Source organism: Mixophyes fleayi, chromosome 4 (assembly GCF_038048845.1).
Source record: "Mixophyes fleayi isolate aMixFle1 chromosome 4, aMixFle1.hap1, whole genome shotgun sequence".
Classification (NCBI taxonomy): Eukaryota; Metazoa; Chordata; class Amphibia; order Anura; family Limnodynastidae; genus Mixophyes; species Mixophyes fleayi.
Genome location: NC_134405.1, coordinates 205135783 through 205207871, shown reverse-complemented (window position 1 = coordinate 205207871; position 72089 = coordinate 205135783). Strand labels below are relative to the sequence as shown.

General features: G+C 41.7%; 2 protein-coding genes across 2 annotated transcripts; both read right to left on the bottom strand.

Moving 5' to 3' along the window:
- Positions 1-17948: 17948 nt before the first annotated feature.
- Positions 17949-19307, bottom strand: PFN3 (profilin 3). The gene has a single exon (XM_075205303.1). The coding sequence runs from the start codon at positions 18948-18950 to the stop codon at positions 18537-18539; it is 414 nt and encodes a 137-aa protein (XP_075061404.1). The 5' UTR covers positions 18951-19307; the 3' UTR covers positions 17949-18536.
- Positions 19308-22394: 3087 nt separating this feature from the next.
- F12 (coagulation factor XII) lies at positions 22395-71461 on the bottom strand. The gene is made up of 14 exons (XM_075209180.1): positions 71355-71461; positions 70901-70937; positions 70658-70757; positions 54317-54387; positions 35388-35495; positions 34441-34572; positions 32383-32487; positions 32130-32304; positions 29998-30101; positions 26598-26901; positions 26022-26158; positions 25180-25320; positions 24923-25071; positions 22395-22827 (listed from the first exon to the last, which is right to left on the bottom strand). The coding sequence occupies exons 1-14, from the start codon at positions 71412-71414 to the stop codon at positions 22672-22674; spliced, it is 1779 nt and encodes a 592-aa protein (XP_075065281.1). The 5' UTR covers positions 71415-71461; the 3' UTR covers positions 22395-22671.
- Positions 71462-72089: the final 628 nt, after the last annotated feature.

The window sequence follows — 72089 nt, the reverse complement described above, 5'->3', positions numbered from 1 at the left end:
TGTAACACAGGTTTAGGCTAAGTATTAATATGCCTATTTAAAGGTTAAGAAGAACTTCTGACCCGGGGAGGAAATCAGGAGTAAGTGGCAGGATGGAAGGTTTGAAATAGCATTCAGCCAATCCCATGGTAATTGAATCCAAGAGATGGAGACTGAATGTAGAGACAGATGCGAGATACACCTATGAGGAGTATGTGTGACCAGATAATGGAAACCTTTGTAGGTAAATTGAGGTCTGCATGTAAGTAACATAACTACTCTCCTTTAACTGAAAACGCTAATGGGACTTAAGAAGCTAATGAAAATGTAAGCATTGTTTGAGTATTTTATTATACGCAATATTGTAAACTCTTTTAGCCAGGTTTTTCTCATTCCCATTGATGTTCCTTTACCCAAACCTGCAACACATCCACCCACAGATCCCATAGACTCTGAGCTAGAATCAGGGCTGCCAAGAGGAATTCAGGGCCCGGTACAACAAATTCATGGGATCCCCCTCATAGTCGAGTAAGCGGAAAAAAATTGTGCCGCCTTTAGGCGGCGCAAAATTTTTCGGGGGTGTGGTCATACATTTGGGGGTGTGGCAATGCGCCATTGGGGCGTGGCTAGCACATCAAAATCACCAGGTCCTGAATTCACCAGAGCGTGACATATGTCCAAGCACTCCTGACTTTCAAGACATCTAAAACCACAGTGTAGATAGAAAGAATGTAGTGTGTACAGAAAGAGTTCAGTCTTGGCCTGCACCTTACATTAGGCACAACACTCACCAAAAATTGGCATTGTCCCTACTAGAATCACAACATTTCACACACTCTGCTGCTCTCTCCTACCTGTTCTCAGGGCCGGATTAACCCGAGGTCTAACTGGGCTATAGCCCAGGGGCCTCGGGCATCCAGGGGGCCCTTCAAACTCCTCAGCAGCATTATTGATCGGTCGGGGGTGGGGGCGCCCCCGGCCCGATCGATGCTGCTGAGTACTGTCAGTGCAGTCCTCCGTCCCGGCGCGCTGTAAGCTCCTTACTGAGGAGATCTCGCGAGAGTTCATGAACTCTCGCGAGATCTCCTCAGTAAGGAGCTTACAGCGCGCCGGGACGGAGGACTGCACTGACAGGTAAGTGCTTGGGGGGGTCCTCGCGGGGGGTGGGGGGCGGCGGACAGCTCACATTGGGGGCCTCGCGGGGAATGGAGGGCCCTTTAGCCCAGGGGCCTCCATTCCCTTAATCCGGCCCTGCCTGTTCTTCTCACTTTCACCACCTGTGGCTGCTGCTTTCTTTATTTGGGGCTTGTCTGGATTCTGGAATGTTGGAGGACCTATTTGGGGGGGGGGGGGGGGGAATGGCTACATTTAGAAAATTACAGCCAGACCCAGTGTTAAATCAATAGCACCCGCGATTAATAATTAGGCATTCCTCCAGCCCCAACATTAAAATAATAGTATTCACATTTAATAAATAAACCTATTTTCCTTCCTGCAAACAGCCTAGCAATATCTATTTCCCGCAACCACCATTAAATAATTTATAGTCACATTTAATAAATAGACCTCAATCTCCCCAAACTCACCCCCACATTCAATAGCCCCCAAACCACCCCATCTTAAATTAATAGTCCCCACTATTAAATTGCCTCACCATCACCCTACAAACAAAATAGCACTCATTAATTAGCCACCACCTACCTCACACACACTACATTGCAGCAAGCCCTCTGTGCCATCACACACACAATACTGTGCCCCTTCATCACAACTACACTGTGCCCCCTAGTGAATGTGGCAGCAGTACAGGAGAATACCTGTCTTCTCCGTGAGAAGATCGCTCAGGGGAGACGAGACAGGGAGGTTTCAGCTACCCCCACGCTGCAGAAATTAACTTCTGATGATGACGTGGGGGCATATTTGATAGCATTTGAGCGTGCCGCCACCCAAGTCAAATGGCCACAAGGGACTTAATCCGAACACCTGGCTCACTATCTTTCATGAGAAGAACAGTGTACTTATATAGACCTGGCCGAGGACCAGGCTGGCGACTATCAGCGGCTGAAAACCGCCATCTTGGCGAGGGTTGGAGTCACCAGAGCAGTGAGACCCAACAATATAATGACTGAAGACTCTCGAAAAATTTACCGGTCGGGCTCAGCTTACTGAATTTGGTAGAACACTAAAGAAGTGTTTGCAGCCAGAAAAGAACACTGGGCAGAATGATTGAAATTCTGTCCTTTGAACATTATATCCAGGGCTCCAAAGGTTGGCACTGCAGGTGGACCCTCAGTCATATGAGGAATTGGCTGCTTTAGTGGAGAGATACAGTGCCTTGCAGCATATGCCCAAGACTCCATTGCCCGCTCCAATGTTTGTGTCTCTGCAAAAATCTGGCATATGGAACAGTGGGCTGGATATTGGTGAGGAGAGATTGCCTGATAAAAGGCAGCCAAACCTGCATTACGTCTAATATGCTTCGAGTGCAAAGAGCCTGGACATTTGAGGGCTCAGTGCCCAACATTAGTAGAACCTATGGATTATTCACTAGCGCAACCACAACCAACCTATCTGAGCTGCTGTACAATGAGTCCAGTTACCGGTAAGTCGTGCTTGTTCCACGTGACTGTGTTCGTGAATCACCATCTGGTGATGGCTCTGGTAGATTTGGGTAGTGAACTGTCCTTGATTTCCAGCTCAATATTACCAGAGACACTGACTCATAAATTGCCCAAAGGGAAGGAAGTCTGTGTCCACGGTACGGCCGAGGAATATGACAGAGCCACCCCATCCTCACACTTAAAAATATGATGTCCACTTTATTTATTTATGTATTTAACATAAAGAACCCTATCTGTACTGATAAAGAGCCAGTGTATTGTTTCTGTCTCCCGCCAGATGGCTTAACATATGTTGAACTCATATTCAGTTGGTGTTGGATGATAATACTTTTTTGCTCTTCCTGACCAATCCTGAAACAGAGAGAAATACAAGTCCCAGCTCGTGATAAGACTACAATAACTTGACATTTTTACTGGATTTTATTGGTGGGTATAAAATGGGAAGGAATGAATATGGAAAATGGCAGGGGAATTTTTTGGAAATCTAATAACAAGAAAATACTCTAAACTTGATGAATACATTATCCTGGCAATCAAAATAATGCTTATTGAATATACAGAATATTAATTACTGTAATCATTTCAAGAAGCTGTTAATAAACGACAACAAAGACTAAGCTATTAATCATTATTTCCCATCACTCTAAAATTAAATTAACCAACATTAACAATTTTGTTTACAATAGGTCTAAATAAAGTTCCTCTTTCAGGAGAGAAGATGTCCTAGGCCCAGACTGAGTTGCAGTGGCCTGAAGTTGGTAGCATTAACTAGTACAGTAGACTTACCAGGATGTCTGTTTTGTACTTAATGTTCCCTTGTTATCCTCGGACCCTAGTCTGCATTAGACTACTTAAGTATGTTCACCTGGCCAGGAATTAGTTGGCCAGTACTCCTGTGACTTGCAGTAGAAAGTGTATAAACCACGAGTGAATCAGGCAAAAAGTAGTCAAACAAGCGATGGTTGGAAGCAGAAGATCCACAATACCAGGGAGTAGACAGGAGCAAAGTCAAGCAAAGCCGGAAAAGTGCAAAACAGTGGAACAGACAAAAGTCAGATAATCAGGACAACAGCAGGCACAAGTCACAGGAGTACTGATAGGGATCAGAAGCAGCAAACAATTGTTGAAACTGCAAGGAGCAATATTTGGAGCAGGTATATAAGGCAATGGAACAGGTGCAGTAGATGATCAGGGAAGGAGGTTAACTCCTGCAGGCATGGTTGGACATTTTCAATGGCAAAACAACACCACCTCTGGTAGCCTAGAGGTACTGCAGGTCAGATACAAATTAGGATCAGATTCCTCACACTGACACACAATTGCCATTGGTTACTGGTGGGATTATCACCATCATTTGTCACCATCATTCACTGGTTGCCTGCAATATCATTAGCTTCCTTAGGCGTTTGTGTTCTGTATTGTTTTGAAGTCTGCTCGTTAGTGCTCATTTTTGCCTACTCTTGACTGCCTCCAGCCTCAATCTCTGCTTGTTACAATTTTTCCATGCCCGCACTTACCCCAGTTTGTGACCCCCTACTATTCTGTTGGCCGCCTGCCCTGATTTTGGATTGCATCTGATTATTTTTGCCATTTACTCCTAATATACTTAGTCATTTACCACAATATACTTCTCATGGTCCAATCTCTATAATATATTTGTATGCGCCAAGCGTCATATAAACCTATAGTACTTCACAAGACCTGGGGGCAATGGAGTACTGGTGAGCACATAGTACTCTATGGGAAATAGGCGCTACTATAGGTGAAAACCTGGATGCAGTTCTAAAGGGTTGTTAGAAAGCTGGTGGAAAACATTATACAGTGCAATTGATCCTAAAGAAAATTTGCATTGGTTGGGTACCTTATTGCGACAAAGACATACCCCGACATGATGACACCGAAGCTGTCATTCCCGACAGACTGTTAATAGCGACTGCTTCAAAAAGAGACTTTAAAGAGTTCTAACCAATAAAGATCCCAGCAGGCTACAATGACATTACTTTGAAGAGCAACACTATTATTCATGCTGTTAAGGTGGTAATTTAAGGAGGCGCCGGCTGTACAATGTACAAGACTTTGTAAAGCACATGTAATGACTAACTCCGATTTACATGATTGTTTTTTCTGGCGATCAATCCCCAGATGTTTTCAAAGCATTAGGTATGATTTTTCAATGATCAAGTCTGCCTCACCTCAGTTGAGACCAATCTCCTCTCTCTTCAATGTCAATCACTGGAGTATTGTGCTAAGTTTCAGTGTTGTTATGATCCATCTCTATGTAGCCAATATAAATTAGGATTTCAGTACAGGTAAAATACTTCCTAATCTAGTACCCAATTCCAGAGAACATGGAGACAAGAGAGAGAAATGTAGAAGTTCCTCCCTCAACTGCTTCTTCTGTGGACCAGAGTCATCAGGAACCCTGCAAATAGGAGCCTTCATGTTCCGTTCCTGTCCCAAGAACCTGGGAAATGACAGGGAGTAGATGAGTCAAAGGAAGCTAATCTACGTCCACAGTTATTTCCTTCAAAATACAATACCTTTTTGTTATCAGTTAAAATATTTTTGACAATATGTCTGTAAGCAATTTTGCCTTCGCTAATAGTGGGGCTGCAAGAAATGCTTTAGATATTACTGTAGCCAAACATTGAAAATTCCCGCCATTCTTTAGACTCTAGTGTGACACACCCCCTTGTTGGGAACCTGGGTTGGTACACATGACCTTTTCCTTCAGATTAGGGTTGTTGTGGATGGTTCCCCCCTGGCCTTTTACAATGGCCAAAGCTGCAGGGTATCTGACAGAGCATTGGTACTAGATGCTGGGTCCCAACCTCAAAACAGCTGGATAATGGATTCGATTGGTCTAATTTGTAGGTCACAGGAATTACAGCAGGTAAGTAGGCATCAAAGCAGTATCCTTAAGCATGGTTGATGATTATTAGCTCAGGAAGTTCTAATAAGGACAGTTACACACCAGTTAGAGCTGCTAGTGATCATCCAAAAGTCGGGGATGGAATGATACAAAACATTGTCAAACAGGGATCTTTTTATACAGTTTTACACACATAACCTGGCAGGATGTAATCAAGCCTCTTACCCTGTTAACCAAGCCAGGCTGATTCATGCAGCCTGCATGTAAATCAGCCTGGAGCGGTTATCACCTCTTTACATTGTTGCTAGTGGCCGGGGGAGTATACTTTCCCCCTGCAAATGAGCTACCAGGCAGAAGGGGGCTCAGCCTCCTCTCCTCCTTTGGTGCTAGTGGGTCTATGGCGGGAGATTTATCTTTTAAATCTCCCGCCTAAATAACTTCCAGGAACTCTACAATGGGGTCTAGCTTTTCCCTCTGGCCAAAAATAGTACCAGAGGGAGAGGTACCAGATCCCAGGACAGTAGCCCCTGGCCTGCTGCTCCTGAAGCTCTCTGAGCTCCAGTATGCGACTCAGCCTGCTGGGACCTCCAGGAGGTGCTGCATCTCCTGGATTCATTTGATTCCATGAGGCTGTGCTGAAATCCCCTCCAGGCAGCCACTGCAAGCTGACTGCCTGGGGGATGAAGACTCCAGGGCTACTCCTGCAGCCCCCACTGGACCACCAGCGAAGATAAGAACCTATTTTATTTAATATACCATTTACACTCATATAGATGATTACACCCCCGCGTGCAGCGCCTATATATTAAACACATTCATTTATAACATTCCACAATTAAACAATAAACAGTTGTACACTAGGTGCCTGGGATTTAACCCTTTATTGCTGGGGCATATTGTATTACTCTTCCCGCGCCACAGCGCACATTTTAAAATAAATTTTCACTTTTATTAAATATTTTTAAATAACTTATGCATTTGGTGCCTAGCAGCAGTGAATTAACCCCTCCAGTGCCGGGTATTAACCCTCCAGGCACCAGAGACCATTTAAAGATGCCCACCGCACGCGTGCGGTGCCCAGACCTGGGCCTGGCCATATCTGATATTAGTCGGATTAGATGGTAGTCATTTGCTATACAACACACAATGTGATGTAAACTGCAGGCAGTCTACATGTAGAAAAGATAAAAAAAATTCTTATACAGTTAGATAGATAACTAGACAGACAGACAGACAGATATAGAGAGGGAGAGCTACGTTCTATTCTCTCTGTCTCGTTACATATATCATAAATCATGAATATACCATGTAAATAAAACCACTCATATAAACATTTGCATTTTTTATTAGTATTGCTTCCAGGAATATAGGTATCTATAGTTTGATATTTAAATATAATATCAATGATATGGCCAGTTCTGGGTTTTTTTAAAGCACTAGTCTCTCTCCTACATAATGCTGCTACCTTTCTCTAGATACCTTTGTGCTTTGGAAAAAACCTTATGTAATTTTACTGCAACTGCTATTGCTAATGTTGCAGCAACACCTCAATGACCAAGCTTCAATAGATATCGTTTGTGAACATTCATTCCCCATTTTAGTGAACATTGTGCCTACAGTACATTAAGATTTACAGTACACATCACAGCTATACAAACGTTCATAATACCTGCTCCTACTACATTGGTAACATTTTGTTTTATCATCTCTCAATTACTCTCTGAATGTCCAACTAGCATCCATCTATAATTTAGTAGCCGTATAACACATGACGCATTTGCAAATCATTTTTTTATTGCAAAGTAAGAGCAATAATTTAATAGTGTTTTATTACACTTGCAGAATTTATGCAAATAAATATAACATATATTTTCTCCTGCTCCTTTCAAAAATTCTTATGGTGATACCATACACTCTTTTAGCCAGAGGCCCGCCATGTACGCCTATTTTTCGCATCACGAATACCAATGTTTTTGCAATGTTTTCCCTTAGGAATGTATGTATGTCCTTCTTTGGTTAAGATGGTACATAATCATGCAAGCACTAATGTCTGGTTTATAATCATAATGACACTCTGCTGGCTTGTATATGAACATGTTGGATAGTGGTAGGGCTTGGGGCCTTCATTACCACCCTGGCTCCAAAGTAACTTTAATCTTTATTTGTCCCCTTGACTTCCATCCTCCACTCACCATCCTACATGTATGTATTAGGGGTGAGCGGGTTCGGATTTTTGAAATCCGAACACCCCCGAACAGTGCCGATCCGAGCCCGGATCCGAGCACTGTTCGGGGATTCCCGCCCGACGCAAAACTCAGAACGAGGCAAAACGTCATCATCCCGCCGTCGAATCTCGCGAGATCCGGATTCATATTATTCCCCGCTTCCCGCCGCCATCTTCACTCGGGCATTGGAGAGGGAAGAGGGAGGGTGTGTGGTGGTGTCCTCTGTCCTGCTCAGTCCAGTGGTGCTGTCCTGTGCTCTGTCCTGCTCAGTCCAGTGGTGGTGCTGCCATAATTCCAGTGGTGCTGTCCTGTGTTGTCCTGTGCTGCTTAAGTCCAGTCCAGTGGCACTGCCATATAAGTCCAGTCCAGTGGTGCTGTCCTGTGTCCAGTCCAGTGGTACAGCCATTTAAATCCAGTGGTGCTATCCTGTGCTGCAAAAGTCCATTGGTGGTGTCCTGTACTGCATAAGTCCAGTGGTTCTGTCCTGTGCTGCTTAAGTCCAGTCCAGTGGTACTGCCGTATAAGTCCCCTGATCCTGCCGTATAAGTCCACTGATCCTGCCGTATAAGTCCAGTGGTACTGCTGCATAAGTCCACTGATCCTGCCGTATAAATCCAGTGGTACTGCCGTATAAGTCCAGTGGTACTGCTGTATAAGTCCACTGATCCTGCCGTATAAGTCCAGTGGTACTGCCGTATAAGTCCAGTCCAGTGGTACTCTCCTGTGCCGCATATAATTTTTAAAGGCTTTGCCGAGTGTGTGTGGTTTAGGGGTACGCTCTCTTGTGCTGCATATAATGGAGAACAAAAATTTGGAGGATATAGTAGGGAAAGATGCTCCTAATGCTGAAGCTGCTGCCACTAGTCATGACATAGACGATGAAATGCCATCAACGTCGTCTGCCAAGGCCGATGCCCAATGTCATAGTAGAGGGCATGTAAAATCCAAAAATCCAAAGTTCACTAAAATGATCCAAAAAAATAAATTAAAATCATCTGAGAAACGTAAACTTGCCAATATGCCATTTACAACACGGAGTGGCAAGGAACGGCTTAGGCCCTGGCCCGTGTTCATGACTAGTGGTTCAGCTTCACACAATGATCTAAGCCCTCCTCCTCCCCCCCCCTCTGGAAAATTTAAGTGAGTTAAGCTGTCATCAAAAACACAGCAAACAACTCTGCCTTCTAAAGACATGGCATCACAAATCCCCAAGGAGAGTCCAAGGGTGTTGTTGGTTGCGATGCCTGACCTTCCCATCACTGTATGGGAAGAGGTGGCTCCTTCCACCATTTGCAGCACGCCCTCTGCATATGCTGGAAGGATCACCCACAGTGCAGTTCCAGATTTTGATAATGAAGGTGTCAATGTTGTACACCAGGAGGAGAATATTGATGTAGCTGGCGCTGAGGAGGAAGTTGACGAGGAGAATGCTGATGTGGTTTGCTTAAATGAGGCACCAGGGGGGGAAACAGTTGTTGTCCATGGGATGAAAAAGGCTATCGTCATGCCTGGCCAGAAGACCAATAAATCCACCTCTTCGGTCTGGAATTATTTCTATCCCAATCCGGACAACAAATGTATTGCCATATGTAGCTTATGTAAAGCTGCAATAAGCAGGGGTAAGGATCTTGGGCACCTAGGGACATCCTCCCTTATACGTCACCTGAAGACCCTTCATAATTCTGTGTTTAGCTCAGGAACTGTGGCTAGGACTGTCAGCAGTCCAGGGACACCTAAATCCCTTGGTCCTGTTGTATCCACACCAGCAACACCCTCCTCGTCAATTTCCTCCTCCATCGGGATTGGAGGTAGTCCTGCAGGCCATGTCACCGGCATGAATGAGTCCTCTTCAATCCGGGATTCTTCCGGAGGATCCTGCAGCGCTACACCTACTACTGCTGCTGCTGCTGTTGCTGCTGGGAGTCGGTCATCTTCCCAGAGGGGAAGTCGTAAGCCCGCTACGTCTTTCACTAAGCAATTGACCGTACAACAGTCATTTGCCATGAGGACGAAGTACGACAGCAGTCATCCTATGGCAAAGCGGATAACTGCGGCCTTGACAGCTATGTTGGTGTTAGACCTGCGTCCGGTGTCCGCCATCAGTGGAGTGGGATTTAGACGGTTGATGGAGGTATTGTGTCCCCGGTACCAAATCCCGTCTAGATTCCACTTCACTAGGCAGGCGATACCCGGGATGTACAGAGAAGTACGAAAAAGTGTCCTCAGTGCTCTGAAAAATGCGGTTGTACCCACTGTCCACTTAACCACGGACATGTGGACAAGTGGTTCAGGGCAAACTAAGGACTATATGTCTGTGACAGCCCACTGGGTAGATGCATCGCCTTCCGCAGAAACAGCAGCAGCAACATCAGTAGCAGCATCTCCGAAACGCCTGCTCATTCCAAGGCAGGCAACGTTGTGTATCACCAGTTTCAGTAAGAGGCACAACGCCGACAAACTCTTAGAGAAACTGAGGGAAATCATCTCGCAGTGGCTTACCCCACTTAGACTCTCCTGGGGTGTTAGACAACGCCAGTAACATTGTGCGGGTATTACATATGGGCAATTTCCAGCACGTGCCCTGTTTTGCCCACACAATAAATTTGGTGGTGCAGCATTATCTTAAAAGTGACAGGGGTCTGCAGGATATGCTTGCGGTGGCCCGCAAAATTGCGGGACACTTTCGCCATTCTGCCACTGCCTACGGAAGACTGGAGCACCATCAAAAACGCCTGAACCTGCCCTGCCATCACCTCAAACAAGAGGTTGTGACGCGCTGGAACTCCACCCTCTATATGCTGCAGAGGATGGAGGAGCAGCAAAAGGCCATTCAAGCCTACACAGCCACCTACGACATAAGCAAAGGAGTGGGGATGCGCCTAAGTCAAGCGCAGTGGAGACTGATTTCCGTGTTGTGCAAGGTTCTCCAGCCGTTTGAACTTGCCACACGAGAAGTCAGTTCCGACACTGCCAGCTTGAGTCAGGTGATTCTCCTGATCAGGCTGTTGCAGAAGCAGCTGGAGAAAGTGAGGGAGGAGCTGGTAAAGCATTGCGATTCCACAAAGCATGTAGCTCTTGTGGATGAAGCCCTTTGTACGCTTTGCCAGGATCCGAGGGTGGTCAGTCTTTTAAAGTCAGAGGAATACATTCTGGCCACCGTGCTCGATCCTCAGTTTAAAGCGTATGTTGTGTCTCTGTTTCCGCCGGACACAAGTCTACATTGGTGCAAAGACCTACTGATCAGGAGATTGTCAACTAAAGAAGACCGTCACATTGTAACAGCTCCTCCTTCATTTTCTTCCACACCTGTGGCTGCGAGGAAACAGCTGAGATTTCCTAAACGACCCGCTGGCGGGGATGCAGAGCAGGCAGGAGCGGATTTGAACATCTGGTCCGGACTGAAGGACCTGCCAACGATTGCTGACATGTCTACTGTCGCTGCATTGGATGCTGTCACCATTGAAAAAATGGTGGAGGATTACTTTGCCGACACCATCCAAGTAGACATGTCAGACAGTCCTTACTTGTACTGGCAGGAAAAAAAGGCAGTTTGGAAGCCCCTGTACAAACTGGCTCTATTTTACCTGAGTTGTCCCCCCTCCAGTGTGTACTCCGAAAGAGTTTTTAGTGCAGTGGGGAACCTGGTCAGTGAGCAGCGAAGGAGGTTGCTTCCGCAAAATGTGGAGAAGATGATGTTCATTAAAATGAATTATCAATTCTTCAATGAAGACCAGCAATGGCCTCCAGAGACTACAGAGGGACCTGTGATTGTGAGGATGGGGAAGTACACACTGAAGGGGTTGAGGAATCAGAGGATGAGGATGAGGACGACATCTTGCCTCAGTAGAGCCAGTTTACTTTGTACAGGGAGAGATGAATTGCTTTTTTTGTGTGGGGGCTCAAACAAACCAATCATTTCAGCCACAGTAGTTTGGTAGGCCCTGTCGCTGAAATGATTGGTTTGTTAAAGTGCGCATGTCCTATTTCCCCAACATAAGGGTGGGTAGGAGGGCCCAAGGACAATTCCATCTTGCACCTCTTTTTTTGGCATTATGTGCTCTTTGGGGCCTAGTTTTTCAAAATGCCATCCTGTCTACCACTGCAGTGCCACTACTAGATGGGCCACGTGTTTGTGCCGCCCACTTCTGTCGCTTAGCTTAGTCATCCAGCTACCTCGGTGCAACCTTTTGGCCTAAAAACAATATTGTGAGGTGTGAGGTGTTCCGAATAGACTGGAAATGAGTGGAAATGAATGTTATTGAGGTTAATAATAGCTTAGGAGTGGAAAAAAATAAAAATCTGGATTTTAGCAGTTTTTATGCTTTTTTAAAAAAAAATTCAGAACCCAAAACCTTGAGGGGGTGTTTTGGCAAAACCCATTAGAACCCAAAACCTGAAGGTAATCAGAACCCAAAACCCAAAACGCGAAAATTGGCCGGTGCACATCCCTAGTATGTATGTCTCGCGCTGTCACACTGACATGCAAGATAGATGGGTAACTTTGCTGGGCATTGTGAAACAGCATTCTACCAGGCACACATGTGACATGATAACACAGTCCTGATGTCTTGTCACTGAAGCTGAAAACAGCTAACTCAGTGAACCGTGTTGAGCAGTTGCAGTGTGTTGCACAAGCCAAAGCACTAGGCGGCAACTAAAGAGAAGAAGTTGTGAAGACATGCCAGCAGCAGCAGTCCCTCCCATCATCAACTGGCTGTAAACGGTGGTTTGAAAATTAAAATGCATGTACATACAATCATCATTTTTAAATCCAAAGAAAGAAACTTGGGGGGGTTATTGGTTATAGGTATATGTATTAATGTACATGATTAATTCCTAAAGAGGTTCTTTATGGCCAGAAATGTTTCATAGGATTACCAGAAATTAATTGATACTATATTAACAGGTAAGCAATTGTCTATCTTTTTAACATATGCATTTTAATATACTGTTTAATAAAGTTTGCTTCTTTTTTTAAAAAAAAATTAAAATGACTATTTTGGCCTATAAGTATGTTACAAGTTTGTCTAAGGTTCATTTATATATGTTTCTGTGAGGTAAGCCTTTCAATCTGGGACTGAGGCTCTGTGAAAAGTTTAGCACCATCTAGTTATATGGAAACATTCGTTACCCTAAACAACGTATATCCAACAGGGGACCAGGGGAGACCACCTACACTTTGCAACTTGATAGGCAAAAGTCAAAGGCTAAATCTAGGATGTGCTTTGGCTGCATTTAATTTATTAATCAATTTCATAGCTGGGCACCTCCAATCAGGGCCGGTGCTAGGGTCCACGGCGCCCTAGGCATTTTTAAAAAAGCGGCGCCCCCCCCCCCCCCCCCGCAAAAATCGGCTCCCCCCCCCCGCAAAAATCGCCGCCCTCCTCCCTCCTCCCCCCTCACCCCGTCTCTCCTTACCTTGTTTCACCACCGCCGCCTCTCTGCTCCGTCTCCTCCCCTCCACTCACTGACACTAGTAAGTGGAGGGGAGGAGACGGAGCAGAGAGGCGGCGGTGGTGACAAAATAGCCTCTTCCCCCCTCCCCGTGCATCTGAATGCTGTGCGGCGGCTGTGACAGGTATGGTCAGCGGTCGCCGCACAGTTTTAAAGTCATTTAGTATTCTGTGGCGCCCTCCAGGCGTCCTCCAGAGCCCGGCGCCCTAGGCAAGTGCCTAACCTTGCCTAATGGGAGCGCTGGGACTGCCTCCAATCACTATTTCTATTCATAATGAACAAAGCCCTGCTAGCAGTAATGGGGTCTTGGAGGTTATTACTCTCTCCATTTTCAGAGGGAAGGAGTAATATGGACTTTTATTACTGAATTGTCTTTTATACTTTTACACAGAGTTGATTTTATTAATATGTTTTTGACTGCTTTAGTTATATACTATTCCCTGGGTCTGCTTTGAGCAAATATATAAAGTATATTGCCCACAGTGCTTATTTATCCCTAATCTCACATTTTTAATGTATAGGAGAGGGGAGAGAGAGAGAGAGCTAAGTTCTATATCTCTTTCTCGTTATATACCATAAATCATGTAAATAGTATGCAAATATTGCATATGCATTTTTTATTATTATAGTTCCCAGGTACATAGTGCTTCATGTTTAAATATAACCTCAATGGTATGTCAGTTCTATTTTTTTCTAGTTCTATTGTAACGCCTGTGGGAAAAAACAACACGCATAGAGATCTTATCTGATCACAATGCAATCACTGAGGGATCTCCTTGCAGGGACTCCACAACATCTCACCGTATTCAAGTTCTCTACCTGTCGCCACCAATAAGCAATGCTAGACACACAAGCACAAACAATGACAAACACAGGCACCAGTCACCTGAAACAGCACTCTCTCTCTCTCAGCAGCTGTGGGGGCAATCAGAACAAACCCCTTTCCACACGGCTGACTGGCCCTAAACCATGTCAAGTGTAATCCACCCACTCTAGCCTAGTTACAACAACAACAACAACAACAACAACAACAATGTTCTAACAATTGCACTGGGTCCATGTGTAACACTGCAGTGCACTATCCCTTACCAGACCCTATTCCCTGTAATGCACAATGGAGTGGATATGGGAGATCAGCAGTATACAGCAAACAAAAGAATACAAAACACTTAACACAGTCAATACACAATCACACGATACAATAGTGACCACCCTTGGCCTACCTTTAGTGGGGGGCCTGGCCACAGTGTGCAGGAACACATGACACAGAGAGAATTACAGGTTCTTAATGTGACACTTCACAAAATGGCCACTGGGTATTTGGACAGGAAAATGGGGATCAAGCTGGTCGGTACTAGACCGGGTGTAGTCTCTAAAACTAGGACTGACCTCTTATCTGATGGCAGGCTTAGCGCCTGAATTGTCTCCACATCTCTAGTCCCTGAAATATGGCTACAGGCTATTCCTGAATTAAAGGCTATTCCTGAATTAAAAGAGCATTCTTTCCTAGACTCTGAGCTCTAAGCCTGACTTACTGTGGCCCCAGGCTTTTAAGTCTGAATTGTACTGTGCACAAAATAATTATGAATTAAAGACCTGAATATACACCTAAAGGAGGGAGTTTGTGTATGGATGGCAGGCAGCCAGGGGCTGTACAGTATAGTGGGATTATAGGGAAGATTATCAGTTCCCTGATCTATGCACATACAGGTTAGTGTGGCTGTGCTAACCCACGTAACCACATGAGCAAGCCAGCAGTTTGGAAAGCACAGCGGGGATCTGGAAGGTTAGCCTACCTCCAAGGAGATCTCCCAATATTCCCGGAGAGTAGGCAGCTATGACAAAGACAGACAGACAAAACACAGACAGAGGAGAGAGGTGGCCAATTATCTCAAGGAAACACTGGGAAGAAGAAAAAATAATAACTACATCTATGTGGTGGAGAGCAGCGGCCATTTTCTTGTAGTACAGATCTTAATCCTGCTAAATACGTCACTGAATTTCATTGCTATATTGTATATGTAGGACGATCTTAGTGGTCATTTAGCTAGGGGAAACACTAGAGGAACATATTGTATAATAAATGTATAACAGCACTTGTCCCCATTTTTTATCCAGGAGGTTAGCCTTCCTTCATGGGAGATTCCAGAAGAATAGACTATTATGTTCTAACCATTCTTTGGATTGTTGCCTGCCCTGATCTTTTTCCTGGACACAAACTATTTCTTGGATTTACATCAGTTCTGATCTCTGAACATTGTTCCATCTATTCCAGCCCATGTAAGTACCTGTTTCTCTTGTTGTCTAGGGTACTTTAATTTATTGTCTCTCCAATGTCTTGGTGCCAAGATACTTTTCAGAGTAAGCCTCTACTGCCGCGTGCACAAATTCCGAGGGCAGATGAATACCTATAAACTTATCTAGCTCTATGGAAATTAGGCTGACGTAGGCAAAAAACATGACTGGACAATTTATAGAGGTTTATTCTAGGAAATCAATGTATGGTATCAGATGTATGTGCTACAATACTCCATGTGACACAATCAGTGCTGACTCAAGGCAAAGGATATTCAACACAACCGGTTGATTGTAATCTGAAAGTCTATATCAGCAGCTACTATAACACTACTGAATGTTGTCGACTTATGTGTATAGCTCTGGTTTATAATCATAATGACACACTGCTGGCTTATATATTATAATGTGAGAGCAGGTTAGTATATGGAGCCTTGATTTCCGCCCTTAATCTGCACTAGGTACTCTTTGACCTCTTCCGCCTGTCCTATGCTCACTATTTTGAATGTATGTATGAATCACACTATCACAAAGATATGCAAGACAGATGGGTAACTTTTCAGGGCATCGTGAGACAGATTATAAGTAGCAAATTGCATTACTAGGCCTTGAGGTTATTGATTTTATATATACTAAATGAAAATCCTGTGTTCAGTGTAAGTATGCATATTCTCAGATGTATCTTAGCACCTGCTACAGGATAGGTGTAAATGTCAGATGATATTAGTGACCAACAAGACATTACCTCTCTGATTTTGAATGGATGATTATGATACCATTTATTCACTGTTTAGGAGATATGTGAGAAGCTTGTGTTTGTATATTACCTTTCACGCATCCGTCTCAGTAGCTAGCACAGACAAACTGTACACAATGAAGATTTATTTTCTGACAAGTAGAGGATGTTTGCATTTATGTTTGTCATTTATTTTTTTTAAAATAATAGATGAAACAAAAAAAAAACTTGTATGTGCATTCTCATTTGAATTCATTGTTAATGTGCATATAGTAAACATAGTGCAATTGCTCCAAAAAACTACTTCTGCCTGTTTATACAGAAGGTATTTCCACCCCTATTCACATCATAAGAAATCTCTCTTAAACGTTTGGATTTGAATACAGGCAGAAATACGCAAAAGTTGCCTACTCTTTTAAAACAAGTAAAATACACATGTTTTGTATTACGGCTTAAATCAGGTCCTCAGTGGTCACTTTTACCTGTACACTTGCTTGTTAATGCAAATATCTAATTAGCCAATAAAGTGGCAATCTAATGCATAAAAGCTTGTAGACATGGTCAAAAGGATCACTTGTTTTTCAGACCAAACATCAGACCAATCACCAGAATGGGTAAGAAATGTGATCTAAGCGACTTTGACCGTGGAGTCATTGTTGAGTCCAGACAAGCTGGTTTGAGTATTTCAGAAACCTCTGATCTCCTGGGATTTTCAAGCACGACACTTTCTAGAGTCTTACAGAGAATAATGCACAAAACAAAAAATATCCAGTGAACGGCACTACTGTGGGAAAAAACAACATTGTTAATGAGAGATATCAGAGCAGAATGGCCAAAGTGATTCAAGGTGACAGAAAAGCAACAGTAACTCAAATAACTATGTGTTACAACAGTGGTATGCAGAAGAGCATCTCTGAACGCACAGCACGTCGAACCTTGAAATAGATAGGTTACAGCAGTGAAAGACCACACATTGGGTTCTACGAAGAACAGAAAACTAAGGCATCAGTGGGCATAGGCTCACCAAAACTAGATAGTTGCAGATTGGAAAAACATCACCTGGTCTGATGAAGCTCGATTTCTGCTGATGGCGGGGTAACAATTTGGCATAAACAACATGAATCCATCCTGCCTTGTGGTACTGGTGCAGCCTGGTGCTGGTGGCGTGGGGAATATTTTCTTGCCACACATTAGGCCCATTAATACCAATTGAGCATCAATTTAAATGCTACATCCTACCTGAGTAGTGTTGCTGGCCATGTGCATCTCTTTATGTTATCTCAAGCTGGTTCCACAAACATGACAATGAGCTCAGTGTACTCCAATGGCTTCCATAGTCACCAGATCTCAATCCAATAGAGCACCTTTGGGATGTGGTGGAACAGGAGATTTACTGGATGAATGTGCAGCTAGCAAATATGAAGCACCTGCGTGTAGATATCTTGTCAACATGACCTGAATCCCTAAGGAGTGTTGCCAGCACCTTGCTGTATCCATGTCACAAAGAATTCAGGCTGTTTGGAATATATGCACATACATACTAGAGGAATGGTATATTTTTATTTTTTTTACAAATGTATATATTTTATTAGACAGAATGATATCAATTTACATTTCACTCATAAAACTGAAAGTGAAATTTAATTTCTTGATTTGATTCTGGAAGGGTGACTATTAAAACCTATATTAAAACAGTAAACACTAATAGTTACCTACATTATAAGAGTGAACATCTGCAAAAATGGAAAAAGAACATTCCATTTCACAAGTGAATCATGATTAGCAGAGTGTACATTTGCAGTGTGCTCATCTTGAGGAGCCAGGAGTATACAGTTACCTGCATATGTTTGTCCCTACTGCTAAGTCATATGCTCAACATCAGCAGTTTTTAAATCACTAGTGTAAATAACTAGTCCCAGCCCTCTGAATATGGAGACATTGCAATAAGAGGTACCTGTTAGATACATGTTAAAATAGAATGTATCCAACCAAAAATTAAACATACAGGGTTTATATTTCCAAAATACTCTATTGCATTATTGCCATGTTTTTTTTTTATACCATAACTGCTGTTATTACTGTTTTAACAATAGCTTGATGTGCAAGCCCCAATATATATTGTTTGTGAATATTCTTTCTTCTATTCATAATTCCCCTTTCTGGCTGTACAAGTAGAGTATATTTTACTGAACATCCTGCCTACAGTAGAATGATTTACATATCACAGCTATGCACATTCATTTATTCATAGTTATATACCATTTGAAAACAATTTTCTATCCCAAAATATGAATAATAATCTTTATTATACCTGTAGAATTTATGCAGGAAATATTCATAATCTTCTGCACATTTCAGAGGTCCCTAAGCTTCATGGCCTCGATGATATCATGCACTCTTTTATTCAGAGTGCCGCCATGTACGCCTTTTTCCCCCATCATAAATACCAGTGTTTTGGAGGACATGCCAATGCAGATAGACCGATTATCTCTATGTTTTGTTCTAATGTCCATTACACAATCGTTTGGAACCAACAGGTTATCTCGAATCACGCTACATTTCTTTCCAGCTATAGTGAATCCCGTCTGCAAGAATCCTTTCCGATCTTGTCCGACAATAATTCCAACCTCTTGAGGGGAGATCGCAGCCAGAAGCCCCCCTGGCTTCGAGGCCCACACACATCTGTTACCTGTATTTCCTACAATTGCAATGTCTTCCACTGGCTCTTCCTTGAGGAACGTACCAATGTATGTCCTCCAATCTCCCATTTGGCTTAATCAGTGCTGTCTCTAGAACCAGGTGACTGTAATATGAAAGTCTATAACAGGCACTATGAGCTTCCTTCTCAGCTCATCCAGGACAAGTGTAGCTATTTCAGGCCAATACAGAGATTAGTATCTCAAATGCTGTTCATCAGCTGCATTGTGATGTCATGGAAGAGTATGTTGCATTGTGATGTCATAGAATACTATGTTGTATTGTGAATTCATGTAAGACTATTGTAGTATAATCAAGAGTTCTGACTTTTTACTACCTGTCCGTATGATAATGTATACATGATACATAATTTAGCACAAATGTTCTTGTGTTTAAGTGCGTTTAATGTTATGGATTTGTGTGTCAAACTGTGGGTGTCTTTAGGGTTACAAATGTCGTAAAGACAGGCCCGGCGCTCCCATTAGGACACCTTAGGCAGTTGCCTAGGGCGCCGGGACCTGCAGGGCGCCGCTGACTAGATTTTCTAATCTAGTCAGCGGCTCAGGAGAGGGTTGCAGCGGCGGCGGGGTGCCGCCGCTGTTTTTCAGTGTCCGCGGCGCATCGGTGAAGTATCACACTGTCTGTCAGACAGAGTGAATAAAGCTCTTTCCCGGCGCCCCCCTCCCCTTCCAGAATGCATCACTCCGCCTCCTGTGTGAAGAAGGCGCGGATCAGCTAGAGAAAAGGTAAGTACCAGTAGAGTGCACACAACCTTCTTCTTTCTACAAAAAGGACTTGAACTGAAGTCCTGGAGATTGGCTCTCCTATATATTATAATGATAATGGGATGCTATTTACATATTCCAGTTGCCCTTCTTGGCACACATCTACTAATGTAATAAAGAACTTCAAACACAAAATAGGACATGTAATAAAGACAGTTACACTATTCTTGCACTTATGATTAATTTAACAAAAGTATTTTAATACTAAAGTGCTAGTAGGTTGGACTTGATGTGTGTTTTAAATGTTTACACCCTATGTATTTTCTAAGGCATCTGCTGCACTGAAAAACTAGACTCAGATTAAAGGGATGTGTTTCCACGGATCGGATAAACGGCTATGCACATTGAAACGGGCTTGAAGGAAAGTTACATATAGAGAGTATGGTAGGTGCGCACTGGTCTAAGTGAGACCTCTATAACCAGCAGCTAAGGATCTTACAGGTGAATTCTGACCTGTCAGTATTGTGGAAGATTAGAGAGGTTGATCCTGCGCTAATGTTATACAGAGAGGGTATGGAATATGGGTTACTGTTAGTAAAGTTGGTATTTACACGTGTATAATAAGTGGAGAATATGTGTCTAAAATACTATGATTTATTTTGTCATGTGCCTATTGGCTAGAAGCAGCTAATACAGTACATTACATATAACATCATTCTTCAATAATACGATCCAGCTTATAGGACATATAAATAGGTAATTTAAATTTGATGAAAAAATAAAAATAAATAAATAAAACTAAAACTAAAATTCAGAGTAGATGGATATTGACATCCAATTGTACATAATCAGTTCATCCATTGGGAGTTGGTAAATACTGATTAGGTGTACTATAGACAAAGTCCGTATTGAGTGGAGTACACGTGTCCTGATTTGAAAAGGAAATACCAACTTTAATAACAATAACCCATATTCCATACCCTCTCTGTATAACATTAGCGCAGGATCAATCTCTCTAATCTTGAAGGAAAGTTAGGCGTACTCATGCATTTATAGAAACATTGTGGATTCAAAGATTTTGCAGTTCATAAATTACCATTATTAAAAGCAAAAGGATTTAGCGCAGTGCTATTTTATATGGGTGTTGCTTTAATAAATTATTGGCATATGTTTCCATGTGGTGACTATTTAACTTGTACTCCTTTAAAGAAGTGTCAGCGGTCATTCACGAAACACAGCTGATGCCCACAAAACGCATTTGTTTTTCATTAGTGTGCTTGGATGGTCCCCTAGCGCTCTTCAAGTGCGCCTCAGTGTGCGGAAATATCTCCATGATTGCACTGTGCAAAAGTATAAAGGTCACAGCAAAGTCCATGTTCCTACCTCTTTAATACCACCACTTATAATTAAACACATGTTTCAGCTATTCTCTAAACATACTGCTTGGTTTAGTCTCATTTTAAATCAATGATGAGGTTGAGGGGATAAGGGGATTGACTTTATTACATGTTGTAATTTTCTGTGGTTTGGAGTTACCTATAAATGCTCTTCTCCACCAAGTCCAACATGAAGGTGAAAAGCAGGTTCCATTAAAAGTATAGGACAAGACCCAAAGACCGCCATCTCTCAACAGGTTGTAAAACAGGTTGCTCTATGGAAATGGCTGTAAACAGCTTCACATAAGGAAAGCCCTTAAAATGCACCCTTTACCTCATTGTGCAAAAGGAAATCTTTATCTCCATTCAGCAAATCTAGGCACATCAGTCCTCTGTACTTTGCTAGGATCACCCTCACTCTGCTCACCCCCTTCCCTGAGCCTCTGCACTATCTTTCGCCCTAAACCCATGCACCTTAGAGGAAATCTAAGCACATAGCATGTAAGATAGGAAGGGTCATTTAAAAGCCACAAAAGAACCAAAACTATAACAAGAAAGTTGAACTGAAAAGTGGATTTTGGTAGGTTGAAACTGATGTTCAGATTGATTTTCTGGAGGCAGTTCCAAGGACCCGAAAGTGGGCGTGCACCTTGAAATGCTCAAGCTAGACAAGTAAGCGCACTTAATTACACAAAAAAAGCATAGTAGGTCTGCACTTTTTGTGCTTTGTAAAAGATGAACTTTAATCTGCATGTGAAATCATACATGAAGAATAAGTAAAGGAGGAGGAGTATTCACTTATCATATTAAATTCATTGGTTTTTCCCATCTAGAGTACCCCTTCGGTTGGGGGTCACTGCCACATGAACCCCATCATAACTGTATTCCAGTGCAGACAGTCAGATAAGGATAGAGCTCTCAGCATTGTCCAATGTTGGAGGGAAAAAAGACTAGGGGGTAAATGTATCACCTGCCGATTTTTTCAACTCGCCGCTAATCTGCGATTTTGCAGTGAAAATTTAAAGCAGCAATGGCTTTAAAGATAAAACAATGTCAAATTGTGGCGAGTTGAGAAAATCGCCAGTTGATGCATTTACCACAGTGGATAAATTTATCAAGCTGCGGGTTTGAAAAAGTGGAGATGTTCCCTATAGCAGCCAATCAGATTCTAGCTGTCATTTTGTAGAATGTACTTAATAAATGATAACTAGAACCTGATTGGTTGCTATAGGCAACATCTCCACTTTTTCAAACTCGTAGCTTGATAAATTTACCCTGATAACTCCTTCAAATGCCCTTTTGCATCCATGTATTTAATATTTAATTTTCATTGTTTGCAATTGTTATGCTGTAAAATGAAATCTAAAATCTAAAATGTGTATAAGAACGAAAAAGTTACAACAGACCAGAAAGATGCGATTATTTCTCTTTAGTATCCAACATTGAGTTCTGCTGTTCTTACTAAATTAAGAAATGCTTTCAAAAGAGAAGAACACCATTTGTAAGTTCCATGCAGAAAAAGGACAAGGGATAATCTCTTTTTTAATCTAATGAATATATTGAATCAAACAGAATAATACCGAATAAGTGTCTTTGTCAAAGGGATCATGCAAATATATGTTATGCCTAAACCGAAGATATACCAAACAGAGTAACAGAACGGGTGATTTCCAAGGTGGGCTCGGTATGGCTCAGTTTAGGTTGGCTACGATCCATCCCATGTACTTGGAAACATCAGTGTATACACCAGGCTTATTTTCTTCAGCACAGCCAGATCCCCAACTTACAATGCCAAATAGCTGCACTCTACCATCAACTTCACATACAAGGGGTCCTCCTGAGTCTCCCTATGAAGACACAATACAAAAAATAAACAGTAACATGTATTTTGGTTTTTGGTGCTGCATCTTATGTTGCTGCAGAATTAGTGGTGCTATAAAAATAAATAAATGATGATGATGATGATATCATGTGCTCATCATTGACATGGTTATCTTTATTAGTAATGATTAATGATATATACACTGAAAACATTTCCTTAAGTGCTACATATACTAAACAACAATACAAAGCAGTAACACAGTTGGAGACCACAACCTTGCTTGGTAGAACTTAAACTTTAGATACTGTAGTTAGAATGGAGACATGGGTGGTTACAAGCAGTGGGCCTTATATTGAGTTAGAATCTAGCTATAAGGTGTCATTTTGTACCTTGGTAAAATAATATTGTGCAGCAGGAGGTTGAGCATGGGGTACGTCTTAGCTCAACTCCAAATTGCAACGTGGAAATAAAGCTGCCTAGTAATTCAGTGCTGCATGAAAGAACACACATCATGGTTTATCTGGGTGCTAATCTGCACGCTTTACCTAAATTTGCTGAATGAGAGCCAATGTGTCACAACACAAATCTACACCAACTCACAAGTTAGTAAGCTGGACAATGGAAGTAAATGTCTGATTGGTTGATGTGGGTTACTGTACATACATTTGATAAATAGCACCAACAAGGTGTAATAATGTCCATAAAACGTGTGGCTCCAAACAATCAACATGCCAGACACAAATTCTGATCAAAACCAACTGGATCATTTCTAGGCATGTCCATAAATCTGAACAGAAGTTGATTGCTATCTCACTGGGTATATAGTTATTTGCCAACTGCATTTGCTTCCCTCTCTGTCACATGTCATCCAGTCATTTGGCATAATAGTTGAAAGTTCAAATCAATACAATATGGCACCCTTGTGTCCCCAAATTGGAAACAAATCCTGTTGTTTAGTACCCATCCTGTGTTTAACAACTTAATCTTATTAATGAGTAACAAAATAAAATAATTTTATTGCCGTATCAGTTGTGGCAGTGTGAGTATATGTGTATGTCATCATGTTCACATTATGAAACTACAAGATATTAAGCAGTTTTCAATTGACAACTGTAGACCGGTGGAGTGAAGATGCAACATGAGAGAAGTCCTCAAGGTGTGAATGCGATAGGAGAGAGCTGATATTCTTTCAATACATGAATAAAAAGGCAACCAGTGTAAGGATACAATGGCACTAGGGGAGCATGAGAAAAGGTGATAAGTCTGACAAGAACAATTGTTTTTGATCAGAGTTGGTGTCAAGAGTGATATCGCAGTCAAGAGTGATTAACCCGCTAAATGACATTTAATTGGTATGTCGTATAAATGATTTGTTTTGATCTTTAAATCTTGTTTAGCAGGGTGGTGCTTTCCTATCGCTGTGGGCAGTGCAGAAGCCTGAGAGTGAGTGATAAACGTGTATTCCACCAGTTATGTCACAACAAACATACTGGACACTCTTTCTGGCCTATATTAGGACTATTCTAGCACTGAGCTGTGTGGAGTGTTGTCTGTTATGAAGTGAGGAAGAAATAGTCCCAGAGTCTTAACATTTAAAAATGAATCTGCAAAGGAAAGTTACAATTCAACAGAAAAGTGACTTTTGCCTGGATGCTTTACATATGACATCACATCACCCAGAATAATTATGTACATTTTCACAACACAAGTGACAGAGCAATTTCAATACCAGGTTATGCCTTATGACTGTCCCAAGTTACACTTTATACAGCAGGGTATTTACATGTAGTCAAACGATGCTTACAAGAGACAATAAGCTGATCCCACTTGGGTTGCAGAGTCAGAAATTACATCAGCCTTTTGTACATGAATACACATGTGGTGTCCTGTATACTTTTATATTTATCTTACTTCAGCATACAGTATTCTCTCATTGTGTCTCAAATACCTTTACGCTGCATGGAAAATGTGTTTTTGGATTTTAACAAATTTCACAACATTTAATGAGTTCTAATGACGATTAACATCACCGACACTTCTACACTTGATGCATCATGGTCCTAGGTCAATATTACCAAACACTAATGCAGAGATTATTATAACGCAGTGTATTTGCTCACCTGGCATGCGTCAATACCACCCTCCATGAAGCCAGCACACATCATACCCTTTAAAATTTTATTACCATGGGCAAGAGGAGATTGGCATTGTGTATCGGGAATGAATGGAATATGTGCTTCCTGCAGAAATAATGCATAATGATCCGCTCCTGTAAATATAAAATACTGGTGAAAACCACAAAAACTGTGAAATCGCTACACACATTAGTCTCTTCTTTTTCTATTTTTCTGAACACTTAATCCTGGGATTTCCTTACCTTGATATTGATGACCCCAACCAACCACTTCACAGTGTTGTGCAGGTCCAGTGGTCTTGGTGGATTGAGGAAGACATACAGGCTGTACAAATTGTGAGAACTGAGCACAGGATCCTTTCACATCCTGCAATCTCACGAGAGCTGAGGAAGAGGACAGTGTAGTAAATAGAATGTACTGGACTCTAAAACGTCCTTCCTGTCATCATCATCATCATCACCATTTATTTATATAGCGCCACTTATTCCACAGCGCTGTACAGGGAACTCACTCACATCAGTCCCTGCCCCATTGGGGCTTACAGTCTAAATTCCCTAACATACACACAGACACAGACAGACACACAGACTAGGGTCAATTTTGTTAGCAGTCAATTAACCAATATACTATTCAAGTAGTATATGGAACCTGCCTCCTATGTAACAAACAGGGCCCTTCTTCTCCAGGATGCACCTTTCCCTGATATTGGGACTCTTGATCACGCTGAATTGACAGCAATGGAGGACTAAATCTGTCCATAACGCTTCAATAAAGCTCTATTTAAGAGATATGAATGACTTGTTGCACCAGCTGTGAGATTCACCAAAAAAGCAATCCAACTCAGCTTCAGGTAAACGCTGCCCAGGGGGTAAACCACCCAACCTAAATGGGGGCAGTTTATATTAAGGAGGGGTTGTCCAAAAGTAGACAATCCCTTTAAGACTATTCACAATTCAATAACACAGAAAAAAGATATTTTGCTCCTGTATTGCCCTTTACACAGTCGTGTGTGTGGTTCACGTAATAGCAAATCATAAATCTAGCACATATACCTTCCACTCTGTCTCCACACATTAACTCTTACCTATATCATGCTGAAAAGTGTCCTCAGAATACAATTCATGAAGGGTGTATTTCTTCACTGGGAACGTGACAGTGCGCTGGTCTGATGTGTTAAATAGACTCTGTCCTAGCACCACAGTGACCATATCCACACGTGGTCTGTAAAGAAAGAGTGCATGATAATAGCTGTCACAACAATATACCAATATAAACACGACAAACCACTGACTTCTAGCAGTTTAGAACTAACTAAACTATAGCAGTCCAATATAATTCATATCTTATTACTCTCCAAGGTTGCCATAAAGGTTAGAGCAAAATGTAAGGATTTCCCTACACCAGAAAAATGGTTAAAAAACATAAGAGCACTGAGTGATTTGTAGTCACTGTGACTTTTGGTGGTCTACCAATATCTGCTATGAGATTGCTGTATTCTTGAGTAATGATGGTGGAATGTGAGGGCAGTTCACAATGACAACTGAAGCAAACTTTGGCAGATATGGGATACCTGCAGGTATTTTGCAGCAAAATAGCTAAATGTACAGATTTGTATTTCAGGTACAGATATACTACTAAATATACAGCATATAGTTCTTACCGGCGATCTAGGCAGTGAGCTGCAGTTACAACCCAACAAGATGAGATGAGGGACCCACCACAAAAGCTGTTCCCGATATAGATGGCTGCCATGTAAGGATGAGATGCAGGGAGTGCTACCAGTCCCCCTACAATACGTGATGTAATAGAAGGGCTTTTCAGAAACCTCTTTCCACAGTCCAAAGGTATCTCTCGGGTGACATCATTATGATCTTCTGAATCAACTGGGGTCTTTGAGGTGCTGACAGACTGTGTAGGTCCCCGTGTAGGCTTGGGTTTATAGGTTTGTGTGAACGAAGGACTGGCTGAGAAGACATAAAATGTTTTATCAGTTCCATATACAATATCATCATCATCAACATTTATTTATATAGCGCCAGCAGAATCCATAGCGCTTTACAATTGGGAGCAAACAGTAATAAAACAATACTGGGTAATACATACAGAGAGGTAAGAGGGCCCTGCTCACAAGCTTACAATATGTCAATCACTTTGATGATGGCAGCATTACCAGCTGTCAGGATAGTCCTTGTCAAGTTGACTAATGTAGGCCTAATCATGTACTGTAAATTTACATACTGTAAATCATCTTTTTCAAATGGAATGTATTCTTCAAATTAACCAGGTTAATGTACACCTGTCATGTACACAATGTGAAAGCATCCGTGTTGTGGGCTGAGCCAATATACAGTCAGGTCCATAAATATTGGGACATCGACACAATTCTCATATTTTGGGCTCTATACACCACCACAATGGATTTGAAACGAAACCAACCAGATGTGCTTTATCTGTAGACTTTCAGCTTTAATTTGAGGGAATTTACATCCAAATCAGGTGAACGGTGTAGGAATTGCAATGATTTCTATATGTGCCTCCCACTTTTTAAGGGACCAAAAGTAATGGGACAAACTAAACAATCCTACATCAAACTTTCACTTTTTAATACTTTGTGACAAATCCTTTGCAGTCAATTACAGCCTGAAGTCTGGAACGCATAGACATCACCAGACGCTGGGTTTCATCCCTGGTGATGCTCTGCCAGGCCTGTACTGCAAATGTCTTCAGTTCCTGCTTGTTCTTGGGGCATTTTCCCTTCAGTTTTGTCTTCATCAAGTGAAATGCATGCTCAATCGGATTCAGGTCAGGTGATTGACTTGGCCATTGCATAACATTCCACTTTTTAGCCTTAAAAAACTCTTTGGTTGCTTTTGCAGTATGCTTCGGGTCATGGTCCATCTGCACTGTGAAGCGCTGTCCAATTAGTTCTGAAGCATTTGACTGAATATGAGCAGATAATATTGCCCGAAACACTTCAGAATTCATCCTGCTACTTTTGTCAGCAGTCACATCATAAATAAATACAAGGGAACCAGTTCCATTGGCAGCCATACATGTCCACGCCATGACACTACCACCACCATGCTTCACTGATGAGGTGGTATGTTTTGGATCATGAGCAGTTCCTTTCTTTCTCCATACTCTTCTCTTCCCATCACTCTGGTACAAGTTGATCTTTGTCTCATCTGTCCATAGATGTTGTTCCAGAACTGTAATGGCTTTTTTAGATGTTGTTTGCCAAACTCTAACCTGGTCTTCCTGTTTTTGTGGCTCACCAATGGTTTACATCTTGTTGTGAACCCTCTATATTCACTCTTGTGAAGTCTTCTCTTGATTGTTGACTTTGACACATATACACCTACCTCCTGGAGAGCGTTCTTGATTTGGCCAACTGTTGTGAAGGGGTTTTTCTTTACCAGGGAATAAATTCTTCTGTCATCCACCACAGTTGTTTTCCGTGGTCTTCCAGGTCTTTTGGTGTTACTGAGCTCTCCGGTTCGTTCTTTATTTTTAAGAATGTTCCAAACAGTTGATTTGGCCACACCTAATGTTTTTGCTATCTCTCTGATGGGTTTGTTTTGATATTTCAGCCTAATGATGTCTTGCTTCACTGATAGTGATAGCTCTTTGGATCTCATATTGAGAGTTGACAGCAACAGATTCCAAATGCAAATGTCACACCTGGAATCAGCTCCAGACCTTTTACCTGCTTAATTGATGATGAAATAACGAGGGAATAGCCCACACATGTCCATAAAATAGCTTTTGAGTCGATTGTCCCATTACTTTTGGTCTCTTAAAAAGTGGGAGGCACATATAGAAACCGTTGCAATTCCTACACCGTTCACCTGATTTGGATGTAAATTCCCTCAAATTAAAGCTGAAAGTCTGCAGTTAAAGCACATCTTGTTAGTTTCATTTCAAATCCATTGTGGTGGTGTATAGAGCCCAAAATATGAGAATTGTGTCGATGTCCCAATATTTATGGACCTGACTGTACATGCCAATTCACTTTGAAATGAAACCTCGTGATTGGGAAGTTACGTCATTAGACCTAGTAAACTGACGGTCTACATACGTAGGAATATCGGATCAGTCACAAAGTGGCTGCCTCTGCACTGGGACAGTCATTATCATTGCTCCCTCACAGTGTTGGGACCATGAGTTAGATGCTCTTTAAAAAATTTCATCCCAAACTAAACATGTAGTTTCAAATGTCAATGAGGTAAGAGAAAATATCTTCTCCTTGGTCAGGCTTCCCCTTTACAATAGGCAAAATGAAAACACTCTGCTTTCCCCATAGGACGCCCTACATTAATGAATTTGTGAAAGGGATTTTTTAATGCAGTATTTGCACAAATATCCTGTTGGACATTACTGTAAACATATTTGTCCTTTATGTATTCTTCTCCTAAGAGTTATAGTGTGTACAACCAACTAGTGCACAACAGGAAATTGTGACTTCAATAAACAAACTCTACAATCATCCATTTCAACTAATGTTTCTTGCTCTACATCAGTGTTTCCCAAATCCAGTCCTTGGGTACCCTTAATAGTACATGTTTTCCATAGCTCTTTGCTGGAGCACAGATGTATTCATTACTGAGTGACACATTTTAAAATATAGACATGTGATATAATTATCATAATTTATTTATAAAGCGCCACTAATTACGCAGCACTGTACAGAGAACGCACTCACATCAGTCCCTGCCCCATTGGAGCTTACAGTCTAAATTCCCTAACACACACACACACACACAGACCAATAGATACTAAGGTCAATTTGATAGCAGCCAATTAACCTATTAGTATGTTTTTGGAGTGTGCACCCGGAGGAAACCCACGCAGACATGGGAAGAACATACAAACTCCACACAAATAAGGCCACGATCGGGAATCGAACTCATGACCCAAGTGCAGTGAGGCAGAAGTGCTAACCACTAAGCCATCGTCCTGCCCATTATTTTACTTGTCACCTGGAAAACCTGCACTGTTAGGGGTCCCTGAGGACTGGGTTGGGGAAACACTGCTCTACATGATGACAGGTAACCTTGCACCTTGTGTAGTGGGCTGTTGGCACGGAGGGATCTGACAATGTTCCCAGCTCACACTTTCTTCCTTCAGTATGAAACACCAGGGCTGTGGGTCTCCATCTGGGCTCCTACAACAGACAGTACATGCTGAGGTTTCATGATGCAGATACAATGGTAATGATCATAGTAATACAGTAATACTAAGCAACCTAATGTGTAGAACAAATACTGACTATACCAGAAGGAGTTATTATTTGTATTTATTAACAAACTAGAAACTTTAAAGGAAGCCCTCTGTCATGTAAACAGTGTTGTCTTTATCTAATCGGCATAAGCAGAAATATGAGATAAATGCATTAAAGAAAATTTCTTTATAATAGAATACATTTTCAATTCTGTTATATAATATGACACATGCAGAGGCAAATACGGAAAAACAACTGTACTGTAACAGTGTCTATTGTTGCTATCAGAGGTATTTATTAACTCTTTCAAGTCAGTAACTTATGGGCTCATTTAGAGTTGGCCATGCATCACATCAACAATATGTTTGCTTATGTCTGTAACTAGATTTTTGTGTATCGTTGTCTTGCCCTCCTTATACCCAGAGAGACAGAATGGGAGCAGGCAAGCGTAAGCTGCATACATGAGCAGGGCCGGATTAACCCTAGGGCTAACTGAGCTACAGCCCAGGGGCCTATGGCATCCACGGGGCCCTTGAAAGTGCTCACTTTTACTGCGCGGTCCTTCCCCGGCGAGCTGTAGTCCCACTCTCACGAGATCTCCTCAGTAGAGAGCGTACAGCGCACCGAAGAAAGGAGCTAAGTGCCGGGGGGGAGGGGGTGGGGGGGCGGGCAGCTCGGATCACGGGGGGGGGGCCCTCACGGGGGAATGGAGGCCCCCTTAGCCCAGGGGCCTCCATTCCCTTAATCCGGCACTGTATAGGCACTGTATAGGAGGTGTGTTCATGTAACTGCAATGTAATTAGACATGGGTGCATCCCCATATATGACCCTAGGAGGAGTATCTCTTGCAGGTAACGGTAGGCTTGATTAGTAATGATAAAGATGACCATCAGCAGCTCCAGCTAGCTGCTTCTGATTGGATGTTTGCATATTGTCCTCTCCAGCTGAAATCCAAATTAAATGTTCTTAATTAATTAGACTTCTGGCTACATTATATCAAGTGGTTACCATCTATTTGAGTTATTTGACATGTTCATTTAGACTACTTCACGATAGAAGATTCCCATTGGAATTTTTATGTGGTAAACGTGGATGTGTTTGTGTTTAGTTAATTCTAAATTGAAAATGTCACTTTCACATTTCTTAATAACTGTCCAGGGGCGCACGGAGGATTGTCGACCCAAAAAAAAAACACGAGAGAGAGCTCCGTTTCACCAGCGCTGTCCTAAAGAGCAGCCACGGCGTTGTCTAAGAAGCGTCTGCGGTGGTGCTGTATACAATACAGCACCGCCGCGGACGCTTCTTTGACAGCGCCGCGGCTGCTGTATAGGACAGTGGCCACTTTGTTAGCGCAGGGGGGGTTTCTAGAGACTCAGAAACCCCCCCTGCGTGCGCCACTGCCAGACACTATTCTCTTACATTACACACTTCATTACATTATTATATTATGTACAAATAGGGTAGTGTAAGTTCAGCATGTACAACTAACACTGTCATGTGACATGTCTATGATATCATTATGCATTAGGTATTACTGTTTTGAACTGTACACATACATCCGACTCAACATACACACATAAGTAGACTTTTTTTATAAGTATGTCTTCTTCTGCATACTTTCGGAAATCAAATGCGTCCGACCCTTAATGATCCCTTTAGTAGGTAAAGAGGGTGAAACATGGAAGAAATATGGATCCATGATGCAGCTTATAAATTATTTCTGTCTAAACAGAGCTTTTATAACATTTAAGAAAAGGTGAATTGGTACACCTTATCCTCCACAGCAACATAATAAAATTCTGCAATGACCTCCTATTATCTTTTATCACTGTATGCATCTTTTTAACCCTGAATTTTCTCAGTGTAGAGTACTGAGCACATTAGTCCTTACATTACAGTACTAATGCCTTAGCTCTCCCTGTTGCATGGAATATTTTCCATAATTATTGGACTGTAGAGACGTTGTATTACCTGCAATATGAATGAGGTCCTATGCCATGTCTCTTGGCATGCTGGCCACTGTACAAGGAAACCTCATGCTGTATAAGATCATATTCCCAGTTTAAGCATGCAGCTCCTGTCATGGTAATACTAGTTGTACCTCTGTATCTGGTACCATTCCCAGAGTTGCAATTTTCTCTTTGATCTTCAAAATAAAGATAAGCATTTCATAAATATGCACAAATAGAATGCACAGGAATGTATATGTCACATCAGTACTTACTTATTTCACAGTGAAGTCCTATGTACCCCTGGGTACACCCACACACCATGCTTAGTTTGTTTTGGATGCAGTGTCCTCCATTGAGACATGGATTGTCAGAGCAGTCTGCAAGTTCAGAGCAGAGGTGATACATGACGAAATCTCTAAGTACCAATATATCAGACTCTGCTGTTTATCAGCACAGAAAAAGGAAGAGGTGCAAATGTTGTTCCTTTTTTTGTGACTCTACACACTTAATTTGGTATATTTGTACCCATTTACATAGTTATGAGACATGGGTAGTGCAATAGGATGACTCCTATGGAAGGGAGGCAAATGTTGTTGCTTTTCATGGGAGCAGCTGAATGAGATGTCACAGAATGCAGTAATGTGCCTAATTCTCTAAACAAATGCAAAAACAGGAATTTGGTGGGGAGTGCATATTTAGGGAGTCTTTCCTGATTTGGCAATTGTCCACATAGCCTTTTTGGACACGCAAAAATGAGTTTTGCATCCTCTAGGTGCATTTTGTACAGGAAAGTGCAACCTATAGCATACTTGCCAACATTTTTTTTTCTTGTTCCGGGAGATGCCGGCTGGGACGTGGGCGTGCAGGGGGCGGGGCTGCGAAATTGCGTCATTTTGGCCCCGCCCCCGTGACGGAATGACGCAAATCGCGTCATTTTACAGTGGGGGCGGGGCTAAACGCCGCGATTCCGGGTGAATCGCGGCGTTTAAACTAAATTTTTCCCCCTTCCTATCAGGGAGATTGCCACACTCGTCCGGGAGACTCTCGCAAAATGCGGGAGTCTCCCGGACAATCCGGGAGAGTTGGCAAGTATGACCTATAGGAGCACATAAACCAATATATTTAAAACATTTAATGTGACAGATGAAATAAAGACAGTTCTAGTGTTTATATAAGACATAAATAAGACTTCCATATGCAGTATTTTAGGAAAAAGATAAAAATGATTTAATTAATTAAGGGGGCAGTAGGACCTTGATGGGATATTATTAATTCTGCCAATATATGGATATTTATTACAGACCATAATACTGCAAATTACTTTGCAAATAGTCTGCATCTGATGCAGGTGTATTACATTACTTATTAACATCCTTGCAGATATACATTGTCTGCCCAGTGATTTAAAGCTGTCAAACAGCATGCCTGGTGGCTATTTTTAGGAAACAGTAGGGAACCCAAACTAGGCAGGGCCATCTTTTCCACTAGGCAGGATGGGCAGGTACCTGGGTGCCCCACGGGCAAGGGGGCCCCATAGGCAGAGCTCTTAATTAGAATAAATAATATTGCAAAAAAAAATTCCTTTTGCGGTCACGCGGTCAGGTCAGGTGGCTATTCGGCTCTCTCCCTGTTCCCCTCCACTGTGCTGCGCTCAAACTGAATGACACTTTCATTGAGGAGCGCAGCATGGAGGAGCCACGACGCGAGAAGCAACGGAGAAGCAAGTGACAGCGAGGATTCAAAGAAGCAGAAGACACAGAATAAGAAAAAAAGAAGAGAAGAAGGGGATGCAATCGGAGAACAAGGCGATAAAAAGATAAGTGAAGGGGGGATTTGATTTTTTTAGTGGCTGTACTGCAAGGATCACTGAGCGAGTACATTTTAAAAAAAAGTGATTATATATAGATATATGAATGTAGGGGCCCGGGTGGACTGCTTTGCCCGGGGGCCCATAATGTTGTTAAGATGGCCCAGAGACTAGGGACTCCCACTGAATTGCTACATGGAGAGTGAGGGCAGGGGGAAATTCCAGAAACTTATGACAGGGATTGGGCCAAAGTTATCAAACCCTTAAATTATTGCATGATAATGAATGTGAATAATTAAAGATACATACCGTCATGAGTATTGTGTATGCATGTGTACTCAAGGGATTCATTTTTCACAATGAAAAAGTTATTAAACAAAAACTTCTCACACAGGTGTTTTTGGAACTTTCAACGCATTTTTAATGCTATAATGTTTTGGCACAATTGAAAGCTTATGTATTAGCAACATAGTCACCCTGAATTTCTCTCTATGGGGGATTGCTGCCTGTGTTTCCAACTCACGTTTTCCGGTCGTTGTTTTACAAGTGCTCCCCTTCTCGCCACAGATGCATTCTTCCAAAATTGGGGGGGTGTATCTTAGCCACTTTTCCTTGGGCTCAAAATATTTCTGCTGCACTTTATCAAAACACTTGTCTAGAAGATAAAGAATATGAGGCTATTTCACTGTCATGTAATCTATTGAGTCAATTATCCATATAATTCCATCGCACATCATGTAGTATTCTCTCATGTATTTAACCTATGCAGACTTATAAAGAAAGTGTAAACCCATTCAGACTAATTAATACAGGTTTTTTGTGCAAATTTGGTGCCAAACTGAAAAGTCAATAGACTTATATAATAAGACAAAATGCTGTATAAATTGCATTGAAATAAATTGATCTATCTCTTTGGCATAGTCGTCTTCAACTCTCGTTTGACCAGATGTACAGCACATATTCTTAATTACTCTTGGGTTCTTGTTATACCTTTCATTTATCACATCACATATCTCTGTAGCTCTTGTCCTGCTACTATACTGTACCCTGTGTTATAGATACAACTCAAAAACAGAAACACCAGCTACATACATCTGGATTAATCTGTTAACAATAACACACTTGCTTTATCACAGAGTTCAGTAATTACTAATCACATCATTTTGGACTCGCCCCCCACAGCTCAATATTGTGATCGCTGCATTTCGCCACCGGGGCAGGCCCAAAATACACAATTTTCTGCACTACATCTTCTCTATGACTGCTACTTGACCCCCCTTCTGGGATCTACCAGAGGGTCTATGGTAAAAGTAGGCATGTATTATTTTTAATAAAAAGTGGGTAAGCTTGTGTCTGTTTATATAGATAATTGCAAATAATAAATGCACACAAATAATTTAAAATACCTGTGTAACTTAACATCTGAGATTGTCTCTGTTATTGGTGCCTCTCCTTCTGCATTTCACTTACCTTTCTTGCAATCCTTGCCTGTATATGGATCATTGCATATACATTTATAACCCATTAAATTGTTTTCACATACACCTCTTGGTTCACATGGATTTTTTTCACAATGATCTGTAGACAAAAAGTAAAAAAAAAATTGGAACTAACATTGTAAACTTATAAGGATAGGATCATTTATTTTCCCTTTATAACATCTCCTGCAAAAGTGATCTAAGGACTCTGTTATCTACATTTCAGTGATTCACTGATATCTTGCAACAAGAGAGTCTCAATGTAGAACGATGTGCCTGCTGACACAATGCTAGTTCATAGGGTATGTACAGACACTGGGAGGTCTGAGGATTTGGAGAGGAAGTTCATTATATATAGTGCGATGTGCATACATTTAATTCAAAAAGTTTATTCAACCACAGTTAAATGTTGTGCAGCATTATTTCATACACATCTTCATGGTGTCAGAAGTGGGAACAAGGTCTATGACACATCAATCCCTTAGTGTTTGATGGGAATATTGCTAACAACTGGTTCAAATTCAAGTAAGAGTGGCGTGTCTACTACATTGCAGTAGTATCAGAGAAATTAAAAAAGGTACAGGCATACACTCTACTTAATTTAGCTGGTGCAGAGGCAGTAGGAAAATTTGATATGTTTGTATTTGAGGAGATGAGAAATAGAGAAGACCCCAAAATACTAATAAATATATCTGCAGAAATATGTCTTCCAGGAAAAAAAGTAATAAAGGACATACATGTCTTTACATAAATCAAAAACATGAAGAAAGTCTTCAATCATATGTGTCCACACTTAAAATGCTGGCAAAGAAATGTGATTTTGGTGTGATTACCAGTAAGCAAATAAGAGACAGGACTGTATATGGCATAGAAAATGATGCTGTTTGCGTGCAGCTCCTGAGAGAAAAGGTACTCACACTAGAAACCACCATTAATATAAGTATGCTTAATTAGCAATCTGAGAGGAGCATAAGAGAATTAAAGAAAGAGGCAGAAGAATGCTCCGTACATCACACACCATTTCAACACATACAATGCCCAAACTCTAATGGTCATCACCCAGCTTAATTACATAAATGCCTGGTTTTTAATTCATGCAGAAAGTGCTGTAGGTCAAGGCATGTCATGGCAGTCAGGCTGCAGCAGGAACAGCAATGGCCACAACAAGAAACAAACATACAAAGAAGATCAATCAACTTGAAGCAGACCTGACAAAAACAATATACTAAGAAACGATAGATTTACCCTCAAAAAGGGGTACAATCTTTACAATCACAACAACAGAACTGTTAAAAAAATAGACACTGGATGTGAAATGCAATGTCATGTCCAAGCGCTTGTTAAATCAAATCGAACCGCATGCACGAATAGACCACTCAAGCACAGGCTACCTTGAGGCCTACGGTGGTCAAGTAGTCAAAACAATGGACACGACCATTCTCAACTTCACTTGTGCAAAGCTACAATTCCATATCATGGACTGCAAGGTGAAACCACTGTGCATGCTGCCACTTGTAGTGCCACAAGTATGTACTTTAAATGGTGTCCCCATCTGGAAATATTAAGTGTTGCAACATGGGGAAAAAATATTTATTGCCCCACATAATACCCACTCATATTGAAATACCCACTAGTAATTGTTACGGCTACCAACAACTATCATAAGCTTACAGAACTATAGCAGAGGTCTCCACCTATAGCACCCACCTTTCCCATAGAGCTTGATATGCTCACAGATACTCAGATGCCCCCAAGTCTTATACTCCACGTAGTGCAAGCTTATGAGTAACTCCGCAGCACAGAAGTAGGAGGTGATGACAGAAGGTAATGATGGTCAGGAACAAGCCAGGATCCAAGAGCAAGAGAAGTTAGCGAGGTCAGGTTCAGGCAAAAGATCAGGGCCGGCAGCAAACAAAGGTATCAAAATCACAAACAAAGGTCAGGGTCACAAGCAAATATCCGAAGTCAAGGAAACAAGCCAAAGGACAAACACAGAAGACAATCCAGGGATAATCACAACAAGACAAGAGCAGGTCAGCAACCAGGAACTGAACGCTATAACCGGCACAGAGGCAAAGCCATCCTTTCCTTAAATACATTGATGGACCAATGGAAATGCAGGGCTCCAGCAGATCAATCAGCCTGAGGAGGCTGTGAATTAATTTTAAAAAATACTTCATGCGCGCCCAGAGCCCCTTCATGCCGGGACACGGTGTTCAGATGAATAGCATCCCAACCATTGCCCTGACGAGGGCCGGGATGAAACAGAAAGTGACGTCCTGGTTGTCTTGAAGACGGCCGAGATGAAGATGAATAATGGTGTTGGCAAGAGCACCAAAGCACTACATTCGCCAATCTATAGGAACTACTGAGAAGCCCTCCTGTGCTTCAATACTTCCATGTATGCCAGCTGGTAGTACTTTCTGCAGATGATTCTTTCCATGGACTAGGTGCAATTGGTCTACAACACAACAAACCAGTAGTTTTTGCTTCTGGAACCCTAACAGAAACAGAATTATTGCATGATTACATTTACTACTGCAGACAGTGGAAACAGACCACTCATTACAATTCTAAAAAAGCCACTCCACACAGCATCCTCACGCATTCAGAGAACAATGCACAAGCTTCAGCAATACAGCATGATGTCATATACAAATGTGGTATGGAACTGTACTTTGCAGGTACCCTTACATCTGCCTCACTCTGAGCAGGCTGAACCAGTAGAGAAATATGACACCATGACTTTTCATGTGCTCTCATCGAGGAGAAACAAGGAACTTAGACATAAAACACCAGATAGTATATGCCATGTGTCTTCATGAATGCCTGGCCATATTAAAAGAAATAATTGCAACATGACATACAACCCTTCTATGCCATAAGAGGTGAACTAAAAGTAGATAATAAAACAACTGCAAGGTCAAAGGACCATCATACCATACTCTCTCCAAAGAATTACATCCAACAACTTCATCAAGGTATGGAAGCCATGAAGCAAGAGAGACCATGGTCTGGTCATCTATCTATTCATTATCAGTGATAATGAAAGGGAAGTTTCATGATGTGCACCCTGTAACATGTTTAGATCTCACCAAAGTAAAGAGCAAATACACCTGCATGAGATGATCCCTAATATGCCAGAGTCACTCACTGTGTTGGACATTTTCAAATGGAGACGACCACAAAGTACTGATGGATTCATATTCAGGCTGGTTTGAAAATGATTACTTACCAGTACAACAGTTATCACCAAACTCAAGCGACCCATTGCAGTCCATGGCATTACACAATAACTCATGACTGACAATGCCATGTGATTCATGAGCAGAGAATTGAAAGAATTTGCTCACACCTTGGATTTCGATAATGTCACTAGCAGTCTGTCATATCCGAAATTCAATGGCCTAGCGGAGATGCCTCTTGCCCTCCAGTCCAGCCAGCCCCTGATTTCTTCACCACAGATTAAATTTTTCTATAATTTTTGATCATATAATCGATTCAGATATCTTCATCTGGTTGAAGAAGATTATATACAACCTATTATTATATACTCCATTTTCCTTCCTTAGTAGTCATTGAAAAGACAACTGGTTTCTCTCCTCCCCCACTTTATATGGCAAGATACTAGCATTTGTCTAAAGAGAGTTGTGAGGCCAAATACGTTAACATTTGAATAGACTTGGCTTCCAATCAGGGCCATCAGCCACTACCAGTTTTGTAATTAATGTTTCTTAAGATAAAGACCTCTTTGAAGAAGACGGCTCACACAGACACACAGAATCTCTTTCTCTCTATTTGGATACAGGAAAAGAGGTGTATATGGGCCCATCTGGGTTGTGGTAATGTCACTCACCGGACTGTGAGTACCCTTTCTCCTGTATTCAGGAACCGTGGCCGTCCGCCATCCTGAGGGTCTGCGCATGTGTAGCCCTTATGAAACCTTCAGTACCTGTTGCTTTTATTTAATTGGATGATCAGGCAACCCTCCCTATTTAAACCACCTGTGATCATTACCTAGTTGCCTGATCTTGGAGTCTCATTCCCCATGAGCCTCTGAAGGTGTTCCTGTGTTTCCTCGTGTATTCAGTTCCAGCTGATTCCTATCTGCTACTATTGTGTTTCCAGACCATTTCAACTCTCCTGTGTTCATCGTGTCTGCACTCAGCTGATTCCTATCTGCTACTGCTGCCGGATCCCAGACCGCCTCAACTCTCCTGTGATCATCGTGTCTGCACTCAGCTGATTCCTGTCTGCTACTGCTGCTGGATCCCAGACCGCCTCAACTCTCCTGTGTTCAGCGTGTCTGCCCTCCACTACCTCCGCTACTACTGCCGGATACCAGACCGTCTCAACTCTCCTGTGTTCAGCGTGTCTGCCCTCCACTACCTCCGCTACTACTGCCGGATACCAGACCGCCTCAACACTCCCGTGTTCATCATGTCTCCAGTTTTATTTACTACTGCTTCCAGAGTATTGCTCCTTTGATTACCGGTCACCTTTCGTGCGCTGCACCAACCTGATTACCGCTTCCATCCTCCAGTGGTCTCTCCTCTTGCCGGCGTTCAGCCGTTCAGGTATCTCTGCACTTCTCCGTGACAACCTGCTCTCCTGAACCGCGGTATGCATACTTTCCATTGACTTTGCTATTATATTGCATATCCGCCTGGACTGTGTTGTGTTCATCTCCGGAGTTCTCCATCTATTGAAGCTATTGTTACTATTGACTTTGTTTCCAATTACCTGGATCTCTATAGTGACTTTGTATACTTCAAGCAGCGCTTGTCAGTTATTATTGTATAGTGGTTATCATCGTGGAATCAAGTTCCTCGTGCCTCCCATGTATCTTCTGTGTTTCATTCATCTCCTCGTGCCCATCCGTACAACTTGCTGAACGCAGACCACTGACTCCTGTTTCCATTGGCACCTGTTACAAGTATCCTCTCACATAAGCAGTGGTACAACTTGCTGTACGCAGACCACTGACTTCCCCGTTACCTACTTGCACCTGGAATCCATCCCTTCACTATAGACAGTGGTACAACTTGCTATACGCAGACCACTGACTTCACTACCTCCTTTCTACTCCTGGACATTCCTTCTCACTATAGCAGTGGTACAACTTGCTGTACGCAGACCACTGACTCTCCTCACGTCTACTCGTCCATCTGGTTCCTCGTGTTAATTCATCCAAGTCATTACCAGTTGCTGCTAGTCATAGACTTTCCTTGAGCATTCTCTCACAATCTGCTGATTCTCCTGTTCCGTTAGTCACCCTGCTACCAGAGGACCATAGTACCAGCTATATTACTCTGGTAAGAATATCATCTGGTGATATCCTGGGCAAAGACTCCTAGTGCCCGTGACAGGTAATATGTGATCATGAGGGAATATTTACTGGTTAAATATGTTTAATATGTTCAGTGTCTAGTCCCATAGTGTTTAATATGAACAGTCTTTTAATGGCAAAGACATAAACAATAGGAGAAATGCCATGTTGGTTAAGGGCTTGTGTAAGTTTGCAGAAGATAGATTCAGTAAGACAATCTGATGTTGCAGTTTCGATAATGAAGATATGTGGCTGTGTAGTTTTTGCTGCATAGATAGGAATTTAATTAATTAGAGATAGCATTATAATTGAACAATATAACTAGAATAGAAAAACTCGTACAATACTGTACAATTGTGGGTGATTTATGGAACACAGTGAAACAGGATTAAGTGTTACATGAGAAAAGTTCAGTTTTGATATTTAATTTGGCAACAAGGTGATATTTATAAAGAGTGTTATGTTGAAGTTTGGTGTTAATATTGCGAAATACTGGCTGTTGAGTTTAATATGGAGTGTATTGTGTCATTTTCTTTGGTAAAATGTGCTCTCACCCGCCTCCCCCTAAGGAAACTTGTGAGAAATGTTTAATGAGGACAATGTGTAATGACTACTAGATAAAGATATATTTGTGGTGGACTTACAAGTATTGCATTATATTGTATTGTATTGTATTGTATTGTATTGTATTACTGGAGATTAAATAAGAATATTGCTAATACTGGTTGTATAGTTTAATAAGTTAAGAAATAGGCCTGCTGCTATAGTTAGAAAGGTTGCATTGTTATTCAGACTATATTGTGTTTGTGTTAGTAAGAAGTACACTGAACTTGCTATCTTGAGTGGTATAAAACAGACAATTAGAAAAATGGCCACCAAAGAGTAACATGTTGTTAGCATGTGCTCTCAACAAAGCATGGTAAGAGGTCGGCCATTTTAAGTAGTGATTTTGCACTGGGAAGTCTTATTAACTAGCAAGGTTGAACTGGCAAGATTTGTCTGTAAGATAAGTTTTTGTCACAGAGTGTTTCTGGCCGAAAACCGCTTGCAGGTATTAGCGCTGCTACACAAGGAAGCACGGAGTCTAACACATCCTTGGTCTTCACCAGGGACCCTGCAAGGAAGTGTGGGGTTCGCTGCAAGAGGCGTGCAGGTTGCGGCCCTCCAAGGTAGCTACCAGCGAGGTGAAGGTGAACAATCGTAGTTGTACAGGCAGGAGTCTTAACCGTGCCAATTAATAATTCTGCCCCACAGAGAAGTTAAAGAAATGAGTGTAAGCTCTACGAATGCACTGCATTTAGGCGTGTTTGGTATCAAAATATGGACAAATTCATAGGGGATTTATTAATAATAAAATTGGGTCTGTATGACGCTCCACAGAAAAGTTAGGTCACACAGTAGAACTGGGTAGTAAATCAGACAACATGCATTTGGTGATTGAAACAAGTATCACAGACCACAACCCCCAGGAGGTGGGAAGGTGTAAAGGTGTCTTTAAAAAGCTGAGACCAGTTACAACAAATTGACAGTCTTCTGGGAAAATCAATCCACATTGATAAGCTGTCCATGTTCCTAGCCAATTTCCCATGGCACAGATTATGCAACTCATGTAAGTGATAACCCCTTTTATTTTAAACTGCTTTGCTTGTGTATGTTATATCAGTTGTTTATTAATTGTTTTTCTTTATATCTAAATGCCTTGTACTTTTGTACATTAAATCTATAATTTAATATGTGGCGTCCTTGATACTCTAATGAATCCATTAGCCTGTTAAGAAGAATATAACTCAACCAATTTAACCCTTTGAATGCCGGTGTGTGATTTGTTAATACATTTGATTAACAAGCTTAGTGTGTGCTTGCATTTACATTTGTGTAACAGTCTGGAGATGTGAAGAGTTAACCCTTTGTTTACTGGTGGGGGCTTGTTAGCCTGTGGTAGCTAGAAGCCCTGTGTGCCAGTGTGGGACAGTATATTGGGGTCCTATTGCCCGTAATCAATAGGTGGTGACAAACCTGAAGTGTGTGGGGGTGTGAACGCTGTTTGGGGGCGATTCAGTATGTCTATAACCTGTGTGATAGGTAGAAAGAGAATGCGGGCTGGAATCCTGTGCAACCTCATACAGCAAACACCCAAAGTCACGGCAGCTGGGAGCGTGTTCGCGACATACTAAAAGTTCGGAATTGACCATCATAATCGATTCCATCCAGGCCCCTTACTTTTTGAATGATCGCTTCCTTTTGTGTGTAGAAATGAAGACGACATATGACATCTCTTGGGCGGTCCAACTGGCCACCCCTTGGTTTTAGAGCCCTATGTGCTTTATCAAAGTGGATGTGTTCAAGTGGGTCATGGCCTAGAATCTCATTGAAGATCTTTGTGATGAACGGGACCAGGTCTTGGAGGGATATGACCTCTGGGATACCACGGATCCTCAAATTGTTTCTGCGACCCCTGTTATCAAGGTCGTCTATTCTGGTATTGAGGAGTTGAAATTCCTGGGCTTGTCGTTCCAAGACTTCCTGAAATCTGTCCTGACGTATTTCCGATTGCTCTCTGTGGCTTTCCAGTATAGACAATTTGGAAGCTAGTTGGGCAAATTCAGATTGAAGGTGAGCTACCTCTTTGCGGATTGTCTCATGTAATCTATTTTCTAATATCTGAAAGTCCTTTTTTGTCGGGAGTTCCTCCTTTGTGGGAAGTGATTTTATTAGTTGAAGTATGGCGGCTAGGTCCTGGCCGTTCTGAGCAGCCATTTCAGCTGACGTTGTGTCAGCTGTAGAAAATGATGAATCTGAAGCCGGTGAGTTCGGGGAGGAAGTCACTAGAGGTACAGTCGAGGCAATTATGGGTACTGAGGTTTTCAAGAATTGTCTAATATCAGAGCATTGCGCTGTCTCAGCAGGTTTCTCAGAATTTCGTTTTGGACCCTTCTTGTCTTTACCCATGTGTAGAACGTGGGGTGCCGTAGACAAACTGGAGATAACAGCCTTACTTTACATGAATGAAGCGGATTGTGGAGTCACCTGTGGTCACATCCCCCGCAGAGAGGCCTAGGTAGCCACCAGGCCGGTACCGGAACTCATCTTGTCAATTATATAGTGGGCAATCAGTGTAGTTATGACAGCATGAGCCAGGTATCTTTGAGAAAGTTCTGTTTATAGAAATTAAGGCAGTTACTAAATATTTTCCACCACCAGGTAGAGCCATTGATACAGACAGGGCCTTAATATAAAATGATGGTTCCCTCTATCACCAGTAGGTGGAGTTATTCACTCCCGAGAACAATAACTGGTACCAATAGCATGGGATAAAACTTTGACCAGATTTATATCAAATAAAGCTCTGTGTCATATGTCATCAGCATACAAAGGTGTCCCAGTGTATATCAGCTATGCAATATCTATTTTACTGCCACAGAAAGAGCTGCACGAGTCGGCAGCACTGGAAAATTAAATGTAGCAAATAGATGAGGAGCAAAATGATACAATGTTCTAGGTAAAAACAGGACTAATAAATTCTTCAGGTTGATCTCCTGAAAGTTATACAAGCTTGCTGTGTTGTGCTGAAGCCAATACTTACGCTAAATATAAAGACACAGCAAGGTATTCTGTCAACTATAATGAGATTTCACGAACGGACTGTGTACAAAGTCACTCAGTTAATATGTATCAAGAGGATGTTAAAATGTATCAACTTTTGATATAATTTGTTCACACTTGAAATGGAGCAGTTTGCTGATACCTTCTCTCTGCTGGAGCGGGAACCTTCACTTTCACTATCACCGCCAGAGAAGAAGCTGAAACTCCTCATATGTCAGGATCCCACTGAGGCTGCGCTGCTTATGATGACACTTCCAGTAATGTATGAAACTGGCAGTTGGTACTGCGAGCGTCTCAGTGATGTCAAATAGGGCTCTGGGGTAAGAGCAGGCCCTTGGAAACAAGGACTCAATTTAGGGTCTTGAGTAAATATATTTGGCTCAGTGGTGTCTTTAAGTAGTCTAGGGCTCAAAACCATTGAGCCAAGGCTTCAAGGATCCTTGTAAAGATTGTGTAAATAGACTCCTAGGAAGATAGATACCAGAGCTAACTGAACAAACATCCGGCCATTTTGGCTTCCAAGCCACGCCCCCTCAAAAAATACAAATCTTCCAAGATCTCTCCTGGAACACCCTCCAACTCCGTAGGATGTTCAAGCCATTGACAGATGCGCTTCGCAATCGGAGCATTAAATACAGATGGAGCTTTCCGTTTGGCCTCCAAGTCACACTCAATGGGCGAACAGAATCTGTGCGCTCTCCATCAGATTTGGCCCCCTTTTGCTCTGCTCTAGACATTCAAAATATACATTTCCCGGAGTGGCTAGATTACAATGCGAGACTTCATCCTGCGACATCTGAACCTTGGCAGAAGCCCGGAAATCCAGGGAAATCAGCAAAGCAAAGATAGATTAAGCAGGATGACCCCGAAACCTGATTTAAGTGGACGGTGATACTGAGAATTATTATTTCATCGTTATCTGATTATCTCATTTTTCCCTGCTCTTCTGACTAGCATCTTTCTCTCTTTCCATATTGGATGTTGAATAGCTTTGTCATGTTAGCAGGTTGTGTTGTTCGTTTTTCTGAATTACAGGCTAAGCAAAGAAAACCTCTCACTAGGGTTAAGCCAATACCCTGAGATTGACGATCCCTATTAGCTGCGTTTAATCTAATTAGAATATGTTTTACTCAGTACATCCTTTCCACTCAATGGTATCCTAGTTCACTCCACTCATTCCCCCATTGTGTAGTTTTCGATAACTGAATCGTAACCACACCCGAGTTACTAGCAATCAACTCTTCACCTGTTTTAGGCTTCCCGGGTGTCTACAGTTGATCCCAGTGCCGTAGACCCCTATCCCCCCCATATATATATTTCTCCTTGTTTACTTTACCATATTCAGTTAAGAGTTAAACAGCCCTTTAAAGTTCGGAAGCTAGTCTTCCCTAGTTATTTCATTGACCCTTAGAATACTAGCAGTTACCTTGGTCACCTTACCCCGTTGACCCCCACCGCATTACAATTTATTCCAGAGGATGGGAGTGGATTTTTTTCCCCTCATCTTACTGGAGTGGTTTTTTCAATATTCTTGGATTACGTTTTGTTAGTTCTTTGCTATATGCCTTCTTTTCCTTTCCTAACTTTTCTCCCTTTCTATTCTTTGTACCCCCAACTCCCTATCAGTGTTCCTGGGATTGTTTCTCATTAGGTCCAGATTGGCAGCCTTCAATAAAGCGTTCCTTGAATTTAGCTTTCCCACATGACTGACGTCCTTAAAATAGTTTCGGTTAACGCCAAAGGCCTAAATGTTCCAGAGAAACGTTCTCGCGCCTTACGTGAGTTTCGTATGGTAGGCGCTGATGTTATTTTTGTGCAGGAAACACATTTCAAACAAGGGTCCTCACCAGTCTTCCGGGACCGCTATTACTCAAATACATACTTTAGCAACAACAGTGCAGGCAAAACTCTTGGTGTGGCCATCCTATTTTCTAAAAGACTTGCATTTACGATCTTGCAGAAAAGTAGGCTTGTAGAAGGGAGAGCCCTTATGATAAAGTGTAAACTCCAAGACACTATTTATACCTTTGTCAATTTATATTCCCCAAACCAGAGTCAACCTATGTTTTTGGAAAAGGTTTTGGAGAAGGTGGCTGAGCTGGCAGAGGGTATCTTGGTGGTGGGAGGTGATCTCAACTAGTCTCTGCATCCTGATCTTGACACATCCAATAGTGCAGCCAGGTTTCGTGGATCTCTGCATGGGAAGGTAAGGCGTACTTTACATGATTCTCAGCTGGTCGACACGTGGAGGCTACAGCACCCATCGGTTAGAGACTACACTTTTTTCTCCCACCCACACGGAGTCTATTCCCGCATTGACTACCTATTTCTCTCACACAGACATCTCTCCCTTGTTCATTCAACATCTATAGGTCAGGCAACTTGGTCAGATCATGCCCCTATCTCTTTGTCCCTACACTTAGCTCAACCAAGGGTTAAAGGTTGTTCATGGAGACTTAACGAGCTCCTTTTACAAGACTCCTACTGTAAAGCACAAATCGAACAAGCCCTTGACGACTACATAGAATTCAATAATACCCCGGAGGTCTCGACAGTATCAATCTGGGAGGCACATAAGTGTGTCCTTCGTGGTAAAATGATCCAACTAGGCTCATTTATGAAAAAACAGAAAGAAGCTTTGAAAGACCAGCTTCTCAAAAAAATTATCGCTTTAGAGGCCAGACTCAAAGCTGCTTTGTCCTCCGAAGTACTTGCGGAATTGACCAAAGCCAGGACTGCCTTGAATACACTCCTATATGATAGAATAAAACTAGATTTTCAAAAATGTCGCAATCGATACTTCCAATGGGGTAACAAACCCGGCTCAATGTTAGCAAGGGCCTTGCGGCTCAGAGGGCCAAATCATTCATAGCCATGGTTAAAAATGACAAAGGCAAAGAATGCCAACTTACATCAGACATAGCGGCAGCTTTCCACTCCTTCTACTCCCAACTTTACAACATATCAGACAAGACGTTTAGGACAGACTTTCCCAATAGACGTCCCTCGATACTATCTTTCTTACAGGAGATCGCCTTTCCCACTCTCTCAGATGTTGACATAGCCTTGCTGGAACAGCCATTTACCCACGATGAACTGGCTGAAGCAATAAAATTTACACCTTCAGGTAAAAGCCCAGGCCCCGATGGTTTTTCAATATCTTACTACAAGACTTTCAAACATAAGCTACTACCCTTGATGGTGCCAGCCTTCAACGCTGTTTCAGAGAGCACCCCTTTCTCCACACAATCCCTAGAAGCCCACATCACAGTAATACCTAAAGATGGCAAGGACCCCTCTCTGTGCCCGAGTTATCGGCCAATTTCCCTACTTAACGTGGACATTAAATTATACGCAAAACTTATAGCTAACCGTTTGAAGCCCATCCTGCCAGGAATAGTCCACTCTGACCAAGTGGGATTCATTCCTGGTCGTGAAGCAAGAGATAACACAACTAAGATTATCGACCTGGTCCATTCGGCAGTGAGCTCTAATACACCCTCTATGTTGTTATCCACGGATGCCGAAAAGGCCTTTGACCGAATTGACTGGTCATTTCTCGGCTGCATGTTATCCCATATGGGCCTAGGACCAATTGCCCTTCATCGGATTTTAGCTCTCTACCGTACCCCTACAGCTCGTAAAAAAAATTAACGGGTCTCTCTCGGATTTAGTCTTGATTGGAAATGGCACTAGACAGGGGTGTCCACTCTCACCATTGATTTTTGTACTTTGTATGGAAGCCCTGGCTAGGGCCATTACAGCCAACCCTGATATTTCAGGAGTGGTAGTGGGTAAAGTGGAATATAAATTAGCGCTTTTTGCAGATGATCTCCTAGCTGTGGTTACCAACCCAATCATTTCAATTCCCAATCTGGTTAAAGAATTCCAACGATTTGGTTCTCTATCCAATTTCAAAATCAATTATTCAAAATCGGTGGCTTTGAACTTATCTTTAGCTCCTCGTGTGGTTGAAGGGCTCCAGCAGGCTTTTGCATTTCAGTGGCACCCATCACATATTAAATATCTGGGTATACTTATTTCTAAAGATCTGACGCAACTGTTCGACCTTAACTTTAATCCTCTCATGGCTAAACTTCGTAAGGATCTGGGAGAGTGGCATAACAAGGCCTTTCCCTGGATAGATCGTATCAATATTATTAAAATGAACATTCTCCCACGTATCCTTTACCTCCTCCAGACTCTTCCAATTCACATACCAAATAAATGGTTTAATGACCTACAGAAATTGCTGAGAGACTTTGTTTGGAGGGGAAAGAGGCCCCGTTTCAAACATGACATTTTATATCGACGTAAACACATAGGGGGACTCCAACTTCCACACTTCCCCTCATACCATAATGCGGTGATGCTGGGAAGGATCCTGGAGTGGTCAAATGCTAATAGTGAGAAGCAGTGGATCGTTATTGAAGGATCATACCTTCCTTCCTCACCTCTATTTACTCCATGGTTAAGCAAACTACCTATCATCAGACACCCCATAATTGGTCCTACCATTTTAGTATGGTCCAGAATTCGGACCCTTCCACACCTATCCTCTATTATTTCACCACTGACCCCCTTATTTGATAATCCTCTTTACCCCCCAGGCGTACAAACTGGCCCCTTTAAGACATGGGTGCGTGCTGGGATTACACGTGTCGGCCAGCTGATAAATTCCACCGGTGTGTCCTCCTTTCTTGAGATCCAGTCCAAGTGGGAGCTTCCGGGATTGGAGATTTGGAGATACCTCCAGATCAAGCACTTCCTGACCTCGGGATTAACTCGTAATGATATAACTAGAGCCCTCACAGCGTTTGAAACATGGTGTCTAGCAGATGGCTGTCTTACCCACCTGCTCTCCAAAATCTACAAACTACTTATAGAAAACCTTTTTAGCTCCTTACCCAAATTCACCACTGCTTGGCAGCAAGATCTGGGAGAGCAGGTCCGTGAAGCAGACTGGTTAGCCATTTTTGAGACCACACATGCTTGTTCTGCTAGTGTCTCTATAATAGAAACTAATTACAAGGTTCTAACAAGATGGTATAGGTGCCCAGCCCAACTAGCAAACTTTTGCCAGGGTGTTTCTGACTCCTGTTGGAGATGCCAGAATGCCCGGGGCACTACTATGCATATCTGGTGGGATTGTGAGATACTCAGACCTTTCTGGTCCAAGGTCATGGAGGTCTCTGCTGAAATATTAGGAGATGATGTTCCTGATAGTCCCGCCTTCTGGCTTCTCAACAAGATCGACGTTCCAATTTCCAGGTTTAAAAAAAAACATTTTACGTTATCTGATTTCGGCTGCGAAAGCAGTGATTCCAACCCATTGGAGATCTCCTAACCCCCCAACCATCCGGGAGTGGTTCCAGAGATTGGAGTTTTATAGAGTTATGGATGAGCTTTTACTTTCATCTGCTGATAAAGTTACTGAATATTACTCCATTTGGAGCCCATGGATCGAATTCCAGGACTCCGATAAATTTAATCATTTAAACAAACCAGTTCTCTCACCTACTCTCCTTGCTAGGACTTGAATTGTTTATTTACATAATCTGTACTAGGAAACATTGCCCCCCCCCCCCCCCCTTACCTATCCCCGTCTCTGTCTTTTCCTTTTTCTCTCTTTCTTCTTCTTCTATTATAACATTTATTTGAATGTGTTATTATGACATTTTGTATTAATGAGGTGGTTTTGTTACCCACTTATCTGTTCTTGTGAATCTCTGTTGAAACTGCCTTAAAAACTTCAATAAAGATAAATATTGTAAAAAAAAAAGTTCGGAATTGATCCAGGGTGAAATTCTACATAAAGAACCACATAACGGCTTTAAAGAGGGATCAAAGTTGTTGAAATGATACGCAGTCGTTGAACAAGGTTGTAACCTCAATAACTATGTGTCGTGTAGGCAGGCATGTGGATGTCCTCAGACAGACAAAATACATGAAACTTTCCCCACCATTGTTATCATTCTTTTTATATTGTTAGGTGTGTATACGGGAATGTGGAAGCCCTCAGATGGTCAAAATGGAATTTCCTCCACCATGCAGTCCGTGTCAGTACTTTAAGCAAAGCCAAAGTGTAAATTTCAAGTGATAACTCTGGTGACAAACAGCTCCTACACATACCCATATGATTGTTCTATTGACAGGCATTAGGAAAGAGGTGTTCCTATGTGCCATGTTCCAGACATGAGTCCTCAGGATGCAATAAAAACAAGTATGTGTGTGTGTGTGTCTGTGTATATTGAGTGCAATTATGATTAAGATGGAGATAATGCAGGCAACATGTGAATTGTAATGAATTCTGAGATACATACACACACGCACATATGTGCACGCACACATACATAATTAGCAAGAAAATGAATAAGGTATTGTACCTACACACAGAGGGTCTGAGTCATTAAGGAGGGCAAAGCAAAAAAAAGGATATTTTTACCATACCATATTACAATGCAAGGGGTGCAAATTAGTTTATTAATTTGCACATAAGTTAAATACTGGCTGTTTTTTCATGTAGCACACAAATATTTGATCACTTTATTTCTACACTGAAATTTAAAGTTGACCTAGGACATGCGCAATCCCAACTATAGATCTACCTTCACATTTTACATTTACCTCCCCCTCCAATGCAACATGGTTTTGCCCAGACGCAAAGTTACTCCCTTTTTATGCTTTGCTCTCCCTAATGACTCAAAATGTCCTCTATTATATGTACTGTGTGTTATTATATGTACTATGTGTTATTATATGTACTGTGTGTTAAGATTATGTTATTGTACAAGTAAAGATTCTATTTCATATATATCTGTGTTATGAATTTATAATGCCTTGATAGAGGAGATATTATATATAGAAATCTGTGAGATACAGTAAATTGGGTTTAAAGCAGCCCAGCACACCTGTAAATGTGGCCCAGAAGGAGTTTTGGTTGTGGCAAGGGGGCAGCACTGTTGATGGAAAAAAAAAATCCTGCAAAAAAAAAAAGAAAAGAAACTACTTACCTTGAGGTCACATCAGCTGGTACTCCGGCTCCCTCCCTTGTCTCCTCCTCCGTGTGGTGCTCGCAGTGAATGTCAGGCGTAATGTCATCACGCCCAACATCCATTGCGGAGCGCAGCACAGAGGAGTCACCCGCGCGAGAAGAACAATCAGCAGCACAGAATTGGAGAAAAGAAGAGAAGAGGACAGGAGAACAAGCCGATTAAAAGGTAAATTAAGGGGGATTTTTTTTATTATTTCAAGGGACGCTGACAAGTAAATAAAAGTGACCTGGTCCTGGAGCATCATGGACCTTATCTCCCTGCTACATGCTTATACTTGTAATACTAATGGGGCATTATATATTATTCTCTTTGGCCCATTAGAAGTTGTTATCCCTTAACTAACATAGTGGTGTAATTAGCAAAACAGGTCACAATTTGGGGTCACAGTGATGTACCGTATTTCCCAATGTATAAGACGCACCTTAATTTTGGGGCCCAAAATGAAAAAAAAGATATATAAGTTTGTTGTCCCAGATTCACTAGAGCCTGCAATTTGTTGTCCAGGATTCACTACAGGAGCTTTAAATTTGTTGTCAGATTACAATGGTCACACATTCAGTCCCACATGAGCGCTACTGCACAGTCTTGTTGACAAGAGACACGCCCCCAAGCGTGTCTACGTGACTTGTCTAATGTCATCAACACTGTGCAGCTTTAATCAGACAGACAAACATCGGTAGTCATCGGCGATCATCGGGACTGTCAGTCACGTGACTGACAGCGCCGAGACTGTGGGAGGCGCCTGAAGAACCTGAAGATCCTTCTGCAAAGTACCGGGGAAACGCTGGACACACTGGAGCTGATTAGCGGGGACTCCTCACACCAGATGCCGAGTTCCTCAATAAGGTAAGTAAGCGCTTGCAGTGTATAAGACGCACCTTTTTTTTAGACCCAAAATTTGGGGAAAAAAGGTGCGTCTTATACATGGGGAAATACGGTATATGTCAGGTACCGCAGGCCTGGGCAGGGCACCCTGAAATACAATGCCTGGCTTAAATGCACTTTATTGATATTGCATCGAAACAATACAAAAAGTGATTATAGTATAATAACTGGAGAGGATTTTTTGAACAGGGCGATTGAAAGGTAAGTATTGGGGGATTTGAAAAAAAAGTGATATATATATATATATATATATCACTTTTTTTCTCATATATATATGTTAACTATGTTTTCTATGGTTTTTTGGATGATCAGCTATCGTTATTGTATCTTATGTGCGGCCCAAACCAACTCGTCGTCTTCCAATGTGGCCCAGGGAAGCTAAAAGGTTGGACACCCCTGGTTTAAAGGCTGAAATGTGTCATAAGAGGGAAAGTGTAAAAGCGTGTGACTAACCGGGTTTCGGGAGTCTCCCGGATATTCCGGGAGAGTTGGCAAGTGTGGTTTTAATGTATGATCAGAGTTACATATTTATGTAGGCTTGTTAATGCATATTTCCAAAGCCCCTATTGCTAATACTCTAATCTAGAGACTGTGCAAGATATTTATCCCAGTGGTAAGCATAACAGGCTCTTACAAGTGTCCACATTGGCTGGGTTCATTGAAGAGAACACACTGCCAGGTACCAAGAGGGCAATTGGCAACTAGTAAAGATTGCTGTGCTGTAAAAGTTCCAGTTGACATCTGAACCCAAAACCGGTTCCTTTCTGTGCTTGTATTAATAATCACAGCCCCATTTTGGGATGAATTACTAACTAATATCCAGGTGCAATCGTGAACATATTTTCATGTATACAGTTTTAAATTCATTGCATGAATGTCATAAGTAAAGTCTCATCCCTACAAATGCCCCACATTTTTTCATTGAATGGGATTATAATGGGGTACTCAGCTTAGAAGGGAAAAGACTGATCAGTGCTGAAATTGCATAACATGCTGTGTTTGTCTTTGTCAAAAGGTATGATACTGTTTTCACTCTGTGCCAGTGCAAGCGTCCAATGCTATTTGTACTTGTGACATTGAGCAAATGATGTGGCAGTGCAAGAAGGACTACATAGAATCCCCCTCCCACTGAGGAGTATTCAGAAGCAGTTAACCGTAAAAACACTCTGCTAGAGAGTATATCTAACCAACAAAAAAAGAGAGTAAGCTGAACTTATGATTGAAACACAATCCTTACCTTGTCCTGCTTGCTACAAAATGGTAAATCTGTTTAAAAAATGTATCTGATTTCTTTTGCATGAAAAGCATAATAAAACAGGATATAGAAATGGAGAAAATTCTTATTTGATTTGCAGAGTCTGGTCTGTAATAATCTATAATATAAATGTCTAGTGGCGTGTGTTAGGCTGTGTGTGTGTGTGTGTGGAAAAAATAAAACCAAGCTGCAGCGCCACCTGCTGGGCGGAGTTATACACTGACCTACTAAATTCTTAGTCTGTGTGGAAAAAACAACTCAGAAAGGGCTGAAATTTGGTATACTAAGATGTTTTTAATTTGTTAATTGTTAAAAGTGTTTATAAAGATTTAAAAAAAATATATATATATTTCTTGAAGGAGAAGTGACAGTTGGGAGTGGTTGGTGGTTGCCGGGGGTGACAGTGGGGAGTGGTTGGTGGTTGCCGGGGGTGACAGGAGAGAGGAGTGTGATACTCAGGACCGCTGAGAGAGATCCCTGTGTCTGGATAGACATCTGGATAGATGTGGCGATGAAAATGAAGGATGAGGTGATGGAGAAGAATGATGAGGTGGTGACATGTGGACAAAACCACATTAAAAAAGGGCGCTTGCATCGGGAAGTAACGCTCTTCCCCTGAGGAGGCCTGGGCTATGGCCCAAATGCATGACGAGAACCTTTTTAACACCTTAAGTAGCTTGATTTGACTAGAATGCATGAGTATCATGCACGGGTTAACTTGTAGCTAATACTTTGCTTAGGAAAATTTAAAAAACAATCAAATTAATTAGTACAAATAAAACTAGTTACTGTACCTGTCACCTTGCGTCCCGCCACACAGTAAGACCAAAGCTTGTCTTTGTCATAGTTTTGAGTGAGTGAGCACCTAAGAACACAAGAATGTGTAATGAAACATACAGTCCTCAAAAATATTCTATAACATCTGGGAATCACTGCCAACTTTTTATAACTTGTGATTACCATTCACTACTTAAATAAATCCTCATACACCCTTTTAATTTTAAAATATGTATTTCCACTGAGTCACTTACCCTATCCCTTATACAGATACCAATGCTAAAAACTACATTGCCATGATTATACAAATACAACACTGCACTAAACAATACTTGGCAATTGTCCAACTGTCAATATTGACCAACTACACACTATACATATCATCTTTTTATGGGTGTTAGAAATCTAATCTTACCATGTATTATTATTCTGTTGGCTTTAAAAGGTTAATTGTTTTATGAAGATTAGCATTTAAAATGTAAACACATCTAATATATAAAAGCCTAGCGGCGTGTGTTAGTGTGTGTGTGTGTGTGTGTGTGTGTGTGTGTGTGTAAAAAACTACTGGGTGACAGAGTGCTCAAGCTGCAGCGCCACCTGCAGGGCGGAGTTATATACTACACCGACCTACTAAATTCTTAGCATTATCTAATATATAAAAGCCTAGCGGCGTGTGTTAGTGTGTGTGTGGGAAAAAACTATTTTCTCAGAAAGGGCTCATCCAATTGACCTGAAATTTGGTATATTGACATAATTTGACAAAAAAATTATAATAGTGAAGTCAGTTAACTTCCATCATCCCTCCTTTCCCCCGTGGGAGGGGTAGTAAAGGCTAAATTTACGAGTTGAGGGCTCAAACTCATTTTCGTGAGGTAATTTTACCGCATGAACACACATGCTGTGTTAGTGTGTGTGTGAGTGTGGAAAAACTACAGGGTGACAGAGTGCTCAAGCTGCAGCGCCAACTGCTGGGCGGAGTTATATGCTAGGGATGTGCACCGGCGACTTTTGGTGTCTCGTGTTTTGTGTTTTGGATTCGGATTTGCTTGAGGTTTTGGGTTCGGATTTGTTTCGCAAAACACCTGCCGAAAGGTTTTGGTTCGGATTTAAGGTTTTGGATTCTGATTTTTTTTGAAAAAAGCATAAAAAGTTCAAAAATCAAGTTTTTGGGCTTATTTTCACTCCTACGCTATTATTAACCTCAATAACATTCAATAACAATCATTTCCACTAATTTACAGTGTATTCTGAACACCTCACAATATTGTTATTAGTCCAAAACGTTGCAACGAGGTATCTTTCTGGACTGCGTAGTGGAGTGGTCCCCACAATATAATAAGAAAACCATCAACTGGTCTTAATTAATTACACCAAAAATTGTACCTGGACTGCGTAGAGGAGTGGTCACTACAATATAATTTAAAAACCCTCAAATGGTCTGAATCCCACCAAAAATTGTACCTGGACTGCGTAGAGGAGTGGTCCCCACAATATAATAAGAAAACCGGCATCAACTGGTCTTAATTACACCAAAAATTGTATCTGGACTGCGTAGAGGAGTGGTCCCTACAATATAATAAGAAAACCGGCATCAACTGGTCTTAATTACACCAAAAATTGTATCTGGACTGCGTAGAGGAGTGGTCCCTACAATATAATAAGAAAACCATCAACTGGTCTTAATTACACCAAAAATTGTACCTGGACTGCGTAGAGGAGTGGTCACCACAATATAATTTAAAAACCCTCAAATGGTCTGAATTACACCAAAAATTGTACGTGGACTGCGTAGAGGAGTGGTCACCACAATATAATTTAAAAACCCTCAAATGGTCTGAATCCCACCAAAAATTGTACCTGGACTGCGTAGAGGAGTGGTCCCCACAATATAATAAGAAAACCGGCATCAACTGGTCTTAATTACACCAAAAATTGTATCTGGACTGCGTAGAGGAGTGGTCCCTACAATATAATAAGAAAACCGGCATCAACTGGTCTTAATTACACCAAAAATTGTATCTGGACTGCGTAGAGGAGTGGTCCCTACAATATAATAAGAAAACCATCAACTGGTCTTAATTACACCAAAAATTGTACCTGGACTGCGTAGAGGAGTGGTCACCACAATATAATTTAAAAACCCTCAAATGGTCTGAATTACACCAAAAATTGTACGTGGACTGCGTAGAGGAGTGGTCACCACAATATAATTTAAAAACCCTCAAATGGTCTGAATCCCACCAAAAATTGTACCTGGACTGCGTAGAGGAGTGGTCACCACAATATAATTTAAAAACCCTCAAATGGTCTGAATCCCACCAAAAATTGTACCTGGACTGCGTAGAGGAGTGGTCACCACAATGTAATTTAAAAACCCTCAAATGGTCTGAATCCCACCAAAAATTGTACCTGGACTGCGTAGAGGAGTGGTCACCACAATATAATTTAAAAACCCTCAAATGGTCTGAATCCCACCAAAAATTGTACCTGGACTGCGTAGAGGAGTGGTCACCACAATATAATTTAAAAACCCTCAAATGGTCTGAATCCCACCAAAAATTGCACCTGGACTGCGTAGAGGAGTGGTCCCCACAATATAATAAGAAAACCGGCATCAACTGGTCTTAATTACACCAAAAATTGTATCTGAACTGCGTAGAGGAGTGGTCCCTACAATATAATTAAAAAACCCTCCACGGGTCTGAATTCCAAAAAAAAAGTTTCTTGACTGCGTAGTGGGCTGGCCCCGGTACACAATTTTTTACCGGGGCCAAAATATAATTAAAAAACCCTCAAATGGTCTGAATTCCACCAAAAAAGTTTATGGACTGCATAGTGTAGTGTTCCCCACAATATTATTTTAAAATTTTGCAGCAACAGTCAACGTTGTTTAATATCTGATATTATTATTATTATTATTAATTTTTATTTATAGGGCGCCACTAGGTATCCGTAGCGCCGTACAGGGACAGACAGAAACACGATACAGGGTGAGACAGCACAGTACAGTTAACAGAAATCACAGTAACTCAGAAGCTCAATGAACAGCTAGATTAGAGGTGAGAGCCCCCAGCGGGGTAGAGACAGGGGCCGGAGGACCTCACGGAGGAGACAAGGAGCTGGAGAGCAGAGTTAAGGTGGTGGAGAACAGAAGGAGAGGAGGCCCTGCTCGGAGGAGCGTACAATCTAAGGGGAGGGAGGGAGATACACCTCTATCTGGACTGCATAGTGGAGTGGCCCCGGTACTAAATTTGGTACCGGGGCCACAATACCTCCTCCAACTTCCAAGTGTAGTGTTTATAACATATAAACACTACAGTAGTTCTAGCACGTCAATACCTCTTGTTTTAAATTATGACAGGGCATTTTACTTTTGGTTTAATTTTTTGAATTTGTTGATATTTTGCTTTACTTTTTGAACATGACAAACGACTGTTGAATGGTCACATAATGCCAAAAAAAGAGTTGCAAGATGGAATTGTCCTTGGGCCCTCCCACCCACCCTTATGTTGTTGAAATAGGACATGCACACTATAACAAACCAATCATTTCAGCGACAGGGCCTACCAAACAACTGTGGCTGAAATGATTGGTTTGTTTGGGCCCCCACACCAAAAAATCAATTCATCTCTCCCTGTACAAACTAAACAGGCTCTACTGAGGAAAGATGTCGTCCTCATCCTCAACCTCTGATTCCTCTCCCCCTACAGTGTGTACTTCCTCCTCCTCACACATTATCAATTCGTCCCCGCTGGACTCCACAACCACAGGTCCCTCTGTACTATCAGGAGGGCAGTGCTGTACTTCATTGAGGAATTGATTATTCATTTTTATAAACATCATTTTTTCAACGTTGTGAGGAAGCAACCTCCTTCGCCGCTCACTGACCAGGTTCCCCGCTGCACTAAAAACTCTTTCCGAGTACACACTGGAGGGGGGACAACTCAGGTAAAATAGAGCCAGTTTGTACAGGGGCTTCCAAACTGCCTTTTTTTCCTGCCAGTAACAATATGGACTGTCTGACATGTCTATTTGGATGGTGTCAGCAAAATAATCCTCCACCATTTTTTCAATTGTGACAGCATCCAATGCAGCAACAGTAGACATGTCTGCAATGGTTGGCAGGTCCTTCAGTCCGGACCAGATGTTATCAGCATCCCCGCCAGCGGCTCTTTTAGGAAAACTGAGCTTTTTCCTCGCAGCCATAGATGTGGAAGAAAATGAGGGTGGAGCTGTTGGCATGTCACGGTCCTCTTCAGAGGACAATCTCCTGACCAGCAGGTCTTTGCACCGCTGTAGACTTGTGTCCGCCAGAAACAGAGACACAACATACGCTTTAAACCGAGGATCGAGCACGGTGGCCAGAATGTATTCCTCTGACTTTAAAAGAGTGACCACCCTCGGATCCTGGCTACATCCACAAAAGCTACATGCTTGGTGGAATCGCAATGGTTTACCAGCTCCTCCCTCACTTTCTCCAGCTGCTTCTGCAACAGCCTGATCAGGGGAATGACCTGACTCAAGCTGGCAGTGTCGGAACTGACTTCTCGTGTGGCAAGTTCAAACGGCTGGAGAACCTTGCACAACACGGAAATCAGTCTCCACTGCGCTTGACTCAGGCGCATCCCCACTCCTTTGCCTATGTCGTAGGTGGCTGTGTAGGCCTGAATGGCCTTTTGCTGCTCCTCCATCTTCTGCAACATATAGAGGGTGGAGTTCCAGCGCGTCACAACCTCTTGTTTGAGGTGATGGCAGGGCAGGTTCATGGTTTTTTGATGTGCCTCTAGTCTGCGGTAGGCACTGGCTGAATGCCGAAAGTGTCCAGCAATTTTGCGCGCCTCCGCAAGCATCTCCTGCACACCCTTGTCACTCTTGAGGTAATGCTGCACCACCAAATTAATGGTGTGGGCAAAACATGGGACGTGCTGGAAATTGCCCATATTTAATGCCCGCACAATGTTACTGGCATTGTCTGACACCACAAATCCCCATGAGAGTCTAAGTGGGGTAAGCCACTGGGAGATAATTTCCCTCATTTTCTCTAATATGTTGTCAGCGTTGTGCCTCTTATTAAAGCCTGTAATACACAATGTTGCCTGCCTTTGCACGAGCAGCCATTTTGTAGATGCTGCTACTGATGCAGCTGTTGCTGTTGCTGCGGAAGGGGATGCATCTACCCAGTGGACTGTCACAGTCATATAGTCCTTCGTTTGCCCAGAACCACTTGTCCACATGTCTGTGGTTAAGTGGACAGTGGGTACAACCGCATTTTTTAGAGCACTGAGGACACTTGATCGTACTTCTCTGTACATTTTTGGTATCGCCTGCCTAGTGAAGTGGAATCTCGACGGGATTTGGTACCGGGGACACAATACCTCCATCAACCCTCTAAATCCCACTCCACTGATGGCGGACACCGGGCGCACGTCTAACACCAACATAGCAGTTACAGCCGCAGTTATACGCTTTGCAATAGGGTGACTACTATCGTATTTTGTGGTCATGGCAAACGACTGTTGGACGGTCAATTGTTTTGTGAAAGACTCAGCGGTCTTACGACTTCCCCTCTGGGAAGATGACCGACTAACAGCAGCAACAGCAGCAGTGGCAGTAGTAGGCGTACCGCTGCAGGATTCCTCGGATGAATCCCGTATTGAAGAGGACTCAGTCTGGCTGCTGACTTAGGCTGCAGGACTGAATCTGATGGAGATCGTGGAGGAAGTTGACGAGGAGGGTGTTGCTGGTGTGTATCCAACTGGACCACGGGATTTAGGTGTCCCTGTACCGATGAGGGTCCTAGCCCCAGTTCCTGAACTAACCACTGAACTATGAAGGTTATTCAGGTGACGTATAAGGGAGGATGTCCCTAGGTGGGCAAGATCCTTACCCCTGCTTATTTGAGCTTTACATAAGCTACATATGGCAATACAATTGTTGTCCGGATTGGGATAGAAATAACTCCAGACCGAAGAGGTGCATTTTTGGGTCTTCTGACCCGGCATGATAATGGGCTTTTTAATCCCATGGACATCAGCTGTTTCCCCCACTGCTGCCTCATTTACAATAACCACATCAGCATCATCATCATCAAGTTCCTCCACACCGCCAGCTACATCAATAGCCTCCTCCCGAGCCACTCTTCCCGTACAGTGATGGGAAGGTCAGGCTTGACAACCACCAACACCCTTGGACTCGCCTTGGGGATTTGTGATAATGTCTCTTTAGAAGCCAGAGTTGTTTGCTGTGTTGTTGCTGACAGCATAACTCTCTTAAATTTTTTGTAGGGGGGGGGAGGAGGGCTTAGTTCCTTGGGTGAAGCTGAACCACTAGTCATGAACACGGGCCAGGGGCTAATCCGTTCCTTGCCACTGCGTGTCTTAAATGGCATATTGGCAACTTTACGTTTCTCCGCAGATGATTTTAAGTTTCTCTTTTTGCTACTTTTACTTAACTTGGGCTTTTTGGATTTTACATGCCCTGTACTAGGAGATTGGGCATCGGGCTTGGAAGACGACGTTGATGGCATTTCATCGTCTATGTTATGACTAGTGGCAGCAGCTTCAGCATTAGGAGGAAGTGGGTCTTGATCTTTCCCTACTTTATCCTCCAAGTTTTTGGTCTCCATTATATGTAGCACAAGATACTGCAGAATGTGTGAACTTGGTAATATTGCAGTACCAATGGACTTATACTGCTGGATTGGTTTTGCAAATTTTGTTATAATTACTTTTTTTTATATTTTTTTTTTTGTATTTTTTTTTTATAAGTTTTTTTTTATTTTTTAAAAACTTGGGAATAATGGGGAAATAACTATGCCCTTAGAAGCACAGAGCACAGGACACAGCACCACTGGACTGAACAGGACACAGCACAGGACCCAGCAGCACCACTGAACTCAGAAGGACAGAGCACAGGACACAGCACCACTGGACTGATACTGCAGAATGTGTGAACTTTGTAATATTTCAGTACCACTGGACTTTTACTGCTGAATGTGTGAACTTGGTAATATTGCAGTACCAATGGACTTATACTGCAGGATTGGTTTTGCAAATTTTGTTGTAATTAATTTTTTTTTTATTATTTTTTTTTTATTTTTTTTTATAACTTTTTTTTAATTTTTTTGAAAATGGGGAATAATGGGGAAATAACTATGCCCTTAGGACAGAGCACAGGACACAGGACCACTGGACTGAACAGGACACAGCACAGGACCCAGCAGCACCACTGAACTGAAAATTGACAGAGCACAACACACAGCACCACTGGACTGATACTGCAGAACACAGCACAGCACAGCACAGCACAGAACTAAACAGATCAGCACAAGATCTACCAGGACAGAGGACCACCTAACACACCCTCCCTCTACCCTGATCAATGCCCGAGTGAAGATGGCGGCGACTAGCGGGGAATTTATAGGATCCGAGTATCGCGAGATCCGACAGCGGGATTATGACTCCGAGCCTCGGTTTCAGGTTTTCATTTGGCGCCAATACCCGGATCTGTCTCGGATCCGGCTCGGATCGGAAACGTTCGGGTGGGCTCGGATTCAAGAAATCTGAGTGCGCTCATCTCTATTATATACTACACTGACCTACTAAATTCTTAGCATTAACTAATATATAAAAGCCTAGCAGCGTGTGTGTGTGGCGATGAAGATGACAAGAACCTTTTTAACACCTTAAGTAGCTTGATTTGACTAGAATGCATGAGTATCATGCACGGGTTAACTTGTATGTTATAATCAATTCCAGTAAAAAGGTGTTGATCGATTTAAAGTGCTTCGGATTTGACCAAGACAGTATTGTCTGTCATATGTTTAGCAGAAATGTGCCCCTATTTAAAAAACTTTACAACTTGGCTAAACCCTACCAACACTTGCTTTAACTGTCTTACTGACAGGACAGATAAAAGCTCATTGCTGACTGGTTGCCATAGCTCAATGCAAATTATACACCTATGTATTATGTTAGGAAATGACATGTCTAGAATCCTCTCTATGAAGCAAATTACAGAGACATTAATAGTGAAGAGACCGAGCGTTTCAGAACCAGCTGTATTTAGAAGTCTTCATTCCTATTAGTATGGCTCATTGTGTGCTGTGTAAGCTTGTCTATCACATATGAAAGTGCATTATCTATATACATAATTTTCTTCTTTATATATTTTCGCAGCTCAATAGATGGCTTATATAAGCCTAGTGTATAAATGGGTAGATTCAGTGGATATACCAGGATTTTTAACTTTATTTCTCTGATTGCATTTGGGAGGCACTACTTAACCTTGGGATAGAGAGGGTGCTGGAGTACGCACTAATTCTAAACTGTAAACTTCTTTGAATGTAAGCTCCTCCCCTACTATACCCCTTCACCAACCACTGCGGGAGTCTCCTGAACATTCCGGGAGAGTAGGCAACTATGAGATATGGATGCAGGCAGGTTGGTAATGGGAGTGTCCCTATACACTCTGCACATCCGTGCAGGAATCACTTGTGGGCATACAGACTCCTCCTTTATGTATACATAAGTAGTGGGGAGCCTCCGGGCACCATCTACCAGACTTCGATGGATATATATACACTTCTTGTTTCCTCACTAGACCACTAGGGATCGTGCTGTGGTTGCCCTAGCAACGCAGCAAGGGGACTGCACGAAGGCGCTCTTATACACTAACAAAAGTGTGCACAAAACTTTTCATCCAAAGCTAGCATCTTAAAAGATAAAAGACGTTGAACCTGCAGAATTTGATGTATGGATGGGGGACCAGGTTGCTGCCAGACACAACTGTTCAATCGAAGTTCCATGCTGCACTTCCCAGATGGAGCTCGTTGATCTCACTTTGTGCTGGAACAAGTGAAGGATTTTTATGTGTGTGTGGAGGGGAAGGATTACATAGTAACATAGTAACATAGTTGATGAGGTTGAAAAAAGACACCAGTCCATCAAGTTCAACCTATTTTGGATCTCCTGCGATCCCTCACTTATATTTGAAATTCATCCAGAGTAAGCAACCGCCAATCTGTTTCAATTGTGAAAATCCCCCCAGACTCAATATTGCAGTCCTATTTATACCCTATATCCACTACAATCCTACATTTTAATTAACGGTCGTATCCCTGGATACACCTTTCCGTTAAAAAATTGTCTAACCCTTTCTTAAACATATCTATTGAATCTGCCATCACAACCTTCCCTGGCAATGAATTCCATATCTTGACTGCTCTTACTGTAAAGAATCCCTTCCTTTGCTGGTTGTGAAATTTCCTCTCCTCTAACCTTAGGGGGTAACCACGTGTTCTATGTATGGTCCTTGGGGTAAAAAGTTCCCATGAAAGTTCTCTGTATTGACCCCTAATGTATTTGTACATAGTAATCATATCTCCCCTTAGACACCTCTTTTCTAAAGTAAACATGCCTAAACTGGCTAACCTTTCCTCATAACTTAATGACTCCATACCCTTTATAAATTTTGTCTCCCTTCTCTGAACCCTTCTAGTTCCAAATTATCTTTTTTATAGAGTGGTGCCCAGAACTGTACCGCATATTCAAGATGAGGTCTTACCAACGATTTATACAGTGGCAAAATTACACTGTCTTCCCTTGCATCTACGCCCCTTTTTATGCATGCCAATGTTTGCCCTTGCAGCTGCTGCTTGACATTGAGCACTATTGCTAAGTCTACTGTCTATGAGCACTCCCAAATCCTTTTCCATTATAGTTTCTCCTAAATTAATTCCATTTAATTTATAGATTGCGTTCTTGTTTTTGATCCCTGAATGCATAACCTTACATTTATCTGTGTTAAAACTCATATTACATTTGGCCGCCCAATCCTCCAGTTTATTTAAGTCCCTCTGTAGAGAAGCTACATCTTGCTCTGATTTTATTACCTTACAGATTTTAGTGTCATCTGCAAAAATAGAAACTTTACTCTCTAATCCATCACCAAGGTCATTAATAAATATATTAAAAAGGAGTGGCCCCAGCACGGAACCTTGAGGTACTCCACTTAAGACTTTTGACCAATTAGAAAATGTTCCATTTATCACAACTCTCTGTTCCCTATTCTCTAACCAGTTTTCGATCCAAGTACAAATGTTGATTCCTAGACCCAGTTCCCTTATTTTGTAAACCAACCTCTTGTGTTGCACTGTATCAAAGGCCTTTGCAAAATCTAAGTAGACCACATCTACTGTGCTGCCCTGGTCTAAGTTCCCACTAACTTCCTCGTAGAAACTAATTAGATTAGTTTGACATGACCTATCCCTCACAAATCCATGTTGATTCCCAATAATAATTTTATTGTGTACCAAGTAATCCTGAATACTGTCCCTTAAAATACCTTCCAGTAGTTTTCCCACTATTGATGTCAGGCTTACAGGTCTATGTCTATGTTACAGGTCTGATTAATGTCACGATTTCTCAAACAAAATTTTAATAATAATATTAATAAACAAAAATTTAATATTAAGCACATTAGGTCTCTGTTTAGGTGGAGGGAGATGCTGAGAGGCACTTTTTTCTTGCATAGTACAGGGAAAATCATATTTGACATACAGCACAATATGTTAGTTAATTATCTTTCATTAGCAAAGAAAAATTAGGCGATTAGAATTCAAAATGTGAGTCTGACCAACCTGAGTTCTGCTTGCGGGAAAAGGGATTCTTCTGGGAAAACCAGAATATATGGAACAGTAATAGTAAAAGTGAGCCCCATATGCTTATGATCACCTCTTCCTTTATTATTTTACATAGAAAAAATAAGTTTAGGAAAGGACAAGCAGCAAACACACACACACAAAAAGTAAATAAAAATTGTGCTGGTTCAGGCATATGCCTACTTAGTCTATATGATAAATACACACCTTCTAAAAAAGAAAAGAGGAGGTGTTTCCCATAGCAGCCACACAGATTCTAGCTACCATTCTCTAGAATGTACTAAATAATAGCTAGAATCTGATTGATTGCTTCTAAAAAGGAAAAGAGGAGGTGTTTCCCATAGCTGTAAACACCTCCTCTTTTCCTTTTTAGAAGATTTGATACATTTACCCACATGAGTTAATTCTGTGTTATCCAGGTTATGTATACAGTACTTGCATGCATATACTCACACTAGTTTGTTGCAACATGCAAAGCAGCACAAACAGACGCTCACTGTGCAATAACAAAGGATGGAGCACTAAGAGCTCCAGGATAAAAATCAGACCAGATTACTTGTCCTCTTACCCTTCTAAGTTTGTGGCTTAAGGTTCGTTCCAACCAATTCTCAAAAATGAAACCTTCTAAGCACTAAACAGACAAGATGATATCTAAATATGATTATTTTAATATATACTTTTATCAGAGAAAAAAGTGAACTCCTAATCAGAGGCGGAACTAGCGAGCTGGGGGCCCCGATGTAGGGAAGCGGGAAAGAAAGAACTGAGACCCACAGCTCGTTAGTTCCGTGTGCATGGGCCCCGTTGCACCGCACCTGCTACACCAATGGTAGTTCCGCCACTGGTCCTGGTAGAAGAGGACACATGCAGGCTGCATCATACCCCTTTGGGCTCTCCCCTACTGCTTGCATCCAATCATTGAGACAGGGGAGTTAATCACACAGTCTAAATGCCTCTACATCAGGATTCCAGGAGCGGAGTACTGAAAAAAGAGACTATGTCTTCAAGAATGATCACATACAGTCCCAGCAACACACGTCTAGAACACATTTTATGTGTAGATATTACATACTTGCTTAATTACTTTTGAAAGAGAAGAGTGAAATAGCCACGTTTCATAATTTTTCCTTGTGTAAACTTGGGCCAAAATAGACAGGGCTAATCTACTAATAACATGTGACAGTCCCGGGCCTTATATTGGGAATATCGTGTCAACCCGGTCTGTCATCAGTGGGCCAATCGAACAACCGTGGTCCACTTTGTTATTAAATGCCGCCCGGTGGCCAGATCTGCTATTGCTGTGGTGTCCGGAGAGGGAGGGAGGAGGCAGCTCACAGGAAGTGTGAAACAGCTGTGGACCCTGTGACCTCAAAAAAGAGTGGAAGGGGTTAAAAAGAGGAGGGTCAAGACCTTATCTAAGATCAGGAGGTGGACTCTCCCTGTTTGCTAACTATTTTTCCAGCAACTCTTCAACACAGTCTGATTGGCACCATCACTGCAGGTGGGAGACCACTAATGTCATGCTCTATTTCCACCCCTGTTACCACCCAAACTCTTCACACCACTAATCACAAGAGTACAATGAGCTGGGGTTTGACCCAGGGAGGTGGCCAGGATCGGGTGTCTTGTGAGAAGGGACAACAAGGAGATGTCTGGGGAGGGGGTGGTGTTGGAGAATCTTGAGACAGCAAGGACTTGGACTGATTGAGAGTAACCTTATTCTATCTGGGCCAGAAAGGAATGCTTGAAGCAGGAGCTTCTTGAGACAGATTGGACAGTGTACCTCTAGGACTGATTCTGTCACCACTCCATCGGGAGACACTCACAGATTCTGGGGAATTGGTGAGCCTACATCTGTGGTGAGACTAATACCCAATACCCAGGGTCCCACCAAGCTGGTGGAGAGTTGGCAGAGCAGCTGGGATCAGCAAGATATACAGACCCACTTTACGAATCAGAACCCCTGGCCAACTTGGATTGTCACATGTGGATTTTATTACCAGGTGTTTGGGCCTGCTAGGACTCAGTGCTGGGAGGTAACCTGCTGGGGACTTTGTTGGGGAGTTTTTACTTGCACTGGTGATTTTCTGACACTTGCTATATTTGGTCGGGGAACAAGTTTCTCCCTGGGGAGCACTGTTGTATTTTACTAAGTGTGTGCACTTTGTTTAATAAAAGGCATTATTATCTCTTTACCTGTGTGACCTGTGAACCTAGAAGACCGGGTATCTAGTGAGCTTTGGTTCCAATCCCGGTGTCCTCACATAACATCAATAGCTAGTACAAGTTTTAGATCAGCTTTAATCAAATGACCCTTCATCATCATCACCATTTATTTAAATAGCACCACTGATTCTGCAGCGCTGTACAGAGAACTCAATCACTTCAGTCCCTGCTCCATTGGGGCTTACAGTCTAAATTCCCTAATATACACACACAGACAGAGAGAGAATTAGGATAAATTTTTGATAGCAGCCAATTAACCTACTAGTATGTTTTTGGAGTGTGGGAGGAAACCGGAGCACCCGGAGGAAACCCACGCAAACACGGGGAGAACATACAAACTCCACAAAGATAAGGCCATGGTTGGGAATTGAACTCATGACCCCAACGCTGTAAGGCAGAGGTGCTAACCACTTCGCCACCGTGCTGACCCTTGCACACACACAAGGACAGGGTATTGAAATGTGAATACTTTATCCTTCAGGTCGCTTCAATATATCTATATTGACATTAGAACTAAGAATGTGCACATATGCAAAATGAGGGGTTTTTCTAAACTTTATTAATAAGACATTTGGGAGTCTATTTATTAACCTGTGAAAAGCCCTATCTCTGGCAAAAAAAAATTTTGGGCCGTTGATAGGACTTCTGGGGACGCCTATTTAACAAGGATCGCCACTGTACATGTACTGTCATAATCCTCCTTTCGCTATCACCATCTCAGGAAAGCATTAGCAGAGGAAATGTCCTCCAGCCTTTGGAAGAAACTAAGAAATGCTTTATTTTTTAAAAAACATTTTTTACTGATTACTGATTTTCTATCACTGCGATAAGCGGCTGTACAAAAACTTTGTTATCGCCCCCAATAGTAATAGACCCATTGGTTTCATTTCCTCATATAGTACAAATGTACTAAAAAACATTGCAACCTATCAGCAATAAGCTTAAATTAGACTAAATAAATACAACTTTTTAATGGTTGGGATGGGCGACTGTACTTTTGCACCATGGTTGTAAATGCAACCCATGTGTTATTAATATGACACTGCTACGTACGTTAAATACCAGCTGTACCTAACTTTTCACAAAAAATATCTATATAATATGTCATACCTCCCAACCATCCACCGATTTATGTGGGGCAGTCCCGATTTGAGGCTGGTGGGAAAAGTAGGAGATATATCTCATTCATTGCCGAGCAATGGCGAATTGATGCTACACGCGCAATGGAGGTGTTTGGAGGGGAGCAGAGTACAGGACAATTCAAAAGCGCTAGACACACCCCCAAGTGTAGACATGCCTCCATTGTGATGTGGTCATACCGCCTGTCACGATGCTGTATACCCAAATGTTGGGAGGTATGGTATATGCAACACAGGAAACAAATTGTACACAAATGTACAATGTACAATGTGTAAATGTACTGGAGCAATAATTCTGTGTGTTTCCCTCCTACAGAGTACAGCACAGAACTCTAGTAATATGATATAACAAAGACATGTTGTAAACACGATCATCAGTTGATTTAAATCGGTTGCATTTTCCACATGTCTCATGTGCAGGCTTTTAATAAAGCTAAAAAAAGTATAATAGTTTTATTACATTACTGGAATCATGTGCTGTACTTTGGAGGAAGGAACGACACTGAAAAGCACATTGAGAATGAAATCAATTTGTCTTTTATGAAGGGGTTATTTTCATGGATATACAGTCATATGAAAAGACAAAACATCATCTTTCAAATCTGTGTTTTTACATATCGATACATAATTAACAATCATATTGTCCTCACCAAGACCTAAAATGTGATAATGTAATCTCATGTGACAAATAACCTATAGAAGATATTACTTTGTGTCATTATTTTTAACAAAAAATAAGCGAATATGAAGAAGTAATGTATTGAATAAGTAAGTATGCTCTTTACTATCATGCAAATAAAGAAGATCATTTGAGCCAGGGGTGCTAGTCATGTGTACTGCATTATTTGGTCATCAGGAAGTGTTACCACCTCTATATAAAAGTAGAACCTTTGAAAGTTCAGTCTGAAGTATTCAAGGAAAATGATATCTGCAATGAACTAATGGAAGCAATTGTTGCTCTGCATCAGTCTGGAAAATATTACAAGACCATTTCCAAAACAAAAACAAAAATTAAAGTCCATCATTTTACAGTGAGAAAGATCATTTACAAATGGAGAAAACTGTAGACAGAAGAAATTTACCCAAAGATGAGACCGTATGAAGATCTGGGAAATTGCAATGAACTCTAAAGCGACACCAAGGGATATACAAGCCTCTGCCAACACATTAAATGCTAAAGTTAATGACTGTAGCATCATAAAAAAACTGAACAAATATGGCTCTCATGGAAGAGTAACCAGGAGATCTGTCCTTTAAAAAAAATAGTAATAATATTGAAGTACAGCTTAGGTTTATAATGTTGCTTCTGAACAAAATATGACTTCTGGAACAATATCTCCTGACCAGCTCAGGACTTTTTCCGTCTTAATGTACAATGCCATATTTGGGGAAAGGAAAATATAGTGTATTATCCACAAGAACCTAATACCAACCATTATGCACGGTGATGGAGGGGTAATGACTTGTGGTTATTTAGCAGTCACAAGACCTGGGTCCCAAGCAAACATTGGGTCATATTTAGAGTTGGATGCCTGGTTTACAGTTGTACTCATTTGGCTACAAAAGCAAAAATAGTGTACTTATGTGTGTATGATATGAAATAATTGTTTACTTATGTGTTTAGGTGGAGTCGGGCATGTATCTAGATGCGTTCAATTCAAAAGCAGTAGTATTTGTAGCAGGCATAAGACAGGCGTACAACTGTGTGTACTTAAGCATAATGATAGCTTAGAGATGGGGACTGACAGTGTTAGTAGTAAAGCTAAAGTCACATTATCTTATTTATAGACAATATAATAATGTAATGAAGTGTCATAAAGAATAGTTAATAACATTTAATAATATTAATTACACTATAACATTAATTACATTAATAACATTAATATTTTATTAATCCAATAAATTCTACAATACTGCAGAGTACAAAACAGTGATATCATATGTAAGGAAAACCATGTCATGGACCTTCAATGAGACAAAAGGTAAAGAAGACCCTGTTCTTAGGAGCTTACAATTTAATAGCATTGTAGCTGACTTTTGGGGTGTATAACTGATGCAGTTGTCCACAGAGCTATCAGTGACTCATTTTGGCAGCATATTCGATGGATTAATGGACATTGTTTAACACTGGTAAGCTTTATTGACACTGAAGAGGCATGTGTTCTGTTGCTGGTATTTGCTATAGCAAAGTAAAGAAAGAAGTAGCAAGAGTTTAAGTAGAAGACTTAGAGTAGAAGACTGAGAACAGGTGAAAGGTTTCCGCCTGAAAAGGAATACAATGAGTAGATAGTAGTATGCTGTATAATAACTTATATAAGGATGTACAGCCTTACCATGGTTTGTGACCGTGCTTTCCTCTTCTAATACAAGAGTAGTGTAGCATTCGGGCATGATAAAAAGGGAAATGACACAGCTGGCCGCTCTCTGTTACAACTGAGGGTTATACAAGAGGATGCTGAAATATATTCTTTTTGCAACAAGATTATGTCAAAGACTTTCACATAGAAGACACTTTATGAAGATCAAAAGGTAAGGCAACAAGAAGCTATAGCAAGAAAAAATAAACTTTGTCTCACCTGACCCAGATCTCTGTCTTTGCCTTTCTTTGTTTCTCTGTAATAACAAATACCTTATAAACATCAAAGACTTAGAATGAATCCTTAACAGACAACTACATTAGACGGAGCTCTGTATCAGAGAATGCCTTGGCTTCTACTCATTCAAACCCGCTCATCATCCATGTTCATTTAGTTAGTATTAAGATACATTTACACTAAATTGGAAGTATAGCATAGACTTTATCTAATCCCTTGCAGTACCCTTTACTGAATGTCTGATCTGTAGTTGTATATTTATCTGTCACATCCTACAATATACCAAAAGAGGTCACCTCTGCCATTTTCTCACTAAGCATCGAGTGAATTATAGCTAACAATCGGTTAGCTGCTTCTAACGTACACCTAGGATGACATATCACTGACTAGCACTAACTGTTATACACTTGTAGTATTACTATTAGAAAATACTTACTGGTTTGGCCTGCACAATAACCAGCACAACAAGCAAGCAGAGCAGCAAGAGATGCTTCATGGTGTCTACACAAAAAGTTACTAGGCTTGTAGGGAAAAGACAAAGGTTAGAGTTTTTTTGTAGGAAACCTAAACTGCTTTTGGCTAAAACAAAGGTCATTCAACCTTTACCTCTGCTTCACGCTGCAGATATGTGTGTGGGGGTGGGGGTCAGCCTGTCAGCTTCATCTGTCAATAACGTGCAACAATTTAAAAATATGGATGCATTTATAATATGCAACATACTATATGAGATTATACAGTTTCACCGACTGTAACTACTGCACCAAATTCATTCCAACTGACTCTGAATAGTCTGACTTTTATATAAGCTTGTCTTGTATATTCAGATAGCACACCTTCAGGGCCAGTAAGTGGTGCACAGCACAAAATATCTTGTGGCTGAGTGTTTTTGCGAACACAGGACCTTACTTGTGTGCTGCATGCAAAAGGAGGCAGTATTTTTCCATTGCAATTTAGTTGTATTTGCTTGCTCCTTACTCTAAATGGGGATCTAAATTTACAATATAAATGTCATATGTGGGCAGCATGGTGGCTTAGTGGTTAGCACTTCTCCCTCACAGCACTGGGGTCATAAGTTCAATTCCTGACCATGGCCTTATCTGTGTGCAGTTTGTATTTACTCCCAGTATTTGTGTGGGTTTCTTCCAGGTGCATCAGTTTCCTCCCACACTCC

Excerpts from the sequence above, each read along its gene's own strand:
- PFN3 (XM_075205303.1), bottom strand. The coding sequence starts at position 18,950 with ATGGGAGATTGGAGGACATACATTGGTACGTTCCTCAAGGAAGAGCCA.
- F12 (XM_075209180.1), bottom strand. The coding sequence starts at position 71,414 with ATGAAGCATCTCTTGCTGCTCTGCTTGCTTGTTGTGCTGGTTATTGTG. Across the intron at positions 32,488-34,440 it reads TAAAACAACGACCGGAAAAC|ACTGCTCTGACAATCCATGT; the intron begins GTGAGTTGGAAA and ends CTGAACTTGCAG. Across the intron at positions 26,159-26,597 it reads GCTCACTGCCTAGATCGCCG|ACCACGTGTGGATATGGTCA; the intron begins GTAAGAACTATA and ends CTTTCTTTACAG.